General features: G+C 41.4%; 2 protein-coding genes across 3 annotated transcripts; both read left to right on the forward strand.

The window, feature by feature from the left end:
- Positions 1-2454: 2454 nt before the first annotated feature.
- Positions 2455-11264, forward strand: TLR3 (toll like receptor 3). The gene is made up of 4 exons (XM_008710465.2): positions 2455-3008; positions 4589-4780; positions 7009-8861; positions 9089-11264. The coding sequence occupies exons 1-4, from the start codon at positions 2565-2567 to the stop codon at positions 9315-9317; spliced, it is 2718 nt and encodes a 905-aa protein (XP_008708687.1). The 5' UTR covers positions 2455-2564; the 3' UTR covers positions 9318-11264.
- Positions 11265-46097: 34833 nt separating this feature from the next.
- Positions 46098-68682, forward strand: FAM149A (family with sequence similarity 149 member A). 2 transcript variants are annotated; one of them, XM_008710464.2, is made up of 14 exons: positions 46098-46185; positions 49950-50060; positions 50314-50452; positions 52304-52446; positions 54166-54291; positions 54943-55113; positions 55709-55899; positions 57114-57268; positions 60645-60754; positions 61481-61690; positions 65010-65130; positions 65986-66114; positions 66201-66279; positions 68470-68682. In XM_008710464.2, the coding sequence occupies exons 4-14, from the start codon at positions 52361-52363 to the stop codon at positions 68541-68543; spliced, it is 1452 nt and encodes a 483-aa protein (XP_008708686.1). In that variant the 5' UTR covers positions 46098-46185; positions 49950-50060; positions 50314-50452; positions 52304-52360; the 3' UTR covers positions 68544-68682. The 2 variants fall into 2 exon arrangements, with proteins under 2 accessions (XP_008708686.1, XP_040499331.1); XM_040643397.1 differs by lacking the exon at positions 52304-52446.
- Positions 68683-71874: the final 3192 nt, after the last annotated feature.

Below are 71874 nucleotides of genomic sequence, written 5' to 3' on the forward strand. Positions count from 1 at the left end.
AGATTTTTGCATTTCATTGTATGCAACTTTTATATCAAAAGAAAAAACTTCACAAATATTGAACTGAAAGTAGCAATGTGCAATCTTTTAGTGGTAAAGGTACTGATGTTGCAGTATACTTTGGGGAACTGGTGGATAGAGGATGGATAGATGAGTAGATATATGATAACAGAAGAGTGTTCACTGTAAAATTCTGTGAATTGTGCTGTTGTTTAGGACTTTTCATTAAAAATGCTAGTAAACGATTTCTCAACATTTGCTGCAACATGGACGGGACTGGAGGAGATAATGCTAAGTGAAATAAGTCAAGCAGAGAAAGACAATTATCATATGGTTTCTCTCATCTATGGAACATAAGAACTAGGAAGATCGGTAGGGGAAGAAAGGGATAAAGAAAGGGGGGGGTAATCAGAAGGGGGAATGAAGCATGAGAGACTATGGACTCTGAGAAACAAACTGAGGACTACAGAGGGGAGGGGGGTGGGGGATGGGCTAGACTGGTTATGGGTAGTGAGGAGGGCACGTATTGCATGGTGCACTGGGTGTTATACACAACTGATGAATCCTCGAACTTTACATCAAAAACCAGGAATGTACTGTATGGTGACTAACATAATATAATAAAAAAAAAATGCTAGTAAAAAACAACTGTGGTAGAGCCATATTCTGTATGAATGGAAACGAGCAAATGCTGCTATAGGACAAGATGTGGATCAAGCCCACAAACCTAATATGGAGTCAAAAAAGAAGGCATACAGTGTTACATATGCAGAACTCCATTAACATGTAATACAAAAGCAAGTAACTTAATCTTTTTGTGTACGACATAATGAAGCGCTTGTCTAGGGAAGGAGGAGGCGGTGGCTGGGCAGGAGCGTGAGGTAGGTTTCTGGGGGCTCATTGCGCTCTATTTCCTCCTGTGAGTGGTAAATGCACTGACATGCTCTTGATGAAAATTCAACTACCTGTACATTCATGATTTGTATACTGTTCTGTATGTATTTAAAATATAATTACTAAAATTTAAAAAGTATGTATAATACAAATCCTGATACAAAAAGCTGAGCTTATATCTAGAAATACAGAATAAAAAGATAAAAAGGTAGACTGTAAAAGGAAACTTTATTTTTTTTTTTAAGATTTATTTATTTTAGAGAGAGATAGAGAGCAAGAATGAAAGTGGTGGAGAGGAGAAGAGGGAGAGAATCCTTAAACAGACTCCCCGCTGAGCACAGAGCCCGACACAAGGCTGGATCCCAGAACCCTGAGATCATGACCTGAGCCATGTTGGATGCTTAAAAAAACCAAGAGTTGGATGCTTAACCAACTAGCCACCCAGGTGCCTCTGAAAGGGAACTTTAAATGAGATCACACAGAAGGGCCAGCGTTTACCTAAAAGTGGCTCCAAAGGAGAGAACACAGGAAAAGAAAGAGTGGAAATAATCCAAATAATAATAGAAAAAGAAATCTAAAAATTGAAGGAAGACATGAGTCTTCAGATTGAAAATGGCTGAGAGTTTATAGCTACGTTTTAGAGGAAAGATTTAGCATGAAATATCCTTCGGAAATTTTACATTACCAAGAATAAAGAAAAGATACTTCCAAAGAAAAAACAGAATAAAATAAAGGTATCCTTTATATAAAGGAAAGAAAACCAGGTGGGCATGATTTCTTTTTAGCAGCAATGGATATTAGAAGACAATGGAATAATGCCTTCATGATTTTGCATAAAAAGTATTTTGAACCTCAAATACCCTACATGTCAAAATCATATAACAAAAGAACAAAAACAGATATTCAAGAACTTGGAAGATAAAACCTCCTATAAATATTTTGGGGAAAGTGGGGGAAGAGGTACTCAAGGAGATACTTTAGTCAAAAATATTTCAAGAAAGAAGATACTGAAATCCATGATAGTGGCATTAACCCAGGAATATGGTGGAATGGATTCCAAGATGATAACCAAATAGCAGGTGTCAGACATATCCCTCCAAACTAGCCATTTACCCAAGAGTATGATTAAGAAGATAATTGATCTTGGTGTTATAGAAACAAAATCACATACTGGGCTTCTTTCAACAAGACATTGCATTGAAACTGGGGTGGAGGTGAAGAGTGAAGAGGGAGTTTGTATGCTCCATTTTTTTACTTTTCTGTGCTATTTGAATTATTTCCATTTGATGTATTGCTTGTATACTACATGCTTGTATAGCATAGAAGTTGTGAGTAAAGAGATCATACATAGTCGCATTTGGTTGTCTTTTTTGCAAGGAATATACCAATGCCTATGAAAGTCTATGTTACTAATATTGTCTCTTTTTTTTTTTTTTTTTTTTTTTTAAGATTTTATTTATTTATTTGACAGAGAGAGAGCCAGCGAGAGAGGGAACACCAGCAGGGGGAGTGGGAGAGGAAGAAGCAGGCTCCCAGCAGAGGAGCCCGATGTGGGGCTGGATCCCAGAACGCCAGGATCACGCCCTGAGCCGAAGGCAGACGCTTAACGACTGAACCACCCAGGCGTCCCTGTCTCTTACGTCTTTACGTTTCTTTTAGAGGGGAGAATCATGAACCAGAGTTTACCTTTTCATATCCACTTCTTTTTGGGACTGTTGCCCTTTTGGATGCTGTGTACAGCCTCTACCAATAAATGTGTCGTTAAGCACGAAGTAGCTGACTGCAGTCATCTGAAGTTGACTCAAGTGCCTGATGACCTCCCAGCAAACATAACAGTGTTGAATCTCACCCATAATCAGCTCAGAAGATTGCCACCTGCCAATTTTACAAGATATAGCCAACTTACTATCTTGGATGGAGGATTTAACACCATCTCAAAACTGGAACCAGAATTGTGCCAAAAACTCCCCCTGTTGGAAATGTTGAACCTCCAGCACAATGAGCTCTCTCATCTTTCAGATCAAACTTTTGTCTTCTGTACGAATTTGACTGAGCTCCATCTAATGTCCAATTCAATCAAGAATATTCAAAATAATCCCTTTCAAAACCTGAAGGTAAGATCACAAGTTTCATCTCCATATAAGAAATTAAAAATATGTTATCTCACGTCAAGTTTTCAAGTCACTTATGAATCTTTAGATTTTGTGTCTAAATATCAAGGGGGAAGAATAAGAAAATCAATCTTACCGAAGTGGGAAGAGGGGGACCCCCACATACAAGTATGGCCATTTATGTTTGAAAATGTTTTCAAAAGGGAAAATAACATCTTAAATCAATTTCAGTCTTAGTTTTAAGGAACTTTGCCTCTCTTGTTCCCTCCCATTAAAAATTCGACTTCGATACAAGAGGTAGAGATCAAAGAAGAATATGATCTGTCATAACCAGAAAAGAACCAGAATATACCATGAGGAACACAGCAAATAAAACTCTCAATGCTGCTGATTTAGTAACTGGAGTAATACAAAAATGGCATATCCAAATTCTGACTTAAATGAAGGTAACAAATTGATGGATGCTAAAGCAAATTGTTCAGTTAAAAATTACATACTCTTGATTTAGGAAATCTTCTCACAATATTGCTTTACCAATGGCCACCATCTTTTTTTTCAGTACTTTGCTTGAATTTTGCATCTTTGAAAATGTATGTTATTGTCTCTCAATCTGCGACAATTATAAAGTACTTTTCTTACACCAAAGCCATTTTTAAAACTCTGTTTTCTTCATTTTACGGACCTAGAAAATCTGGCATTCTTTGACCTCATATGTCAAGAGGAGTGTACAAACTTAAATATGCTTAGAAATATTTATAAAATGATTTGCTTGCTAGTGATTTGAAAATTCTTTCTTGTGCCTCCTTAGATTCTGAACTTGATGAAGTATCTTTGGACACAAAGACCTTAAATTCTGGTTAGAGTAATCCTTGGCAAAATGTTGTTTTATTTTTAAAACATAAATAAAAGTCTTACTCTCTTTAATATGCATTACATAAAATTCTGCCCTAATACATATCAGCTTTTCATTACCTTTAACTCGAGTGGAAGTTTATGTGTTAAAAAGTAGCACTTGGGTGGTAAAATGTTCCATAGAACTGACAAAACAAACAAAAAATGAATATTCTGTACTAGCCATGATGCAAAATTTACATAACTACCAATCTTTCTCAATAAGAAATCTTTTTAGGATTTCATGGACAGCAAAGTTCTGCTCATACTTCTTTAAGAAGATAGTTTTTTCTCCTTTTTTCTGTTGTTTAGTTTCAAGGCTGATGCAAGACACTCTATTGGTTAAGCCACACAAATACTCCTTACAACATAAACGCTTATTATAAATAAATGCTTATTGTGAATACTCCTTATACCATGAATAAATAAGCTTAAGTCCTTTTATTTTGGTAAGAGAAATAAAATGATTCTTTTTTTAAGTGATTCTTGAAGTAAGAAACAAAACCCTTTGAACAATGGTATTTTCAGTCACAACAAAGATTTTTCATTACTCCTACTGTCAGTTTTCTATAGAATAATAGAGAGGTGACATTTTTGCTGTTATTTCTAAGTTATTTCTAAGATTCAGGTACATTTAAAGGAACTATTTTTGGAGGCAAGACTAACTTCCATATATCTTTTTTCTTTCTCAGAATTTAATAAAATTAGACCTATCTCATAATGGTTTATCATCTACTAAATTAGGAAGTCAGCTCCAACTGGAAAATCTCCAAGAGCTTCTGTTATCAAATAATAAAATTAATGTACTGAGACCTGAAGAACTTGATTTCCTTGGTAATTCTTCTTTAAAAAAATTAGAGTTGTCATCAAATCCAATTAAAGAGGTAAGAAGTAAGGTAAAATAATTTTGTGTTCTACCTTTCAGTGTGGGCAGTCCCTAACTGTGTCTAAAGTTTCCCTAGAGAAAGGGGTGATAATTGTAGCCATGTCTTCCAGAAATCCTTCATACTTCCTGCTTGGGGCCATTGATATCATCCCCACAAAAGGGAGAGTCTGGTAGCAATTAGGAGCTGGGGCTCTGCTGTGTACAGAAGTGGGTTAAAATCCCTGTTCCGATTACAGGCCAGTACTTGGACCTTGGGGAACCTACTTAAGCTCTCTGGGTCTTAGTTTCCTCACTTGTAAAGTTGAAACAATACTATTTATCCCACAAAATCTCTGAAAGAATTAAAATAGCATGAGAGTTAGGAGCACGGGCTTTAGATTGGGTTAGCTACTCCGAAGCTGGGCTTTCTCTCCTAGTAATTGTGTAATCAGGCATATTATTCAGGTTCTTTATGCTTCAGTTCCCCAGCTGTAAAATTGGCATGATAATAACACTACGTCATAGGCTATAAGGTAAAGAATTCAGTGTCTGGCATGTAAGTGCTGCATAAATGACAACTAGCATTATATTATAAAAATCCTCTTATAATGGAATATACCTAACTACCTTCTCTTTGGATCCATGATATTCCATTCATTAACTACTTTCATATGCAGGTATGTCTGTATTTTATTCCTTTACAGGCTGAGAATAAGAATATTGGAAATTAGAAGCTAAGTCAGATTTTTAAAAGCTGTGTTAATTTTCAGAATAAAAATAGACTGTGTCTTGGTCCTGAGATAATAAAATACAAACAAACAACAAATGAACATTTTATGCAATATTCATGCTAAGTTTTGAATAACATTTTTTATTTAGAACATTTATTGTAGAAGTTTTATAAAATATGTAAGTGACGAGGGTGGGGAAGATAAAACTCATCCAAAGCCCATAGTCCAGAGACAGCCAATGTTAGCATTTGGGTATTTTTATCACCAACTTTTCTCCAAGTGATAATAAGAAAAAAACAACAGCAGGCGAAATTCAGACTAAAATTCAAAATACACTGTGTGTCAGGCACCGTGAGAAGTTCTATATTCATCTATCTATCTATCTATCTATCTATCTATCTATTTTTTTTTTTTTACATAATCCTGTAACTAACTTATTCTTATCATTTTACACAAGGGTAAGTTGAGATGAGGAAGGGTTGAGGAACGTGCCCAAGGTCTCACAAGTGATTATCTGGTGACGGAACTGGGTTTGTGGCAGTGGTAGAGCCCATGCTCTTGACAGCTGTTCTGTATTGCCTCCCTGAGGCGACAGTGTATCCTGCCACTTAAAAGTAATATCATATCATGAACATTCTCCATATCATGAGGAATTATTAAAAAACTCAATTTGGATTACTGTAAAATAGTGCTATCATGTAAGTTCATCCTAATTAAACAATTTCCTGCTTCGTAGTCCAATTCGCTTTACTTAGGGTAAAGTATACTTTCTTCCCCATTTTTGCCTTTTCTTCCATTAGCCCGAACATCTCACAAATGACACATGGTAGGAGTCGGAGCCTCTTTGCTCTCCTGGTGTTGAACCACCGCCCAGGACTGGCTGCTCCCCTCTCTGGATACCTTCTCTCCTGCCTTCTGTTCTCTCGTTCTGGTGCTGAATCCCACAGCAGCCAAGGCTTCTGGTGAGGGAGTGGGGGCAGAGCAGAAGGGAGCTGGAGGCACTATCATGAAGTAAAGTCAGGAGAAAACCATACGGAAAGACAAAGAGCAAGGCTGGACTCAGAGTCACAGAAGGGCAAGCGTGAGTCACTGTTTCGTAAGACAATCCACCCATTCATTTCATGTGTTCATTGAGAGCAGTGGTCATCAAGACAGAAACAGGATCCGCCCCAGTGGTGACTTTACAAATAGCTTATTAATTACAATTACACTCAATCTGATCAAGTAAAGGCACCAGGGGCCTAGCCTAGACTTGGAGGTCAGGGAAGACCCCCCTGAAGAGGAGGCACTTAAAGGCTGGGTGGAAGATAAGCAGTGGCCAGGAAAGGGAAGGGGCTGGAACGGGAGGTGGGCGTCGCAGGCACAGAGTGAGGAGCTGTGCAGTGGAGGGTGGGGAGGACGTGCGGAGAAGATGGTGAGGGGAAAGGGACTGAGTAAAGAATGGTTTACGCTTTTCAAGAGTAATGCAGATGCCACTGTGTTTTGGTTATTAACCTCCTTTCCCCTCTACCTTTAGTTCTCTCCAGGATGTTTTCGTGCAATCGGAAAATTATTTGGCCTCTCTCTGAACAACGCTCAACTGACCCCCAGCCTCACAGAGAAGCTTTGCTTGGAACTGTCAAACACAAGCATTCAGAATCTGTCCCTGAGCAACACCCAGCTGTACAGAACAAGCAGTATGACTTTCGTTGGCCTAAAGCACACAAATCTCACCGTGCTCGATCTTTCCCACAATAACTTAAATGTGATTGAGAATGAGTCCCTTGCTTGGCTTCCACATCTAGAATATTTCTTCCTGGAGTATAATAATATAGAGCATTTGTTTTCTCACTCCTTTTATGGGCTTCTCAATGTGAGATACCTGGATCTGCGACACTCTTTTGCTAAACAAAGCATTTCCCTTGCTTCGCATCCCAAGATTGATGATTTTTCCTTTCAGTGGCTAAAATGTCTGGAGTATCTTAACATGGAAGACAACAACTTTCCAGGCATAAACAGCAATATGTTCACGGGACTGATAAAGCTGAAACACTTAAGTCTTTCCAACTCCTTCGCAAGTTTGCGGACTTTAACCAATGAAACCTTTTTGTCCCTTGCTCAGTCTCCTTTAGTCACACTCAATCTAACCAAAAACAAAATCTCAAAAATAGAGAGCAGTGCCTTTTTTTGGTTGGGCCACCTACAGGTACTCGACCTTGGCCTTAATGAAATCGGGCAAGAACTCACGGGCCAAGAATGGAGAGGTCTAGAAAATATTGTTGAAATCTACCTTTCCTACAACAAATGCCTACAACTGACCAGCAGCTCTTTTGCATTGGTTCCTAGCCTCCGACGACTGATGCTCCGAAGAGTGGCCCTTCGAAATGTGGACAGCTCCCCTTCACCTTTTCATCCTCTTCGGAACTTGACTCTCCTGGATCTAAGCAACAACAACATAGCCAACATAAATGCTGAACTGTTGGAGGGTCTTGAGAAGCTAGAAATTCTCGATTTGCAGCATAACAACTTAGCAAGGCTATGGAAACATGCAAACCCCGGCGGTCCTGTTCATTTTCTAAAGGGTCTTTCTCACCTCCACATTCTTAACTTAGAGTCTAATGGCTTTGATGAGATCCCAGCAGAGGTATTCAAGGACTTATTTGAATTAAAGAGCATTGATCTAGGATTGAATAATTTAAACATATTTCCACCATCTGTCTTTGATGATCAGACATCTCTAAAGTCATTGAACCTTCAGAAGAATCTCATAACATCGGTTCAGAAGAATGTTTTTGGGCCAGCCTTCAGGAACCTGAGTAATTTAGATATGAGCTTTAATCCGTTTGATTGTACCTGTGAAAGTATTGCCTGGTTTGTTAATTGGATTAACAGGACCCATACCAACATCTCTGAACTATCAAGCCATTACCTCTGCAATACTCCACCTCAGTATCATGGCTTCCCCGTGATGCTTTTTGATGTATCACCCTGCAAAGACAGTGCTCCCTTTGAACTCTTTTTCATAATAAATACCAGTGTCTCGTTGATTTTTATCTTTATCGTACTGCTCATCCATTTTGAAGGCTGGAGGATATCTTTTTATTGGAATGTTTTAGTGCATCGAATTCTTGGTTTCAAAGAAATAGACAGACAGCCAGAGCAGTTTGAATATGCAGCTTATATAATTCATGCCTATAAAGATAGGGATTGGGTCTGGGAACACTTCTTTCCAATGGAGGAAAAAGATCAAACTCTCAAGTTTTGTCTTGAAGAGAGGGACTTTGAGGCAGGTGTCCTTGAACTTGAATCAATTGTTAATAGCATCAAGAGGAGCAGAAAAACTATTTTTGTTATAACACAGAATCTATTAAAAGATCCATTATGCAAAAGGTAAGTGAACATTGTGAAATTTTATGTGTGTACTTATTTTTTGATTGAGCTTTTAAATGTTACTTACATTATGACTCACAACTCAAAGAATTTTACAAATAAGTTTCTTAAAAAGTAACCTGATTATCAGGGACAGATAAAAACAAATTTAAGGAGGATGTGAGAGCTTTTGGCTGTTAAAAACTATATACTAATAAATAAAGTATTTCAATAATTTTTCCCCCTAGATTCAAGGTGCACCAAGCAGTTCAACAAGCTATTGAACAAAATCTGGATTCGATTATATTGATCTTTCTTGAGGAGATCCCAGATTATAAACTGAACCATGCACTCTGTTTGCGAAGAGGGATGTTTAAATCTCACTGCATCTTGAACTGGCCAGTTCAGAAAGAACGGGTAAACGCCTTTCATCATAAATTGCAGGTAGCGCTTGGGTCCAGAAATTCAATACATTAAATTTATTTCAAGACTAAGGTAACAGAGGAGTAACATTCGCAACTTAAAAGTTTTGTAGTCAATTTAGGCTTTATTTGAAAATAATGTAAATTTCTTTATTCATATTTAGAGAGTATTGTCCCACAATTCTGTCTCTTTTATCTCTCTATCGCAGACCTTTTATTACCAGCTGAGTTAATTGGACCCAAAACAAACATATAAGAATATCTTCTACAAATGAATATACAGTTGGTTACTGAGGTCTATGACAACTTAAGAAAGTTTTAAAATATTCCTCATTTAAAGAAAGGTTAGAATTATGGGAAGATTTCTGATAATTATATTTGGGTTTTTTTTGGATGCACTCAGAGTAGAATAAGAGATAATTGTTTTAGTAGATACAATGCCATTTCAGCTGTAAAAGAGTAAAATACATACCCCAGTTTTTAAAAGCTTAGGTATAGTACTTTTTCAGTTGGAAAGCTTTCAATTTAGTGGTGCCTGTGTCACTGTTGATTTTGTGAAGTGTTAATCCCACCTTAATGTACAGATTCACGGTCAGAAAACACTTGTGGTTCATTGTGATTACTTAGTAAAATACATACTTTAATAAATACTTTCCCGATATTTGGGTTTCTGCTATAGGTGTTAGAAGAAACAATTCTCTCACTTAAAAGTATCACCAAAAAAAAAAAAAAAAAAAGATTACAGAAACGCTTGCTTCCTGAAGGTTAATTAGTAGATCGGTTTTGTGGAAATAAAATATTCTTTTCTCTTGGTCACAGACTCAGGCGATGGCTCTGGTCAAATCATTTGGTCCCACTGGGATTCTTTGACTCCTGATCTTGAAAATTATGGTCATAAACAAAATCTTAAATAATCCCATATAATTAATGATGACTATGGTATAATGCATTCACATGAAATAGATTATCATGTCATAAGATAATATGCTATGTACATGTTAGTCCTTCTCTAGAAAGACTATTAATTTAAATTTTATTTTTGTCTTACACTGAAAGGAATTATTGGAAATAGACAAGAACAGCTTTTTAAAACCTTTATAGTTCTGGTATTCAAATATAAGAGAGGGTTGAAATGATAAGCTGAGTTAATTTCCATATTAGATGCACCTGTTTGCTAAATTTAGGGAGCATTTGAGGTGTTGCATTTTGGAACTTTAAATAGTTCAGTATTCTCAGGGTGAAGCTCACTGAATCCTGAAAGTAGTATCCGCTGTATTGCTGGTTCCGAAAGAGTCTGTAGTCTCTCAACAATGTGAATGTGTGGAGGACTCTTTCACGTTCCCTTTAGACATCACCCTTGCACACGAGACACTTGTTTTATAGCTCTTTTTGTTAAAATATGTTTCTGCCTGTGAAATAATTTTATTTTATTTTAGAATCATAAACTATAAATAAATAAATAAATTTAATTAAATTAAACGTTTATGATGCCAAATTAAAATTCACAATTACGATTTTTCTTGATGTGCTTTATGTGTTATCTATGTATCAATGGTCTCAATTTCATTAAAATATTTCCAAGTGAATTTTTATTATGAATTAATGTTCCATCAGTTTGTGAAAAGGCTTTCATTCTCTTATTTATTTGCTTAAAAGATAGTTGATCAAATGGCCACAATTTAAATTGAGTTCAAAGGTAATTTTTTGAAGTTGCTGAATAGATGAGAAGATGCACAGGAGATAACCCATTAACTGAATGTAAGTTAAGCTAATAAAAGGTATAAGGCTTGACTTGTGTCTGACCTACACAGGAAGAAACATCCTGAACTTCTGCAAGCTGTCCTTTATAATTGTTCTCAGGAGTCCTCATCCCTGGGGTTCAAAACAAGGGAAGTGCAGAAAAGGATGTTTGTCTGACCTATTTAATTTCCAAGAGTAAAGTGACTTGTTTGAATGCTCTCAAGGTGCCATCATGTTATCTGTTTACTCCATCTTCTTCTTCCTGTTTTTCACTTTTGAAACAAATTCCAGCTGAATCAACATTGAGTTTAAAATCAACCTAGGAATTTAGATTTTACCTAAAAATGACACCTTTTTGATTGTTATAAGAAATAAATGCTATCAAGTTATTAGTGAGGAGGGGGGTTTTCAATGACATTTATTTAACAATGTCTAATTATTCAAACGTCTACCTTAGGTTATTTATAAAGGGAACTCAGTAGTAGGTGATGGTGGCCGTTGGCAAATGTAACGACGCTCCCTACGAAGAGAAAGATTACTTCTTGCCGTCTGTAGAGGCGGAGAGCGGACTAGTGGTTGTCTGGAGCTAGGGGTGGGAATGGGGAGTAACTGTAAGCGGTGCAAGAGATTTTGGGATGATGAAAATATTCTAAAATTGGAATGTGGTAATGATTGCCCAACTCTGTAAGTTTTTACTAAGAATCATTGTGATGAGGTTGTGGGATACAGGTGAGGTTCAGTAGGGTGGAGTCCGGAGCCAACGACCAAGAAAGAATTCTTGAGGCATCTTTGGTGCAAAATTGGTGGTTTATTAAAGCACAGGGACAGGACCTGTGGGCAGAAAGAGCTGCTGCACCGGGGTTGTGAGGGGTGGCTGATTATATACTATGGGGTTGGGGGAGGTAAGGAAAAAGGAAGGTTGAGAAAATACTTTCATATGTTAAAGAAGATTCGCAGGATACCGGAAGCCTTGCTGTTGTCAAGTTAAGGTTGTTGTTCCCTCTAGCAAGGCGTTAACATTAAGATGGTTGGGAACTTCCTGGAGGCTGCAGATTATAAGGACATTTAATTGTATCTACATTCCCTTCTGGACGCTAGGTTATTGGTAGAAATGCTTTGTTCTTGTAAACTGCTAAGACATTTGTAAACTGAGGGATTGTGGTCTCTGTAGGTTAACTATTTCTTTGTCCTTTAGGGCAGCCAGGAGAGCCTGAGGAATGTCACCTACATCCCATGGGGGGGGGGGGGTCAGTTTCTGCTTTGTCCTCAGCTGGCCTTCTGTTTCCTCATCAATTGAATTATATTTTTAAAACAGGTGAATTTTATGGTATATGAATTATCTATTAATAAAGCTGTTGGAAAAATAGTATTCATGGAACAGCTACATGTGCCTCGCCCTGTGCTAAGCACGAGGGGGCACAATAGGATATGAGCTAAGTTGTAGAAAATAGGGCAAGAAGAGTTAGGGTAGGAAGGGACTATCAAAGATGGACCTGAACAAAAGGCTGCATGGTCCAGGATCAGACCTTTCAAAGGTGAGTAGGATTTTGTTGAGTGAGGAGGCAGGTGGCAGAATAAACAATAAGATGGAAGGGAGGGAGGCATAAACTTGGTTTTAAATGGTCACAGGGATGCTGCCAAGGGTGGAACCATGTTTCAGAGAGCGTGGCAGAGGAATGTAGATTTAAGGAGTCAGGTGTTTTGAAATCGTAACTGTATGTGTTTCAATTGGAAAAACCAGAAATTATAATAAATTCCTTCCTGTGATCTGCGACTTAGATTTATGTGACGACTAGTTGAATAGAGGATGTAACTTCTAACTTGACAATATAAACAGCCAGGCGTACCCCCACATCATAGAAGGAGACTTAAACCACTTATTGTTTCCTATAAACATGTAAATCTGTATTAAAGAAACAAACAAAAGAAAGGGGCCAATCAATTGGTCATTAGTTGCTAATTATACTAGGTGATATATTGCTCATTTTTAACTCTTGCAACTCCTTAGCCTCGCTCCATCTTCCTGTGCAGGGGAGAAACTGGTTCTGTCATGTGACTGGCCCCCCCACCCCCTGCTTAGCAAGCCATCTGTATACCTTGGGCAGGAGTCATGGGACTTTTCAATGATGGAACTTTTCTGGTTCTCTGTGAAAATTGCTGGATAGCCAGTTTTGAATTCTTAGTTCCCTTATATCCTAACTCAGCTCCCCAGGAAATAGACCCCGGGATGGAGAGGTACCTGCAGCAGGTTTGGGGGTGTGCTCTGATTTATGAGGGAGTGAGATCAACTGGATTGGGAAGAGGGAGAATGATGATCTGCGATGCAATTGCACATGGCAGCAGTGGCCCTAGCAGACCCCACAGGGAATGGCCTTCCAGGTTTCACGCCAAAAAGGGGGCTGGACAACTCTGCCCTCATCTCAGCCAATCAATATCGGATGTAGGCAGGCCCAGGGAAGAAGCGTGCCCTTGAGCAAAAAGCTTTGCCCAAAAGCAATTCCAAAGGAGGAGCTCAGTTGGGAAGCACAAGGAGTGAACACTGGGCAGCTGGAGGAGGGTGCCTGAGTCCCGAAGGCGAGATCTCAGCGCTTCACCACCACAACCACTACACCTTCCAAGATATTTAAGAATTAAAATAGGTAGAGCTCAGTTGGTTTCTTTAAGCACGTCTGCAAGCTTCCAACCATTCTATTTTCTAAGAAATAAAGTCTCTTCCAGACATTCTGGAAGACAAACAGCTTCATAGGAAGCCAACATTAAAAAAAAAAAAAAATCAAGGATGCTTTAACAGTGTCGGGGTCTTCCAGTCAAAGAACAAGTTTGGGTTTATTACTCACTGACATAAAGAAGGATACACAGCATGGAGATCTAGGGGGTCCTCAGTGAGAAGGTGCTTGAAAGGTTTGGGTTTTCCTTGGGTGGTTTGGGGGAGGGCATACAAGCAGAGTTTCCTTCTAGATTTCATGCTGTTAGAAAGGGGGAAATTGTGTGATTGGTTATCTCGATAAAACTTGTCCATAGAGAGAAGAGACTAGAACCAGGATAAAGTTGTCATTGGTAAAGAAGGAGCAGCCACTTAGCCAAGAAAGGAGTGTTTCTGGTATTTTGAGGGTGGCACAGGGACTTTGTTTTTGTCTGTGCTTATGCAAAATCAGGAAGTGGTCATGCTTTGTCTCATTTTATAGTGTCAGCATCGCCTGGTTTGAGGTTGATACTCTGTGAGGATGTTTCTGTCCAGTAAGAGGACAACATGGCCCAGCTGTGAGTGCCAGGCTGGCTTCTGGATGTCAGGGGCTGCTCTTTGTTCTTCTCAGCAGCTTGCAGCAAAGGTAGCTTTTTGGCGCCTTGAAGAGATATCGTTTCATCTTAGCGAGACTTGGTTGCAAATGCCAGAAACTCAACGTTGTTTAGGCAAAAGGAGAGAAAGTTTGTGGTCTATAACCAAAACAGGACAACGGCAGGGATATAACTAGCTGTCAAGGAGAACTAGAACCAGGGGCTCAAACACCACCACACCTCATCCTTACTGCTCTGTCTACATTAGTTAGTGTCCTCGGTTTGTACTGCCGGGGGGCGGGGGGTGCGGGGGGTGCCCAGGATCTCTTAGGCTCCCAGTTCACATCCACAATCCCAATTCTAAAACCTCAAGAAAGTCCTCTGATTGGCCCAGTTTGGGGTGTATGTCCATGCTGTGGCCATGGCAGTGGGGTCCTGTGGTTGGCAGCACCCACCAGAACCATGGAGAGAGAATGCTATTTCCCAAAGAGGGGAGCTGGACAGGCCCAGCAGTTCCTGTCCACCGTTTGAGACCTGCAGAGCTGGCCTAGTGCACACGCTGGACTTGGCGAGGTACAAACAGGGAAGTGTGTTATTCTTTCTTCCTCTCAAAGCTCTTTTTCAGAAAATTCTGCCATTTGGATGAAACCTCAGTCTTGTCGTAGAGCTTTTCAGACACTCTTAGATAGTACAGAGTGTTGTCCAGCCTCATCGTCACAAACCCTCTGGCCCGGTAGTCGTACAAACTCCTGCCCAGTTAGGCTTCTCTACTTCCCCAGCTGGGGTCTGCTTCCATCTGCTGGAAGACCCCACTGAAGGGGGCGATGTTGTTGGCTTTTTGTCTCTCTCCTCGTTCCACTTGCTCTCCCACCGACTAGGTAGGCACCTCTAGAATCTCGGCAGTTCAGAACGCAGAACAATGAAGGGACGTCAAGGACAGAGATGGCTACATTTGACTGGTATGGGTATGATCTGGCCTCTGGACCTTGGCAGCATAATGCTGGGTGGCTGGCTCTTTCTTTCATGGGATGCTTTTGTCATATCTTCAGAAATGCCGAATCTTCCCTTGGAGCCCAACTCACAGGCGAGGCACGGCTGTGGTCAGCCACTCCCAGCACATCTTCGGTGACAGCCTGGCATCTAATAAAATGATTCAAAGCTTTCCATCACCCTGTCTCCACCCAGTCTTTCAAACTTGTCTCCACTCTTGCTGTATACATCTAAGGTACTGATTGGTGTTCTTCACAGACCGCCAAGATAACATCCCATAAAAGGGCCCCTGCCAAGTAAATGTGGGAAGCTCTATATGATATGTCCTCCTTTCAGAAATACACAGTGATCATCAGCGTATTACAAAACTAAGACGGCCTGCTTTAAAGATAGGTATTTAACTTTCTATGATTGAGGCCTTCCCTAAGCCAATTTGATCAAGAGCCCTTCTTATCATTTGACTTGTTAACATCCGGCTGACTGCATGTTCTGCATAACACGCTTTTGCAAGTCTAACCGTAAATGTTAGACTAAAGTTTGTAGCAGTGGACATAGAAAGGAAACAGACACATTCAATTTTACGAAAATATATGTTTACCATCCAGAAATTTTATTATGTTTCTGGAGGAGACCATAAACAATAGAGAATCGGGGAATTGGGACGCTCCAGAATTTCCTCTAACCTCCTCCAGCTCTGCAGTAACTATTCCAAGAATATGCTGGTACTCTGTTAGCAGTGGTCCAAGTCCCCACTGAAGCTCCAGTGGGAGCTCCAGTCCCCACTGAAAACCTTAGTTCACATTCGAAGTTTTGTGTGTGTGTTGTGTGTGTGACGTTGTTCTTTCTTATCTTGGTTCACTTCCAACATATAGTAAATAGTCACAAAATATTTGTGGATCGAATGATTAAAGAACTAAGTGAATGAATACACCCTGAACTCGAGCCACCCAGAATTGCTTGTGGTTTCGCCCACATGCCTGGCTCTTCCACGTTTCCATCAGTATGGAAATGTAGTTCTGCTTTCATGGAGGTCCGACATCCTTTTCTTGGCAAACGCATGCATTTCAAGGGTTAGGTCAGGCATCGGCTTCTCTGATAAGGAGATCTAACCCTTGTCCTAACCTGACCTGACCTTGAAACTTAACAGCCGTCCTAAACACACCTCCTCCTTGGAATGAGCGAGTTGGCTTTTATCCTGTGCCAAGCACGCTTGGAAGGGAAGAGCTCAATCTTTTAAACCGTGTGAGCACCTGCAAAGACTCTACAGAGGATGTGACCTAAGACCCACTGTTGCTGGTGGAAGAATCTGCAAATCCCGGCTAGAAGGGCTGGGTGTCAGCCACGTGACTTTGGAGGGGGCTCTTGGTCACAGCGTTTGCTCTGCTCTACTTGTTTACTGAATATAACCTTTCAGTGCAAGGGGATTTGTACAGCTGTTCTGCTCAGGTTGTTTTGGTATAAAGCAGTCTTGACTGGGATAAACACTGGGTCAAGTGAGATCGTCCTTCCTCAGAGAAACCCTGTTACCTAAGCAGTGGTAAGAAACAGAGGGTCCCTCTAGACTTCCCTGAGAACAGTTCCAACTTCCCAGCTCGGCCGCTTACTGATTCTGCAGCTTCTGATGTAACTGCTCTCTGGTGGCTCATCTGGCATTTTCTGGCCTTGGAGTGTGTGTGCTCCCAAAACCAAACCTAGCCCAGAAGAGAGTGGAGCAGGTAGAACTGCCCTCCTCCCACACCCCTACGCTCATTAGGAAACACCTGGTGATTTCTGAACCCAAGCGCAGTCTGTTAAGGGGGAGGAGGTACTAAAGGGATGGTCTGGGGTGGGAAGCTGGAGTTTCTGTTAATTTTGGCACAGTATGTTTTGAACATCATGCCTTTGAACAAATTCCAAAGGGAGCCCTTGGGCCCACCTCAGACTTGAAGGACAGATTCACCAGTTACATAGTATGTCCTCCATCTTCCTTCTATTTCTCTTGTTTCTTTTATTATCTGCTTTTGTTATTCTTTGTTTCTCTGTTCTCCTATACCCGGTGTGGAGGCATGCTTAGGAGAAAAACACAAGTCATATTAATTTTAAAAACCCTCTGAGGAAAACCTTATTGTACTCTCGATTGATCCTTGCAGGACCATACTGCAGAGTGGCTGAGCGGCTCGGGCAGTATTCCTCTTGAACTTCTAACACCACAATGCATCCTTCTAGGCAGAAAGGTAGGGGAAAGGGTCATTGGGCCTTCGTGGGGCAAAAGTTTATTTCCAAGCCCAGGTATCACTTCTTGCCTTGGCTGTACTTGGGGAAAATTACACTTGTGGATGCTATCAAACACCACTGAAACACAAGGGAACCCCTATCTCTCTAAGATGTGGCTGAGTGAAATAACTCACATGTACTTGGCAGATATATATATATATATATATATTCAAGTTCTTAGCCCATTTTTTCTCTTTAGCCCATTTTTAAATCAAGTTATTAGGTTTTTTTGTGTGGGCGTGGGGGGAGTTGTTTGTTTGTTTCTTTGTTTTGCTATTGCGTTACAGGAGTTCCGTATGTTTTTTGAAAATTAATCCCCCAAAGTTTCTAGAACAAATTTGGATGTGTGGTGGTGGTGGTGTCCCTGCACTACCAAGCAATTCTCCAACACCAGCTGGGTGTCCTACAATTTAACTCAGTTCTGACACTGTCTCCTGGGAGATAGGGTCAGATCCCATAGTTTTAGGGCTCAGTCCTGCAAGACTGTTTTCCTCGCCCCTCTACTTCAGACACCAGTCACAAGTACAGGGTATCCCCAGGGCTTCTGACAGACCAGCTACAGGTCAGAGGCTCCAGTGACCCCTTTTGGCTTCGATCCCTTATTGAGTACTACGGGATGTGCTATGATTATAAAGCAGGATAACCCTTATTTCCCCTTTGCTGATGATTAGTTGAGTGATGGACTTTTAATCTAGTTCTAGCCAATGAGACTCAGTGGGCCAGCTTGAGAAGCTTCTGGAAAGTATTTTTTTCCTTAATGTGAGGGAGAATGAAAGAGTGAGCTGTACCTTCTTTTTGCCTTGAATGTAGTTATTTGAGGGAAAGACGGTGCTGAGGGCACCATCTTGGGATCACGAGGAAACAGCCCATAATACCCTGCCAGTGTGTGAACAAAAAAGATAAAGAAAAGATCTGGCATCTCTGATGATGTTGGCAATTTAGGGCACCGTTCTCGGAACCAGTTTATGTGGGCTTCTTGCTCTGCAAGTGCTTGAGCCATGGCTGATGAAGGTTTTCTCTTACGTGCAGCTGAAAGAGCCTTAGAAGCCTCGTCAGCCTGCTCTCTGCTCTCTCTGCTATATCTCTCCCAGTAGATTTAGTCTCGGTCTATTCATAATCTCTGCCATCTAGAGCTGCTTTTTGATCAGTTTAAAGTTGTTCTTTAATATTTTTCCTTTGGTAGGATCCAGAACCCTAAATCAAATACGAAGACAATTTTCCTGAGGCTTTTGAGACTTTGATCTCTCGGAAAGTACCATTATTTCAGGTAGGATCTATTTTCATCCCTGGATTATAGTTGAGGAAACTTAAGGACAGTAAGAGGCTTGGGTGTTGATCGGTGGCAGAGAGAATACGAACCCAGGGAGTCTCACTCCAGAGTCTAGCATACTGTAGTGTCTCTATTGTGGTTGTTTGTAAATATTTGTTGAATCAACAAACGTCTTTTACTATTAAGGAGCTTTAAGTTTTTTAAAGATTATTTATTCATTTGAGAGAGAAGGGAGGGGCAGAGGGAGAGGGAGAGAAGCACTCTCCACTGAGTGCATGGAGCCTGAGTGGGGAGGGGCTCGATCTCACCACCCTGAGATCAACTTGAGCCAGCACCAAGAGCTCCGAAGCTCAACCGACTGACCCACCCAGGCGTTCCAAGAAGCTTTACATTTTTTTATAACCAAATCTGATAGTCTTTTTCCTTGCAGGTTCTGGCCTTGGTGTCATGCTAAGTAAGGCAGTTTAAATTCTTAAACAGATTAATTACTCAGGTTATTTAACTTTCCGGTTTCCAAAACATAACATTTCTTCATAGCAACATGGTCATAAATTCCTAATATTTTTTCAGTGATGCCGCCAAGCATCATTATACACATCGGAAAACCAATGCATCTAATTATTAATTAACCAATATAATCAGAAGTTTTATCACATAAAACACTGCTTTGACATAAAGTCTTTTGTCTCAGTTAGGAGCAATGGTTTACTGCGTTCACTTTCATGACTACACCCGAGCTAGATCTTTGTGGTCTGTCACCTGGGGCTCATGTTATGAGAATGGTAGTTAACAGAGAAGCCTGGTAGCATCTAACATCTGTCTGAAAGACTGTTGATGGATGAACAATGGGTGTAAAAGACCTAGCATCTTGCTAAGAATTGTTTACCATGTTTGCAATTATAGGCCATTTTGAAAGGACATTCAAACAAAAGGATCAATCTTTCATCGTGCCTTCCTCATGAGGCTGGGTGGCCGGAATGTTTTATCCACTGCTTTAATTGACAATGATACTTCTTCCCCCATTCTTTTTATGACACCTGCCATTCTCCTTGTAGGTTTGAGACAATAATGATTTTAATTTGTAACTAGCTTTATAGAGCAAATACACCACTGAAGATGTTTATAAACATACCGGTCAGATACTATGATCATGAAGTACCCCAGTAATTAATTGATAGCCAAATAGTGTATTAGTTTCCTAGGGCTGCCATAGCAAAGTGCCACAAACTGGGTGGCTTGAAACAACAGAAATTTATTCTGTCATTGTTCCGGAAACTACAAGTCGGTATTAGGTGCTGGTAGGGCCATGCTCTCTGTGACCTATAGGGAAGAATCTTCCTTGCCTCTTTCTAGCTTCTGGTGATGGCTGTCAGTCCTTGACATTCCTTGGCTTGCAGATGCATCGCTCCAATCTCTGACTCTGTCAAAACCTGATGTGCTCCCTCTGAGGGCACATATTCCATGGAGCACTGGGTGTTATACACAAACAATGAATCATGGAACACTACACCAAAAACTAAGGATGTACTGTATGGTGACTAACATAACATAATAGAAAATTTTAAAAAAATAAGCTAGGCACAATAATAAAGGAATTTTATGTTCTATAAAGAAAAAACAAACAAACAAACAAACTAACAAAAAACCTGATGTTCTCCCTCTGTGTTTGTCTTCAGATTTTTCTCTTCTTAAGCATATGGCAGCCATATTGAATTAGGACCCATCCTAATGATCCTGTCTTAATTTGACTACATCTGTTAAGACCCCATTTCCAAATAAAGCCACTTTCACACAAACTGAGGGTTAGGACTTCAGCATATCTTTTTGGTGGACATGATTCAACCAAGACAGATAGAATACATTTTAGAGGTAGAATACTTTCAAGCCATGTTCTGGAAGAATATGAGCTTTTCTCTAGTCTTATTAACAGTACCTATATACTTAAGGAAAAGCATGTGTGTAGAAAGGAAGTGGTTAGTAATGAAAGCATGGAAACATCTAAAATAAGGTTGCTTTTCTAAGAGGGAGGAGGGTGTTGGCTCTATGGTTACTGTCATATATACACACACATATGACTTACTCCCCTTGATTTGATTCTCTGCTCACCTAACAACCTTCCAACTTAATTTGGTGTTAACAGGAATTCCTCTCATAGGAAAAGAGCAGAGGACAGCTTTGCAGTTGTGTGATTATTAGTTAACATATTTGAATTCGGACTTATACACCAGTGTATTTTGGGTCAGGTTAGTGGAGCTCTGACCTAAGAGGCTGGTCGGCTCTGAAGGTCTTGGACTGATCAGATTTTGGAGTCTGAAAAATCAGGAACTGTGAGATGCAGCAGCAAACAAGTGCTACTCCCCAGGAACTGGGTGACTTGAGCCAGGCTTCATTCCGCAGTGGTTCTCCTTTGCTGCCTGTCCCTTCAAGTTATAGTACGTGTGTTCAGACTCAATCAGATGATTAGCAGCTGAAACACTGAAAGTTCACACTCTAGAAAGGGTCTCTACTTGCCTTGAGGATTTAATTGTTCTATGAACCAGAATCAAGATCCTTATGAAATAAACAAACAAAAACTTTAGGAAACAGATTAACAATCTTGAATGAGTGCTATATGAAAAGAGAAACAGTTCAATGTTCTGATGTACCTCACACACTTCTGAGGCCACCTGATGAATTGCTACAAAAGAGAAACAATGAGAATAGGAGAAATGTCGATGGTCCAAAACCTTGCTGCTTCCGGTGTCCTTGCATGATGACAGAGTTGGTGCTGCTTGCTCGATTTGACTCTGTGACCCCGGCCTGTAGTTTCTAGATGCGTCTGCTACTTTTCTCCTCTTTCCCTCATTTTGATTCTTCACTGTGTGCTGGTGCTTTATATTCTGAAACTGCATGCTCTTCCCTTTCCCAACATCCAAGGCCTTTTATAATCTGACCCTTCTCTGCCTTGTCTCTTACTTCTCTTAAGCACATGTGCTCTTCTTTCCTCAAGTGAATGCTGACTGCAGTGCCTGCCTTGTTTTCTGGGACACTCACCTGACACTTAGCTTGTGATATTAAGCTGATTATTCCATATTGTGGGAAGAGAACTTCTCCTTTTTTACATCTTCATGCTTAACACAATCTTGAAGTAGAAAAGTGCCCAGGGTCTGTTTGATCATGGTAGTTGGACGCAGAAAAGGGCTCATGACAGGACATTGACTATCATAAGTGGAAGACTGGTTGACTGTCTTCAAGCCGATGAAAAGCTTGGCTTTACTATAGAAATGTCCCATGGCTCAGAATACGGTTCTATAACTTGCGAAAGACTCAAGTATATGGTCGTGAATATCAGTTAATTTATTCACTACCAGCCTTATTCATCTCCTTTCCCCATCTCAAATCAGAAAACAAACCTCCTGAGATGAAAACAGAAACCCTCTACTAAATATGAATTTTTAAACCCTGTCACTATCTTATTTTTAAATCTTTCTCAGAATTGACCCCACACTCCTGCAGATATAGTCACACTCATAAGTTTATCTTTCACACATATTTCTTCAGATTTAGCAAAATGCAATTTATTCCACTTACCTTTCATATCTGCCTTTGAGTTTGTATCCTACCAGTCTGATTATAGTTTGAGTTCTCAAACATTTTTATTATAAAATCTGTCGGTTCACTCCAATAGGTGTTTTGAACACATGCATTGTATATGGATTTTACTATCAGAGTCCAGTCTTCTTTCCAAGTTCTTGGGTGAGGCACCTTGCTGTTATCCCCCTATGTCAGCTTTAGTGACACACGTTGAACATGGCCCTAAGGTGGCAGGAGCGGGCACTGCTGTTTCAAGTCCATTCGCCTGAATACATGTTTGTACTAACCTTCCCTCCTATCCGAGGGCCGGCCACCTTCCTGACCCTGGTACATCTGGTCTTGCCAAATCCTTTGACAAGACCTTTTGGAGCCAGGGTTACCCTTCTCAAGGTGGTGGAGGAATTGCAGTTTTTCTTTAAGGCACGACTCAAGGAGGGGAGCCCGTGTCTGCGTTGTGGACACAGCCCCAAGCTGCAGTCTGGGGCCCAATTAGCGATGAGCTAAGCAGGGTTTTTGTTTAGCTTAGCAACGGCCTGCGCCGTCCCCGGGGGCCCGCCGGGGTATCTCCGCGGGCGGAGGCCCAGATCACGCTCCAGCCCGCGCTGGCGCTGGGCGGCTGCGGCACGTCGCCCCCGTGGGCTCCCAGACCTTTGGCCCTCGGGCGTCTGGAAGCACTAGGCGCAGAGGGGGCTGCTCCCCACAGAGGGCGGCCGCCGCCGGCAGTCTCAGCGCTCTGCAGCCGACCAGGCTGTCGGGGAGGTCAGTGTAAAGCTGCGCGGGGCTGAGAGCGGGGAGAGGGTCCTCGGCTGCGAGAGAGCGCCGGAGGCCCCCCAGCCTCCGCGGCGGGCGGGGACCCCAGGACAGACCCCGGGGCAGCCCGGGCCGGATCCCAGGGGGCGGCGGTGCATGGAGCCCCGCAGCCCGGCTTCCCGTGCGCTGGAGGTTCAGGCAGCAGCGGGGCAGCATCTCCGAGACTGGGACATGAAGGTCGCTGTGTTGGACCTGGGGTCTCTCTTCGCCAAAATCTTCAAGACCTCGACGGCGCCCCCGGCCGTCCCGTCGCCGGCCGCCGCCTCCAGCCGCTCGGGAGGCACTGCCACCGGACGGCGGGCGGGCTCCAGCGCGGGCGCCTCGCTGAGCGCGGCCCCGACCCCGGCCCCTTCCCCCGCGCGGGCGCCCGACTCCCCCTCCGCCTCGAGGGGACCGCCCGCCTCGCTCCATCCTGCGCTCGCCGCCTCTTACCCCGGGGTCTCGGGGGCGAGCCGCGCGGTGGAAGCAGTAGGGACCCCCCTCTCGCTGCCCAGTAGCCCGAGAGCCGCCGGAGTTCAGCCCCCGCCCCTGGCCCCCGCCGGCGGCGGCCGCAGCGCCGCAGGCTCCCCCGCCCCCCTGGTGACCTCGGCGCGGCCGTGTGCGGGCGCTGGCGGGGTGTGCGCGGCGCTGCGGTCGGGCGGGGGCGCGGCGGGCGGCAGCAGTCTAGCCGCGAGCCCACGGAGCACCCGCCAGTCTGGGCCCGGAGAGCGAGAGCCCGGCGCTTGGATACCCGCGGGGCCTGGCCCCAAGACTCTGTTCTTGGCCCTGCCGGACATCGGCGAGGAGTGCGCCTCGGACAGCGACTCGGAGGACGGCGGGGAAGCGTGAGTAGCCGCGGGGTCCCGTCTGTCTTGGGTAGGATGTCTCCCTCCTCCTGCCACACTCACTTTCCGGGCGCGGGTTCGAGGACTGCACTGTTTGCAGTAATTCCCACTAACTCCCCTGGGCCGCCCCTTGCACTCTGCCTGAGTCCTGCCTGCTTGGCTAACTGTTCTGTTCAAACACGCGCTGTGACGTGCTTTTGCTCACTTTGTCAGACGATCCTCTGCTGTTCACAGCAGGGGTGGGAGGGGAGACCAAGCAGCTTGAAGGAAAGGGCAGAATGCTGTTTCTCTTCTAGGCGAAGCGTTCATTTAGATCGTTTGATTCCCTGGCTTCCTTAGGGACTTTGAAAGGCCTCCAGTCCCTTTCTCTCGTGCAGAATATGACAGGCAAATGTGCAGCCCAGCCGAGTGCGCACGTTGGCGGCTATGATTATAAGAAATGGTGAGACAGGTGCTTCCCTACTTTTCAAAGATCAGCCACAACTCTTATCCCAAATGGGAGGGGTTTTCTTTGTGTGACATGTAAGTAATTTACATATGTACAACATCATCTGACAGAAATGGGATTTGTAATGCTCAGGACACTTGTGATCACATACCCTAGAGCTTCTGAGTTACTGCCGCAGTGCGCTGAGGTTCTGCAGAGACGCTGCCTGACCTCATGGAACATTTCGCTGGGGATTGGGGAACACCGTCCTCAACACGCACACACACACACACTATCCTTCCACCATCAAGTACAGTGATGAAAACATTCCTCTAAAAATGTGCAGTTTAGAATTAAGGTGAATTTTATTTTTTAATGAGCAGAACATACGGCTATTCTTTTTTTTTTTTTTTTTTAATTTTTTTATTTATGTGACAGAGAGACAGCCAGCGAGAGAGGGAACACAAGCAGGGGAGTGGGAGAGGAAGAAGCAGGCTCCCAGCTAAGTGAAATAAGTCAAGCAGAGAAAGACAACTATCATATGATTTCTCTCATCTATGGAACATAAGAACTGGGAAGATCGGTAGGGGAAGAAAGGGATAAAGAAAGGGGGGGTAATCAGAAGGGGGAATGAAACATGAGAGACTATGGACTATGAGAAACAAACTGAGGACTTCAGAGAAACAATTTAAAAAAAAAAAAAAAAAGAAGCAGGCTCCCAGCGAAGGAGCCTGATGTGGGACTCGATTCGGCAACGCCAGGATCACGCCCTGAGCCGAAGGCAGCCGCTTAACGACTGCGCTACCCAGGAGCCCCACATATGGCTATTCTTAAGTGGATACAAAAATGTTCAGCCTTCTGAATCCAATAAAAGAAGAGTGAAATGGTCAAAAGCAGACCAGAGGGGCCCATTCACAGATGGAAATGTCTACATTATAATCTAGTGAAGGAAGAATAGTCAGGCCTGCTGGCACAGAAACACTTCCCCACCTCTTCCTCTGCCCTGCCCTCCTCCTCTGCCCTGCCCTCCAATGGACTGGAGAACTTTTGCATTAAAACCGATTCCAACCCTATTACAATTTACATAGCTGCATTTTCACAATGCTGTGGGACATTCATCTCAGTGCAAAAATAAACAGTTAAATAACATTAGGTTTTCTTTTTATTTAGTAGGAAATGTATTAATCAATTGATTTTTCCCAAAGGAAAATCAATTGCATTTGGATAAGTGGCTAGAATACCTATCCTGTGGAATTAGGCCTCTGTTATTGGCTACTGGTCCTTAACACTTACGCAGTTAATGTTTTATGAGCAAACAGTTCTATACACTGACTTTAAACTCTAGGCTTAGCGCTTTATACAAACAGGCACCCAGACATTCAGTGTGGCCAGGGAAAGAACTGGTGCTGGTTTCAATCCTCAAGTATCTTAGTCCATGTTTCTATTGTCCAAAAATTTTTAAGAAGCACTTGTTGAATGACACCGTATTTGGCATTATATACAAAAGTGACTCTTATGCATTAGTAAATGTATCCAATTTTACTGAAAATATAGGCATTGAATTTGAGATAATTGCTATGAGAAATAATATGCACAGATATGTGCATTCAAGAATCTCTCTGATTATGTGTGTTCATACTTTCCTAGGACATCAGACAGCCCTCTGAGTGCACCATTTTTCTCTTGTAGATACACAAATCCTCATATTCCCTTCCTTTCATGCCTCAGTCCTTTTTCATTTATAAAGTTTACAAAGGGACAAGGAGAAAGGAAAAAAGCATTAAGGTGATTTTTCCTTCAATACTACAGACCTTTTGTGCCTTGGAGTATGTTTTTTCCCTCCCGGATTTCTGGGTTAGCTATTTATAATATTGAATAAACAAGCATCATTCAATGATGGATTTACATTATATAACTACGACCTCACCTGCCAGTTTGCCGAGAGTGCTATGGATTAGAGCCTGTTTGATTAATATTAAAATCGAGTATTTGATCGTGTAACGCCTGGGGACTGAGGAGGTGGAGGTGGTTAGTGCAGGAGCGGGAAGAAAAAAGCAGTAAGTAGAGAGAGTGTGGAGACATGGAAACAACTGGAAACAAACCCTGAGAAACACGGATCTAATGGTAAGACCATTACACTCAGTTACAAAGGAAAATCCTCATCCACAGTTTATATTTCTTTGAAGAAAACCCATGCATTTTACATTCTGTTTCTGGACTGTTCTATTCAAATTAGAGATAGTGAAATTTATTGGAGTAGGGAAGTATGCAAACTTTCTTTCAATTGTGGGTCTTTTTTTTTTTTTTTTTTACTACAGTGCTGTATAGCAGCACGAATTTTGATCTCTGAACCACGGATTCAATAAATGAATGGCCCACAGAAGGAGGCCTTGCCCTTTGCATTCCACCAAAGGCATTGGCTGCCACATCTGAACCAGAACTCATTCACACTGTTTTTCAGTCTCGCCCACACCCCGCACTGCCTTTTTGCACTTCTGAACTACACAGTTACCACCTTGGGAAAGGTCTTATTCTGTCTGTTCTGGAAATACGAGAAATGCTAACAGTAGGAAAGGGAGGTAGCTAGATAGATGGACAATAGCTGTATGTGAATGTTGGTAGATTGTGAACTTCATATGGTCAGAAAGGATTTCTATCTTCTGTAAGTTATAGCTGCTGGCATATAATTATTGTTTGTTTTGTTTTTGTTTTTGAGTGATTGAGTTCCATCGTCGGAGTCATGTTAGTGTGGACATTATGGCAGTAACTGCCTGCAGGGCTTGTTCACTAGGCTGGCAATAACACGAATGCAGGGGCTTATCTCGCAGTTCATCCGTTTCCGAAGCAGCCCAGGGTTGGAGCGATGCCCGTGCAACCAGGAATCAGAGAGCGGAATTCTAATCTCAGACCATCTGCTAGCTGTGTAATTCTGGGCAGGTTATTCAGTGTTCCAAACCCTAGGTTTTCCTCCTTGATAAAATGCAGCTGAGAATAATACTTGCCTCATAGGGATGTTCCAAAAATTAATTGCAATAACATCTTAAGTGCCTAGCACATGGAGAAAAGCTTTAAAAATGTTAGCCATGATTACCATCTGCTTCTTGGCACAGAAATGAAATTTGAGAGCATGTTTCCTGAAAGGATACATTCCAGGTGAAGGAAAGAGTGGCAGAAAAAAAGAATTCATTTGCAGTTATCATCTGACTGCAATACCTGGCATCTCTTAGTTCCATTATTTGGGAGAACAAATTAGAGTACTCTAATCTGTCATCACAACGGACAGAAGATAAAGGTTACCTTCATTGGTACAACCGCTGGTTGTGGTATAATACCTAGAAGAAATGTATTTGCTACCCTGGGATCAGACTTTTAATTTTTAATTTTTACGACCACCTCAGAATAATCAGTAACATCACATGTTGTTCCTGGCCCCCCCTTTGTACAGCTCTTGGCCATTCCTACCCACTAGCCTTGTGATTCAGTTCACACATTACGTCCTATTTGGACTATAAGCTCTTTGTCCTGTGCCACTGAAGACGACACATGCAATAAATAAAGCCATACATATAAAATGAAAAATATAGCAATAAATATAAAATAAAAAGCGATTTTATTAACTTTCGTGAGTAATCTCATAAAAATCTAGAGGCAATTTAAATGTCCTTCCTTAAGAATAATTGCTGTCTTGGTTCTTTCTGTTTCGTTGTCTTAGAGTTTCCCCAAAGTTAGCATTGTTTTCTGCTGGGACTTTGCATTTCCTCAGGGATGAATAGTGAGCTCAGTAGATAATTGTCATATGACTATTACTTTCTATTACAGTCTTATGACCATTACCTTTATTAAAAATACTAATAACTTGAGTTGGTTGTCCACATATTTACTTAATTGTCTAGCATTTGCTTTAACTGAAGAAAACAATTTCATTTTTACTGTCTTATGCAATCGTTTTTTATGCTTTAAATCATCTTCTTTACTTTGTTATATTTCAAAATCTCAAAAATTATATTTGAGCTAATAATTATATGTTCTGCTATGTATTTAAAGAACACCTTTTAACATTTTTTTTCTAATGTAATAGCTAATATGTATAGCACTTGATACGTGTTAGGTCCATAACTACAATCCTATAATGTGGGATATAAAATCTTGATAGTTCTGGAATTGTACTAGTTAATTCAAATTAGGATAGTTTTTAGAGCATAGATTGGAAGTCAGATTGACTTCAATTCAAATCAGACTTCATAATTTTTCTGAGGCTATTAAGAACAGAATAGTAGTTAAGTATTCACCTTATTTATCTTTTCATCCCTAAAATAGGTGTTAATAATAATACCAAGTCAAAGAGATATTGTAAGCATTAAAAGTGATAATATATGCAAACATCTCCCATTGGTGGCTGCGACATAAGCACTCAATAAGTAGCTATTACTATTGGCTCATAATTATCCTTTTCAATATCTTTTTCTTTATCACCCACCATCAGCATTCTTTGTATAAAGTATAGTTTATTGCTGTGATTTCCAGTAAAGATTAATATATGATTTCCAAAACTTAGTTGTCAACGTGTATTTATAAAAGATCTGTTCCTTTTATTTATTTTTTATTTTTTTTATAATAATATTTTTTATTATGTTAGTCACCGTACAGTACATCCCTGGTTTTTGATGTAAAGTTCCATGATTCATTACTTGCGTATAACACCCAGTGCACCATGCAATACGTGCCCTTCTTAATACCCATCACCAGCCTATCCCAGTCCCCCACCCCCTTCCCCTCTGAAGCCCTCAGTTTGTTTCCCAGAGTCCATAGTCTCTCATGGTTCATTCCCCCTTCTGTTTACCCCCCCTTCCTTCTTCCCTTTCTTCTCCTACCGATCTTCCTACTTCTTATGTTCCATAAATGAGTGAAACCCTGTGATAATTGTCTTTCTCTGCTTGACTTATTTCACTTAGCCTAGATCTGTTCCTTTTAAGACCCATAGACCCATAGAGCTAGACCTTCTGAGTAATCAGAACAGCAACTGGAAATGAATCTTATCATCAAAGAATAAGAAAAATAAGATGAATGATTCAGGAGAGGTTTTAGACAAATTGCCATGAGCACATGGTTAGGGGAAAGTGTCCACAGATAAGAGGAAGGGAGGGGCTCAGGAATCTGAGTCCTAGAGAATGTGCCAAATTGGGGCACATGGAGACTTTGGATTTGGAAGGACATTTCAGGAGACTAACTGTGAGCAAATCATGGAGGCACAAACTGTATGTCACGCAAGGAGTTCAGTTTGTTAGGAGCGCAGTGTTGGTGAGAAGGCGTCAGGAGAAAACCAGGGAGAGGCTTGAATACCAAACTCTGTTTAGTAAACACTGGAGAGGCCACTGAACGTTTTTAGACAGAGAAGTGGCGTGAATAGGACTGAGCTTCAGAAGGAGTAAGCTAATGCACAGGAGAGTATAAACCCAGAAATAGTAGATCGCTCTGGCAATAAACCCCTTGAGAGGTACGAGGGCCTGGGACGCAGATGATAAAAATAAAGATACTGGGATGATAAATATCACAAGAATGGCAATGCCTGGGTACAGCTGAAGGAAGCAAGAAGGAGAGATGAAGATCTTTCACATGGCTGCGAGGAGAATGCCGTTAATAAAGCAGGACCACAGAAGAGGGTTTGTTGGGTAGATGAGGAATTCACTTTAGGACGCATATTGAGTTGAAATCTTAGGAAAACAACCGAAGACGGTGTCAGGCAGAGAGCTGGATGTTTGTTAGTGGAACTTGGGAGAAAGATTAAGGACTGGAAATACAAGTATGGCAGCTTTCCTTATGCAGTTGGTGGTGACTATGTACAGCAATTACGAATTCTACAACAGCGCGTTACATCCTCCGCAAGATATAGTAATCTGTTTTTGTTGTTGCTGGGTTTTTAAGATCTTCTAAAATTAGAGGTGTTCTTCACTGTGCTAGACTAGCATTTCTCAACATGTGTCCCATCAGTTACCTATTCCTAGTCCATGATGAGTACAAAAAGTGGGAGTAAGCATTTAGAAACTTCTATAGTAATTAACAGAGTAACTTTATGCCTATCGGCTGATAACAAAACATTTGTGTTTGTATTTTGTGCATCTGTGTTTCCATTTCATTTTCTAGCTTATTTATTTTTATTATACTTTGACATTTATTTATCCACAATGAATTGGAAAGTTTTTTTAAATGGTCTCACACTACACAATAGTTTAAGAAGCACTGAGGCAGACTTGACTCAGATACTGTTAGACCACAAGGGGCAAAATATTTCAGGACACCAAGAGAGAAAAAACCAGCCAAATGATTATACTATCTTTTTACTCTCCCTAAAATACCGGGCTAAGCAACATTCAGAGTATCTCCTGGTTAAAGATGAGATTCTTTCAGTTGCTCAAATGATCTAGACTTGCAAATATACTCTATTCACAATACCTTTGGGAGCTGGGGCCCTGGGAATACAACCTGTAGCCAAGAGACCGCTGCGCAATACAAGGGGGTTTCTCATACTATTACTTTTTTTGTTTTTTGAAGTCGTAAGCCAAAGGCTATGCCCATCATGACTCTCATAATTCATTCACAACCCTTGATGGCAATTTGTCTCATAAAGAATAACTTGCAAACGTACATACTTTCCAGACAAAAGGAACTTTTGACAGGAGATTTGCAAACATGATATGTTTTCTTCTCTTGTTGCCCATCTATCCTCTTTGGGAACAGTCCTTTGTTTGTGATTAAGAGATAGTCATAATGTCTTAATCTCTTCCGAATCCCATAGAAATGAAGCATGTCACAGTGAGGGCACTGATCTTATGTCCTGAGGCTATTTTCCCATATTTTAAATTTAATTTCCATTTGAGGCTCACATTCTACCAAAATGGTAGAAACTAAAACTCAGTTGTCTGGTATTTCTCCCATCTTTATCTTAGGCTTGAGCTGCTTTCTTGGGGGTGGGGTGGGGTTGTGCTTACATGGGACCAGGATATTCAGTGGCAGAGAAGGAGCCCACTTGTCTGTTGATAACCTCTGTCCTTGCTGAATCCACTCAAATGTCCATAATCTCATCTTATCCTTCTTTATAACCCAGGTCTCGGTCATGTAGCCACCAAGTCTCTTCAAGTCAGGGCACTCTCCCTTATTTCTGTGGTGCTCATGAGAGCCCCTGGGGTCAGCCTGTTCCTCTCATACCAGTGTTCTCCATTATAGGACTTCCAGGAGATGCCAATCCCCACCACGTCCCCTTTCTTTTCTCCGGGATCCTTACCTGAGCTCTCCTGAAGGATCGATCAGGGCACAGGTGCCCTCTGATCCCTCACCCAAGATCCTTGAGAAAACCTCTAGGAACTCCCTCGTGCTGAATGCCTGATTCAGGGACCCACCAGTTCATGGGAATGAGAAAAGACATTCCTTCCTCCACTAGGCCCATTACTACACCATGGTGCAAATCAAGCAGAGGACTGTCTAGATTCAGTCTACCTCCTGGCTTTGTGCATTCTCTGGGGTACAGTGTCCCTAACGGACTATTACGCATCGTAGTGGCCACCCAAGTCCACTTCCTCATTTCCTAATCTCCCTAAGATTCCCTTCTCAGAGACAGAAGATCTGACCCACAGAATCTTCCCATTCTCAGAAATCTGTTTCTCTTCGGAGGGTTGGGAAGAACCTCCCTGATGTATGTGTTTTTCCCTAAATCTTTTACGAGGCTAAAAGTCCATACCAATCTTGTAAGTTCAGGCTTTAATAAACACACACACACACACACACACACACACACACACACACCCCAAGGGGTGGGGGGACCCTGCTGCATTCTGTTTTCTGAAGCAATAAGCAAAAAAAGCTTTGGATGATACAGTGTGGAAGGGGACAAAGGAACATGAAAACATTAGGGGAAAAAATATCAGTTGAAATACATTTAAAAATACTTCACACGAGGGATGCCTGGGTGGCACAGCGGTTAAGCATCTGCCTTCCACTCAGGGCGTGATCCCAGGATCCTGGGATCAAGCCCCGCATCGGGCTCCTGCTCTGCTGGGAGCCTGCTTCTTCCTCTCCCACTCCCCCTGCTTGTGTTCCCTGTCTCGCTGGCTGTCTCTATCTCTGTCGAATAAATAAATAAAATCTTTAAAAAAAAAAAATGCTTCACACGGGAACACTTTTCACCTCACCAGAGCAGTGCGGATATGTATTTAATTCAACAACAACCAAACCACACAGTTCTTGGATATAATTTTACAATCTGTAGGCAAACATTTTGCTTTATTACGAAAAACTATCTGAATATTCTTTGGTCCTAGGAATACTAGGTATCTTACATATACATATTAAATAGGGCGTGATTCATAAAATACTTTGTGCTATTTACTAAATAAATGAATAATTACTATTCATTAAATATGTATTGAAAAAAATTTTTTTAATGTTTTATTTTTGAGAGATAGAAATAGTTAATGAAGACACCATGTTTCATAAAGCATAAAAATTAAATAAAGTTTTGAAATGAGTAAATATCCAGTTGCGAATTTGGAAAAGAAGTTGAACGGTCTTTGTCAATGACAAGAAAAACAGTCAAGCCAAGCCTTTCCCTACTTTTGTTTAATAAACAAATTATTAAGGCTAAATAAACTAAGTAAAATAAAGAACTAAATAAAATGTCATATATATGTATATTTTTCTTAGGATCACTGTCCTCTTAAATTTATTGTAATGCCGGTAATAAAGATGAAGACAAACCCCAACTTGGAAGCTCACAGGTTACATTAGGTTTTTAATGCTAATAATTAAATCTCAGAGAGTGTGACTAGATGCCTAGAAGGTTAAAATGGGGACTTCTTTTCAAATGAAACATTTAATTCAAATTTCTACCATTCATCTGTGAAGTCTTAGAAGCCATTCATGTATATCCAAGATTCTTTATAATCTAGTTGCATTAAGTGTCTCCGTGGAAGAAAGTGAGCCCCTCCCCCTTAAAATCCAGTAATTTCATTGCTAAATTAATGCATAAAGATAAATCCTAGGGAAATTTGATTTTATATATAAAATGTATTTTAAAGAAGCAGGTGATACATTCTCAAGAAGAAGTCTACCTCAGTCAGACTTATGTTTTACTCACTCGTTTTAACATTTTTATAAGCATGTTGACTGATGTGAGCATTCTTCGCATGTGTATTATTCTGCAAAGCCAAGATTCTTAGCACTGGAAACAACAGCTGGTATTTCCATGGCTACTAGGTACCAAATGCTGCAGGCATGTTTTATAGACGTTATCATTAACCCACGAAACCAACATACAAGGTAGGAATTTTATTTCCATTTTACAAATGAAGAAATTGAGGCTCAGAAAGGAAAACAGAAATTATTTACTTGCACATGGCTAATGGGTGGAAAATGTAACATTGAAATCCAGGCAGGCAATCTGTATCATGCACAGATATGTATAACCAAGTGTTTTTTTAATGAATTGTTGAAGATGGTAAGGAAGATAAAAACTTATTTCTATGGTAATTGGTAATATTTTCTCTGGAACAAACTGACTCTAAGAAAGTTTACCCTTTCCAAAAATAAATCTGAAAAATAAAAATTATATTAATAAGTAATCTAAAAGTATCTTTCTCAGAATAATACTTCTAGTAATACTGATGAGAGGACCAAATTTAAGGCTTAGTTTTGTCCATTTTCAAGTGCAGATTAAAAAATGACTTTTATTCCAAAGCCATGACTTCTTTAAAATAAAACATTAGTTTTATCAACTCTCTTCTCTTATTATATATATTATTCTTATAAATTATTTCATATATATTTAATAGCAAATCAAATATTTTATTCATACTAGTAAGGCAGATAATTAGCAAGCATTGTCTTACTAGTAAAAATGGAGAAGCAGCAATTAGATATGGCCCTTGCTAGGGGAAAGGGTATACCTTCACATTAGCATTTTCTTAATTAGACGTTTCACCTAAGGGTTTAGAAGAAGCCTTATAATTAAATATTGACCACTGTAATCCTTGCCAGGCACTTATATTCATGTTTATCTAATGAATTTTTTTTCTTTCACATAACATTTAACATTTTAGATCTTGCTTGTTGATTTCTAACATAATGATATAATTTTAAGTATCTAGAAAATCAAATAATGAGGTATTTCTTTTAAAGGTGCATTAAAGTGACAATTTTTAAATTAATTAACTTCAATTAACTTCAGTTAACTTACAATGAAATTTCTTTTAACGGAGCACATGGAAATTACATTGAAGAAAACTGTTTAACCCTATTTCAGATGTAAAAGAAATATGAATGACAATCGCTGAATTCCAGTGTATGCAGACATCCTATCCTAACACCTGCCCCACACATATACACCGCCTAGTTTGAGGCTAAAAAACGGAATTTTGTGGCAGTCACCCACCATCCTTGTTCTCCCTTCTGACTCCACTGCAGTTCTGCTTCTCTTCCTTTGTCTTAACTTGGTGGTAGAGTTTTACTTTGGACTTGAGGAGAAAATTTGGCTCTTACTTGAGCCCTCCAAACTCCCGGAAACCCGACTTACGCTTGCTCTTTACAAAGAAGCAATGGGTCGCAATTCTGTGGTGATTTTGAGCTGATTTTCCACTTCGGAACCACCGAGGAGGCCGACTGAAGAGTAGATTGGACTTCTGCAGCAATAAAGCTGTCTTGTGAGTCAGTTACAAATATTGTGGTGATGGCAGTTGTTTCAGAGGCAAAAGCAGCAGTTTGTGTGATTCTCTGAGAATCCCTCCCTCCCCATGAAGCAGTATTGAGCTGGAGTTGATTGAAATGGCCAGCAGGAGCCAATTATGCGCATCTCTTTCATGTTCCACACTGAGTGGCATGGCCATGGTGGCAGGAAGCTGGCCAAGGAGGGACTAGTCACACGCTGCAAGTGTGCAAACGCCTTACATCAGGACTTCTGTTTTTTCAGAGAGCTGGTTTACCAGCACACCACTGCTAAGAAGTAGAAGTATGTTTCCTTCCAAAGCCCTCCTGATATGACAGGTAGATTGGAACAAAAAGATGTTTTTAGCAACAGCTTATGAAATTGCTGAAAATGGTGCTCTCATACGAACACTTAAACGAGATGTTGGGAGCTCTGCCCTTCAGAAATCACAGAACTGGGCAGCAGATGGGGGGTCCCTGTCAAGGAGGGACTCTCAACCTTGGTTTCCACCACATTAGAGAATGCCATTTTTACATGCACGACACGTTTTCATGCACAGTTGTTCTTGTAATCCCCTACTCTCCACATAAACAAGAATATGAAAATGATAGTCTTGAAAGCACTCTATTTTGTAATGCACATCGTTGATAAAATTAGTCTCAAATTTGTGGTTCATGGCTCAAAATGAAGATTGAAGTTAAGGACCATGATTTTAGATGATACATGGATAAGAAGAAATTGTGCCCTGCAGGAGGACTCAGAATAGTTTTCTGTCTTAAAGAGTGACTTAGCTAAATGTTATTGAAAGCAAAACAAAACAAAAAGAACAAACAAACTAAAGAACTCTTCTTGAAACTCCTTAGTACACAATACATTTTCCTGCTCATAATGAGGAAAATGTGTTTTTGAGTTTATTATAGCTAAGGGTTGAGCTGTGCTTACTGGAAATATGTCTGTTATGTTTCAGACCTCATGATTTTTGTGAATTCAAGGTCAATATTAAATTCAGCTTAGGATTAGAATGTTTATTTTTATTATTTAACGCACTTCAGCTGCTCAATTTTTTAATACTGACATTGTAAGTTTAGTATCATGTGTGTGTGTGTGTGTGTGTGTGTGTGTGTACTCCAAATACACTTTTAATCCATATACTTGCCCTGTTGGAAACCTCTGTTTTTGCCTCAAGCTGACCATGAGGCAGGATGCAACCTTGTTTTTACCATAAAACATTCATGAATTCTTCCTCATTTAAAGCATTAGGGGAAAATGTATATTTTGCTGAATACTCTTCTGGGAGATGAATGGTGATTTATATCACACATTGGACAATATTTTGCTACGAAAATTGCCTTAGTTCTGCTTTCAGCAATAGCAGACTAGACTGTGTCAGACCAACCACCTGAGTGCAACCAGGAAGGCTGGACAATAAACAAAGAAAACCACTCAGGAGGTAGGGTAAACTGGAAAGAGACCAGCACCGAAGAGACTGAAACCCAGTTTTAAATCTTCTTAATTACTGATTGGATTAGCATGTCTTGGGATTGCCTGAGCCACCCAGCCCAGTCTGCCATAAGAAGCAAATTTAACCCACTGAATTTAGCTATAAGCAACAACTCTATATTGTTTCCCAAAGAAAGAATTCACATATAAGAATACAGAAATACTGAATATAAATGTATGGATGGCATGTTTGTACATGTAAATTCTAATGAAAAGAAAGCTGGTGTAGCTTTTATAATATCAGACCAAGTAAATTTTTAAAACAAGAAGCATTAGTGGAGGTAACAAGGGCCATTTTATAAATATAAAAGGGCCACTTTATTAGAAGATATGAAAATTCTAAATTTAGAGGCACTAATAACGTAATTTCAAAAACATATAAAGATATGTCTATTTTTGACAGACCTGGAGCTAAGTTTTCCCTACCAGTGTGACTTTTGGCAGATTGTGTCTTTCAAGGAATTGGTCTGTTCCATCTTGGTTATCTTGAGCACTGAATATTCCTGTATTAAACTTTGACTGTCCATGGTATTTGTCGTGATATTCCCTGTTTCATTTCTGACTTCAGTAATTTGTGTCCTCTCTCTCTCTCTTTTTCTAGCTAGAGGCTTATTGATTCTTATTAAACTTTTCAATGAACCATCTTTTGGTTTCATTGATTTTCTCCATTAAATTTCCTGTTTTCAATTTTTTTTTATTTCTGCTCTAATTTTTATTATCTCTTTTCTTCTGCTTACTTTAGATTCCATTTACTCTTTCTTTTCTAGTTTCCTAAGGTGGGAGCTTAGAAGATTGATTTTAAATCTTTTCTAATATATGCATTAAATGCTATAATCTCCCTTTAAGCACTATTTTTGCTGTATCCCACAAATTTTGACAGCAAAATCACTAAATAAAAATACAAAAATGCAAAAAAAACCCCAATCACATGGCATTAAACAGACTACGAAAATAATACTTGATAGTATTAGAACCAAAAATAAGAAGGTAAAGTGCTGCCCTGTTTTACATAAATTGAAAACATCCAATCCAGGCAACTCAGGTTTTTTGCTGCTCTATGCATGTCTGTGAATAAGCATGAAAGCACCCTGAGTATTAATTTTGGAATTGCAAATAAATTTTAGTAAGAAGGTGAATTCAAAAATAAGAAATCCATGAATAATGAGGATCAACTGTATTTTAATATGTTAATGACATCAAATAAACTGAAACCTATAATAGTGATCTAGGAATTATTACCAAGTCTTCATTTTCTGCTCTACTAATTAAAAGAACGAGTGAAATTAAACACTAAACCACACTTTTTTGAAAAATTTGACTATATTGGTGCTGTAGTGGAGGAAATTAAATTCTTTATAGAATATACCTAGGTGTTTTTGCTTTGAAAGCTTGATGAATTTTTTATAAAAATACTTATAAAACATTTTTCAGATTGTTTCCTCTATCACTTTCTACTATAATACTATGGTAAAGTTAATGCTTAAAAGTAAGAAAAAATATTGATTACAGAAAGTTATTGAATCCATTTATCCAATGTATTAGGTTGACACATAAAATTTCTGATTTTCTGGTTCAAACAGTATATGATTGGCCATTTCATATGATCTTACCTAAAAATTATTGTCCTTAATAGATTGCAGCACTAATTTAGAAATCATTGGATTTCTAAATGACCAATTTTGGTGTTTTGTTTTGAATAAAATACAAATTCTGTATCTTTCTATATTTATGTGTAAGCTGTTAACCTCATAGATTACATAGGACTTTCTAAGTTTTTTATTAGCCTTCGTATTAAAGTCTAATAATTTTTCCTTCTGTTACTCTTTTCAGATACAACATTCCTCGAAATTTAAAAACTTTTCTATATGCTTTGTTAAATATAGCGAGTATGCTTGAGCTTCTCCAGATCTTTGGTAGAGCGCTTGTGAGGTGTATGCCCTGTGTAAAAGACTGAAGTGTGGCGTTGAATAAGCTTTATCTTCAATAGCTGAAGTCAGAATGTTGGCTCTGTCATGTCTTTGACTTCCTTGTGCCTCAGTTTACCAGTCTGCAGAATGGTACTAAAAGTATCCCCGCTTCAAAGAATTAATTGTGAAACAGTTTTCTTTCCTGTGCTTAAAAGTAGCCACCCATCAGGGTGTTGTTAGGATTAGAAGTAGGTGTGTAGGTCCCCGAGCCTATTTGCCACCAAAGTGCCAGCACTCCATCCACAGACAATGTTAGTATCTTGATACTTTCTGTCAGCTGTCATACTAGATAGTGTTCACTGCCATAGTGAGTTTTGATCCAAACAGGATTCCATATCTGCACTGGAGAGAAAACTCACTACATCCTAAATCTGGGGAAAAAACATACATGGTATTAAAATCCATGTTCTTCAGTGTTAACAGATGGGAAAGATGGACATCTAGTGGCTCTCTAGAAGGGTGGCACGCAAACATTTCAGTCCCCAAGGAGTCAAATAATGTTATATTTTGCTTCACACAGCCTGTTCTTAGAAAAAGTTTATATAAAACAAATTTCTGTTGTTATTTAATATCAGATATAACTTATTGTAGTTTATTATAATTCTTTAAAAATAATGTCCTTATAAATTTTACTACCTAGGTAAATTTTTTTCATTTTTATGCTAAATAATATTTTAATTCTAGGGGCTCCTGGGTGGCTCAGTTCATTAAGTGTCCAACTCTTGATTTCAGCTCAGGTCATGATCTCAGGGTTGTGAGAATGAGCTCCACATCGCCCAGCATGGAGCCCAGCGTGGAGTCTGCCTAAGATTCTCTCATATATATATATATATATATATATATATATATACTCACACACATATATAAATTCAACATTTTTCTATAATTTTCTGTAAGCTACGGACTTCACAGTTTATGTAAGACATTATAAGATTATTATACTCTTCATATTAAAATAATAAAATATACAGTGGTTTTATTGGTCTTCTTGGAAAGTGGTCACTAACTTGTAAAATATATTTAAAGGTGTAGAAAAATTTATTGCGAGCATTTTTAAAATAGACTTTATTTTAGAACAGTTTTAAATGTGCGGAAAAGTTGCTCCCTATTATTATCTTACACTATAATGGTACATTTGTCACAAATAATGAACCAACATTGATGTATTATTATTAACTCAAATTCACAGTTCATTCCAATTTCGCTGGTGCATTCCGCCAGGATTCTTCAGAGAAACAGAACTAATAGGATGCGTTTTTATGTCTACATCTGCATCTATATTTATAGATTTATATAAAAAGATGTATTTTGAGAGAGAGAGAGAGAGAGATTAATTTAAGGAATTGGCTCACATGATGGTGGAGGTTTGATAAGTCTACAAGCTGCAGGGTAGGTTGGCAGGCTGGAGACCTGGGGAAGAGTGACATGATGGTGGAGGTTTGATAAGTCTACAAGCTGCAGGGTAGGTTGGCAGGCTGGAGACCTGGGGAAGAGTGACAGTCTGAGTCCAAAGGCAGTCTGTTCGCAGAATTCCATCTTGCTTAAGGAAAGTCAGTCTTTGTTCTATTAAGGGCTTTAACTGGTTGGATGAGGCCCACCCACATTATGGAGGATAATCTGCTTTGTTCAAAGTCCACTGATTTGGAGTTAGCCATTACAACCAGTTTTCCCCCAATGTCCTCCTTCTGTTCCAAGATCCTATCCAGGATACCATATTACATTTAATCATCATGTCTCCTTAGTATTCACTGGTTTGAGACAATCTCTCAGACTTTCCTTGTTTCGATGACCTTGAAAATTTGAAGAGCACAGTATTTTATAAAATGTTTCTTGATTAGAATTTGTCTTACATTTTTATCATGATTAGGCTGCAATTATGGGTTTCTGGGAGGAAGACCACAGAGATGAAGTGACATCATCTTCATATCTTCTTAAGGACGTGCTATCATCATGACTCATCACTAATGATGCTGACCTTGATCACCTGGCTGAGGGAGTGCTTGTCAGGTTTTTCCCCTATAAAGTTGTCTTGCCCCCTTTTTGTACTCTACTCTTTGGAATCAAGCCCACACTCAAGGTTGAGGGTAGGAGGTGTTACACTCCATCTCCTGAAAGAAGGAGCAATTACATATTCATTTATAATTCTTCTGTAGGAGATTCACCTTTCCCCCCATTTATTTATTTGTTCATTCATTTTTTATATCAGTATGTACTTGTAGGTATTTATTTTGTTCTTTGGATTGTAACTGAATACCACATTATTTATTTTGTTACTCAAATTGTTTCAGTTTTAGCCATTCAGGGTTCCTTCAGGTTGGCTCCCAAGTCCCTCTGACATGCCCCCACTCTTTTGTAGGTTTCTGAGTACTTCCTTATTTTCTGACACTATGAATGCTCCAGGTACATTCTTATATTTTCCCTGCCCCAGCCCTCGAATCATCTTTCTCCAAGGAACCCTGGCTCCTCCTGTTGGAGAATGGTACTAGACTCCAAGATCTGGGTGCTGGGTGTGCTCATTGCTACTGGGGACAGCATGGTGGCGGACAGAGAAAATACATGTGTGTCTATGTGAATCTATTTGCAAAGCAAGTTTTGATACGCACAGTTTCAGTTTACGTGATACCGTGCGAGGGCAAGGCTGCCTGTACTGCATTAATATAAAAGGCTCTATGCAACATTTGTATATTGCAACTGCATAAGAGTAAAACGAACAAAAGCGTACTCTCCACTCCGTTTTGTTTTTAAACTGTCACTGGAAGTAACTCAATGTTTCCAGAGCTGAAAGGGAGAATAATTTAAGTCACAATATGTTAGACATCTACATGCACTTTCCAAAAATCACCTCTAACTCATACAACTCTACAAGGAAGAGAATAATACTAGACTTGCTTTCGACAGCTTATGCTCAGAGAATTGGTACACGCTCAGGATTGCCTGGCAAGGGCAAAGAAAAGACAGAATTTGAAATCAGGTCAATTTTTAGGCAATGTAAATGTTGCTCGTAACTATTGATGTGTTATTAAATTACCAATAGATTTTCAGAGAGTGATCACATGCACAATTTCATTTCATCCTAGTGAACTCTCCAAAACAGGCTAAGGCAGGTCCTGATAGCCTTATTTTAGGAATTGAGGTCTCCTATTTAATTACTGTGATTATTGATCCCAAGCCCCCTGCCCCCATTAGAATGTAAGACACTCAGACAAGAACGTGGAAATAGCTTTTTACTTTCAGTTCTCAATTATGGTTTAAGTAATCAATAAAGGATGAAAAATTATAAGCAACAAGTACAAATCACATTGAGAAAAATGTTTTTCTTTTATAAATCATATTCAAATGTAGAACAGTTTTAATTCTTTTTTTTTAACGAATTTTTGTCTGCCTATATAAATTTCAATGTGTCTTTAAGGATGAACTCACAGGATCAGTAGCTTTCAGTTCTGATATGCAGTTAAGCCTCTAACTGTGTATTGATGATGTTTATGACAACTACATGGAATATATGTGTATTTAGAAGAGAATATATATATATATATACATATATATATCTCTCTCTCTCTCACAATTTCAAGCTTGCCTAAGAAAGATGGAGTCTTAAAATGTTTAAGCCATATTAAAAATAAAAGTCAAGGGATTTTATACTCTAGAGCTCGTGTGCAATACCGACACCACTAGCTACATGCAGTGAATGAGCACTTGAAATGTGGCTAGTCCTAACTGAGACGTGCTATAAGTATAGATACATGCTGGATTTCAAAGATAGTATCCCCCCATTAAAAAAAGTATTTAAAATATCCCAATAATTTTTAAATTGATTCCATGTTGAAATGATAATATTTTAGATATATTGGATTAAATGAAATATATTATTAACATTAATTTCAATTGTTTATTTTAACTTTATGAATGTGGGTACTAGATACTAGAAAATTTAAAATTCTGTTCTATTTCTCCCAGAGCACACTGCTCCAGACCAATCCAGCGGGAAGATCGTAGGACTTTTGGCTCTCAATCAATGTTGCTTTGGGTTTTGAAATTTGAGAGAAGAGAGCTAGGCACTAAAGAAGGAACTGTCCAGTTTGGGAGCAGAATTCACAGGAAATATAAGAGCCAGGACTTGTTGGGTTTGGAAAGTAAGCTGTTTCAACCTCACAATTTCTCAGAACAAAATTAAGAAACGACCTCCAGGCACAGATCAGATCTGGGGCAGCGGTAAAGGTGAAACCAAAGGTTTGGCTAACTAAAAGCCTCAGGAAGACTTAGGGGCTTAAGAGCCTTGTCCCATGGCAGCCTCCAAGGTGCCCCAGTGACCTGTCCCAGAAAGAAAAGTCAGAGTGGCTTACAGCTGATGGAGTGAACCCTGAAGAAATCCAAAGAAAAGCACATAGGTTATGTGAGGGGATTGCATTAGAGGAGGGGTAGAAGTGCGACCAGCTCGGACTAGAAGCGACTCTGGAAGGAAGCAGGCTGAGGGCCTACTTGTTGCAAACCTGGGCCGTGTCTTCCTCATGAGGAGAACTCAGAGGGTGGAAGCAAGAGCCCAGAAGGCAGAGTGAAGAGCTGGGAGGAAGCCAGGGAGCAGAAGTAGGTCCTAATGAAGAAATCGGAAACAGGAGCCTGCTTGGATTCAAATAGCCGTGGACCGGTGACCACTGTGTCCCCATTGCCCATTCTTTGGGACCCCAGTGCTAGCTGTGATTCTTCAGTCTCTGTCTCTCCACTATGCGTTGTGCATGCAGGAGGCCACTGGCTTATCTCTTTAGTTCACAAGGTCTTCAGATCCAGAGCAAATGCCCCCAAGGAGGAGCCAACTCATCCTCACTTGGACATGATTGAAATGATCACATTCTAGGGAATTCTGAGCAGCCTGAGTATATTGTGCATGTGGGGGAGGAATGTAAATAATGTCTGGACAGAAAGTGGACATGGGAGAGCGAGAATGTGCTTTGGCACGCTTCCCATTGAGAGATGGGTTCTATTTTCCAACGCTTTGAATCTGTGAACGCTTTGATAATGGAGGACAATGTCAGTGGCTCTGTGCCCGTTCAGAGCCAGCCTTTAACAGAGCTGACAGCTCCTGCCTTGGTTTCTTAGAGCCTGAGTTGCCATGTGGGAATTCTGACTGCCCTGCTGGAGAGATTACCCAGGGAGGTCCCGAGACTACATGAGAGGAGGGCCCATCTGTGCCCAGCCTTCCAGCCATCCCTCCGCCCTAAAGTGCTAGCTAGATATGATGTGGGTCACATCTTTGAAATCTCCAGCCCAGCCCAGAGGCCAGTTGAATGCCTCGGAACCACCATGCCACGGAGCCACAATGCCGCTGTGGAGCAGCGGAGCAGACAATTCACCAGCCAAGTCTTGACAGAATTCCTGACTTCTGTGGTTTGTGAGCATAACAAAATGACTTGTTTTAATGCACTAAATTCGGGGTGGTTTGTTGTGCAGGAATAGATACCTGGGACACACAGACACACAGACACCCACACATGCCACATCCTAGTTGAGTGACCTGGAACATTTTACTTAAGGTCTCTGCCTTCAGCATTTTTTTTAAAGATTTTATTTACTTTTTTGTCAGAGAGAGAGACAGAGAGAGAGTGCACAAGCAGGAGAGCAGCAGGCAGAGGGAGAAGCAGGATCCCCACTGAGCAGGGAGCCCGACCCAGGACTCGATCCCAGGACCCTGAGATCATGACCTGAGCTCATGACCTGAGCTGAAGGCAGACGCTTAGCCGACTGAGCCCCCAGGGTCCCTGCCTTCAGTGTTTTCATCAGTAAAATTGGATGACAGTATTTACCTAGCATGGGTGTTAAAAAATTAAACAAAACAACATACATATAAAGCAGCATGTATTGGGATCATAACCTTCTTCCTTTTGTTTCTGTCAAGTCTCCCTTCACATACCAATAGTATTAGTGGGTATGAGGTTACTTCAGACACCATCCGTTTTCCTGACGGACACACACCTGCACACTCGCTCCCCACGTATATACACATATGTGTGGATCAGGATTTAAAATCTTATTAATTTTCGGATTTAAATATCACTTCAAAACTGATTATTAGTGGTGGTAAATGTGGTGAGGATTCCAGTATTTCCAGAAATGGATGGTTTCGTTGTTGGTAGTGGTTTGTTACCTTCCTCTTCGGGTTGTTCCTTAAAAGTCAGATTAAAAATAAACAAGCCAGATTTTCCCCTAATAAGTGGGAGAGGCGTGGTGTAGCTCTGTGCACGCAGGACGCTCAGCAGGAGGAGTCGGCGGGCTTCTCTGGACCTGTTCAGACTGAAAGGCCTCAGATCAACGGCGAGCGTGGCTGCAGCGCGGCTGCGGAGTCCCGGCCTCCATCGCATTCACTGCAGTTACTAGAAACCGCTTGGTGGGAAAGGCGTGCCTATGGAGGGCCCACACTTGGACACCTGCTTATGTACCTTCAACCAAATCATTCCTACTTCTTTCAGTTTATGAATACGGTGGCTTGGTCGTTTTGCTGTCTCACGACATGGGGTCCAGTGACTTTGGTCCTGGCATAATTAGTTGTTCGACTCCAAGATTAAGACAAGCACGTATCCATAAACATAAACACAGGTACGCTCGCTGCTTTGTTGAAAAGTTATTGGCTTGGATGAGATAAAGCATCTATTTGAAGATGGAGAGAGGGAACATGAAGGGAGACAGATCTTTGGCGCTTAATTAGACCTAGAGATTCTGTTAATCAGGTTAGCATCTTGCATTTACCAGGTCTGAGACTTCAATTTTTTTTTTTTAACTTCCCTTCTGCCTACCCTCCCCACCGCAACGCTGCCCAACTAGGAATCCTTTGATGGGAGGAGGGGGATAGGTGAAATCTTTCTGTAGTTCTCGGTCTTTCTCCAGTTAAAAGAATTAAGGATGGCAAACACCTGTCGGGACAGACCCTCCCGCCCAGACAGGCCTCGGGGAAGGGTGAGAAGGCCAGACGGTGCGCACTGGAGGCTTAGGGAGGGAGGGAGGGCGGGTGCCAAGAGGACCAGTGGCCTGCGGCCAAAGCTCAGGTCACTGGATTTTGAAATCGGGCCTCTGGCAGCAGGACTTTTCCAAGGTTAGGTTCCTGGGAACGCGGGGGCGGACGCAGGGCAGGGAGGCGGCGGGCGGGGCGGGGAGCGCTGGAGATCCGCCGCCTGGCCCAGGCCGACCTCCGCGGAGGGCGCTGCGGCCGAGGTGGAGGCGGGAAGGGCGTGCGCGGAGGACACGGGAGGCGTCGCCCAGCCGCGCCGGAATCTGACCGGTGCGGGGCCGTAGGACCTGGAGGGGAAGGCAGTCGGGGCGCCCGGCGAGCAGCCGCGCCCATGGGCCGTGCAGACCCGGCCCGGAGCGCCCCTGGCCGCGCAGCTCAAGGCTCGAGCTTCCCGGGCGCGACTCGGCTGCCCGTGCAGGGCTAGCGGGCTGGGCGCGCAGGGCTGGGCGGGCGGGGAGCCAAGGCCCCGGGGGCGCGGGGGCGCACGGCCGCCCGCCGCCTGCAGGGGGCCCGCGCCGGGTGTCAGCGCCCGGAGGCGCCCAGGCCTCGGGGCTCGGGGCCGGACCCCAGGGACGCGAGCCCGGGCCTGGGGCTGATTGTGATTGGGTAAGTCTCTCTGGCCGGGAAGATGCGATGAACTTTCTGTCGTGTCATGTTTTTGTGCCATGTGTGCGAATTTTTTCCTGGCTGCAAAGCTGGAATCCATCGGGTCTGTGTCCCCGCATCCATTCATGAAATCTCTCGCGCTGACATCATCCGGCTTTCCCAGGCGAAGCTGCTCACTTGCACCGAGAGGCATCCGTCTCGTCTGAGATGACAGGTTCTCCACCAGTCCCAGAGCCCCGGCAGCTTCTAGGATGTGCTTGTATTAAGTCTGGGCGGCGCTGGTGTTTTTTGGGAAGAGGGGAGGGGCTTCGTGAAAGCCAGTCCACCCAGAAAACCATCGTGCATTTCAGCGCTTTCAGAATACAAGTGTTCATTTCGAGCAATGCTTTTAAGCAGAAATACAGAATTTTGGAAGCTTCGATCACTGTTTAATATTGAATGTCTACAAGGCAAAATGGCAGAGGTTTGTGGGCTATCAAGAGGCAAATTTTAAAAAGTAAAAATAGATACTAGAGTCATTTGACACTGGAAATGAGTGACTCATGGAGATTGGGACTCAGGCTTCACTTTGATGCACTGACAAGTTAGGGCCGATATGTTCAACGGGTGCACTTCAGTCTGTCCTAAAACCCAGGTCCTGTTTCCAAATGAACAGCCTTAAATGTACCCATTAGCAGTTTTTTTTAAACATCTCTAAAATTTCAGCAGAATAGACAGGAACTAGTGTAAAATTTATATGTCTATGTATAACGTAATAAAAGCTTAATAGACATTCCACCGCTTTCAAGTTTTAAGGTATTTATTGGACACATCCTAAAAATCCTGTATACTTTTTTAGACGGTATCGTTTATGTAGGAATTGATAGTTCACAGGGAATTAAAAATGCTCAATGTCATTCATGAAATAACAGTACAATGATTGGTTAGGGGAGAGAAATGCAATATTCAAAGCAGATCATAAAAGGAAAACCCAAAGGCAAATTGTATAGATTCTGTTTTTAGTTAACAATGTCAGTAATTTGGGGTCCCTGGAAAGACATGCCGTTGGCCTGGGTCCAGGGAGCAGCTCTATCCCTATCTTCTTGGTGACCTTTGGTAGTCATTGCATCAACAGGCTCAAGTTCCTCTTTAGAATTTTTCTGAACCCTGTGGTCAAACGACCTCTCAAGTTCAAAAAGTTCCACAGAAATAGACTTTAGAAGGAGATACGGTGTTATATGAAGAGAGGAAGTAGTTCTTTCATTTTGTCAATCATTTTCTCAGGTTGGAAAGCCTGCCTCCTCTCCCGCCTCCTCCCCCCAAAAAAGGTGAATTTCCTGGAGGAAGAGATTATTGTTCATTGGAAACAAAACAAGCAGCCATGGGTCTGCTTAGTGAATTTTGTTTTCCAGTCGCACAAAAGGAGAGGAGGAGCTGAAAGCAAGAAACCATTTCATCTGGCCCTTTAGTTGTAAAAGTCGCTTTGGGAGAAGCAGTTACTCCAAGAGCTGTGAATTTTCTGTCTTTATACAGGATAAACAAATCTCCAGAAATGTCTTGAGCTGGGAGAGTATGTTTGGGTCTGGTCACAATGCACTCTTCTGCAGTAAGCATGAGTTTATGGAGAAAAAACATGTTCTTTGTTTGGCTCACTAATTTAATCTTTACCTATTGATTCTTCCAGCGAACATTGAGCATCTCTGTGTGACAGGCATTCTTTTAAGTCAGGTCTCACAACTGTAGGAAAACGTTGACGGTATTGTCTCTGTGTTACAGGTGCGTGTATGGGGTCCAGGAGAGGAGAAGCAACTTGGAGCGCATAGCCTGTCAGGGGCAGAGCAGGATTCTAACCAACCTTTGTTATTCTCATGCAGATTATTGCTTTAAGATTTTATTTATTTATTTGCCAGAGAGAGAGGGAGCACAAGTAGGCAGAGCGGCAGACAGAGGGAGAGGGAGAAGCAGACCCCTGCTGAGCAGGGAGCCCGATGCAGGACTTGATCCCAGGACCCCGAGATCATGACCTGAGTTGAAGGCCGGTGCTTAAGCGACTGAGCCCTCCAGGCGCCCCTCTTATACAGATTACTGCGAAGGAACATATTTTATTTTAATTCACCACCCTGAGGTTCCAAATTATCTCCCAGTAAGAAGCAGGTTAACTCATATGCTAGCATATATTTCTTAATGCTCAAAGCAACTCTTTTTGATGTAATTTTTAGTTGAATGTCCCTTTTTTATCATAAGTATTTTTGTTTATTTAAAGAGCTATTGAGTCGCATGGAAATGATAAGTAATTGGTGGTTTTGCAGCAAGTGAACAAGGCCAAGGTAAAGCCATTTATTAGCATAAAAGCTTGTCCTGTATTCTTTTCTCTTAGCACCTTTATCCTCAGAACTGCTCGATTGTACTTAAGACAGGTGAGCAATAAGGAGGGAAAAATATGCAATTCTGTTCTTTTCTCATACAAGACATATGTATGGAAGGCAGAGGCTCTTCCTAACCTCTGTAGTAATGAACTTGGTTTTCAAATTCCATTTGTTGTGGAGTACTATAGGGACATAACTAAGGGCAGAATTTATTCCCTGTATTAATATTTTTTAAAACTCCACTTATGTTCAGAAATACAGATGCTGGGGGTGCCTGGGTGGCACAGCGGTTAAGCGTCTGCCTTCCGGTCAGGGCGTGATCCTGGCGTTATGGGATCGAGCCCCACATCGGGCTCTTCCACTATGAGCCTGCTTCTTCCTCTCCCACTCCCCCTGCTGTGTTCCCTCTCTCGCTGGCTGTGTCTATCTCTGTCGAATAAATAAATAAAATCTTTAAAAAAAAAAATACAGATGCTGTAAATTAGGCACCATTTTAATTGATGACATAGCAAACTTTTTTAAACAAATGTTCCTGTGGTATCCCTGTTAGAAATATTGAAAGTTGCCATTTTTTTCCCCAAATCACGACCATATCTTCAGTTAATATAAAATATGTGTAATTTATATGGGAAAATATTATTTCCACAAAAAAATACAAGATGTTTACTGTTAAACATTAGGAAGCTACTTTGACAAAGAGGGAAGGAAATGTTTTAAGAGGTTCATTGAAAGGGCATTTTAATGATTAACACTAACTTTCCTACACCAGTCAGGCTCAGTAACTTATTTAAAGTTTAGAGATTTCTTCTGCGTTAGTTTTCCATTAATTTTAATATTTTAAAACTCTCTAGACATCAGGCTACAAACCAAACAACGGCGCCAAATTAAAATGAATTATTGTTTGTGTACATCAGTCATTATTTCAATTCTTCATGTGTTTAGTGATTAAAGAGCATTTAATATTTAATATATTTCAGAATTACTACAGAATTATCGATTTTTTTTCCAGGAAGGCTGGTTGCTTTTGTAATCACAAGGGCACTGGTCACTGGTTAAAGGACAAGTGGGACCTGAAATCCAGCTCATGTTGCATTTGCCTCAGAGTGACTCTGTGTCTGCCCAGAGTTTTGGGCAACTTTTACGAGTCTGGCTAAAGTCACAAAAAGTTGTTTTTTTGGTGTTTTGTTTTGTTTTGTTTAACTAAAGGGGCATGTAGGTTCATGGCAACCTTGTTCTAAGAAAAATAAGAATGGTAAGGTCCCAGGCCTCAGTTTCCTGAGGGTATATATTGTGTGTGTGTGTTTAGGGGGAGCATGGTAAGAGGAGAGGAGCAACTTTATGCAGAAGGACGTTTTAAAAGTTTTCATGAATAAAACTATGACATTAGAGATACTTTTCATATTTTATTTTATTTTTCAGGAGAGGACTGTTGGAAGGATCTGGAAAGCGAAGTTTGGCTGTGAAAAGCAAAGATCCTTTACCTACACATTTTACAAGCAATGTGCAGAAAGCCATTGATAAATACACCTGGTAAGAATGAACGTGGTGCATGCTTCTGATTGCAGAATCAAAACATGCCCATAATGAATATAGGAAGCGAAATCAGTGATTGGCCATGCATTTCTAAGAGTTAAAAAAAAATTTCATTTTTAGTCTAATGAAATGTTACATTGCATAAATGTTTTAAAGTCAGTTTTAAAATCAGCTCAGAGAAGCAAAACCACTTCTAGTTTAATCTCTTCCCAGGAAATGGTCTTTATGTGGCTTATGTTTGTCTCTGCAGTGATTCTGGGTCGTCATTTCGGTCAAGTGGCAGCCCCACGCCGGCCGGCGCCCGCAACTCTTGGTCTGGGTCTGGGACACAGAGTTCTACCACTGGCTTATCAACTGAGAGGAGCTCCATTTACTCTTGGAGAGATGACGTATGTCTCAGCCTCTTTTGTATAATTCCGTGATTACAATTTATAATGAAGTATTGTTTTCTTACTTTGCAATAATCCTTTTACCAATTATGAAAGCATTACCTATTACACACATACACATACAACCCTATGAACGTGTTTATGTGTCACACCATGGAAAAACTTAAAAATATAGGAAATTTCCCCCCGATATTCTAAATCAGATCTTTTACTTTCACCTCTCACCCTAGCAGAAGCTGCTAACTTCAACCCTTTTTCTGTTCTCTGTGGGAGTGGAATTCTTCGCTGTGTGGACCTGAGTCTCCAGCTCAGGTTTTTGGTGGGCATACTGCCAGCCGCTGTCTCCTGCCTCTTTATCCTCTCAAGTGCCCCTGAGAATAAGGACCCAGCCTTTTGTGAAGCCCTTGTGGCTGCATAAGGACCTCCGTCACCTCTGACTCTTGCTCTTTTTTGTTGGGTGTTCTGGTTTCTTTGCTGTCTTGAAAGCAGCTCGCCCCTTGGAAGGCACGCGTGGATCCACTTCCTTGGGTGGGGCCAGCAGTGTAATAGCTGGGCTCCTCACAGCAGCGGGAGGGGCACTGGAAGGAGTCCGCTCCAAACCACTCAGGCCTTTCCCAGCAAGATGGGCCGGGCTCACCTGTGATAAGCAGCCCCCACCCTCCCTCCCCTGCGTCTGCAGGTGGGAAGAAGGAGGAGGACCCTTGCTTTGTATGGTCCCAATTCTGCGATTCCTCCAGTACACGTTTTTATGTAATTCTCCAGGGAGATTCTTGTGCTTCCATTTATAGAACTGAAATGACTTCAGGCCCTACAATTGCTTTTCATTTAAAAACTTTAACTTTTTTGATAGGTAATATTTGCAAAAAGCAACAAAAGCCAAAAGAGAGAACATCGAAAGCAAGCCCTTTTACTCACCTCAACCACCTGGTCCCCTCCCCAGAGGCAAATAATATTAGTTTATTATTAGTTTTTACCCAATTTGCATCACAAAAGAGATCATTCAGCTCCCCTGCTGTCTGGGAATCTGGTTTAGTATCAGTTCAAGGGAAGATGCAAAACAAATATTGAGTCTCGTTCTACGCAAATCGGTGCAGTTTGACCATCTCAATCAGGTCGAGCAACCTGAATGTGCACCTTGTTGCTCTGAGAGATGGGTGAGATTTTAGGTTCACACAGCCCTAAAAGAAAGATAGCCAGGGGGCGCCTGGGTGGCGCAGTCGTTAAGCGTCTGCCTTCGGCTCAGGGCGTGATCCCGGCATTATGGGATCGAGCCCCACATCAGGCTCTTCCGCTATGAGCCTGCTTCTTCCTCTCCCTGCCCCTGCTTGTGTTCCCTCAAATTTAACAAATAAAAGTGAAGGGACAAAAAAAAAAAAAAAAAAAAGAAAGAAAGATAGCCAGGGCTCTTCATTAAAAGAAGGCAAATGGCCCTTCGCATAAAGGTCATTTTCCTTTTCAGTCATAGCATCAGAAGAAAATCTAGCCGGTATGTGGCAGCTGTGCTTGGCTGTGTCACGCTCAGCCATCTGAGGGACTTGTGTCCGTGTACATATATGTGCGTATATACATACAGATACGTAGGTGTGTGTACATGTGAGTGTATCAATGTCCGTCAATATGCATATATACCTGTGTAAAATTCCAAATAAGTCTCATAACGCATGTGGTAGAAATGATCGCTATTTAACAGCGAGGGTCACTGGTATGTCTGAGTGCAAAGTCCACATTCTTGTTATCATGTCGTAGTTTTTCCTATATAACAGGCACTTTAAATTTGTACGTGTTAATGACTAGGAAGGCTGTGTTTGTACAGCTTGTCGTCTTGTAACTAAATGTGCATTTCCATTTTAGGAGTTTGACAAAGCCAACGCACAGAAAGTCCAGCAGCTGTTCTGGGAGGTGGAGGAAATGTTATTTGAAGGGAAAGTAAGCCGTCAGACTCAGAATCTAGTGGCCGAATGCAGTGAGTGGGCAAGAAGATCCCTCCATCTGAGGTAGGGAAGTTGTTCGTAGTAACTCTCCGAAATGGATTCTGGAACCACCCACTCCTGGCCTGTTTAATACAGTTACTATATTTTGACTGAAAGCGATTGTCCTGTCAAAAAATGTATCCAGAACACGTCTTTACTAAGAAAGCACAGCCTTCGAAATGGTGCCTGAGGAAATATTGGGACATTCCAGATACTCAAGTGCGTCTTGCCTTGTGAGAAGCAAACTAGCTCACGTTCAGGAAGGCATTACATACGTAACACACTCTGGAGTGGTAGGAGTGATCCTTTAGCTGAATGTGAGCAACAGGTCCGTCGTCAGAGCTGAGGACAGTACTCGGGGTTGGGGTGGGGGAGGAACAGAGTAATTATTTGCCGAATGATTGGATAGATAAATCTTCCTAACTAACCAAGATTCCTTAAGTAGGAAGGATCACTAATTTTTTAAAAATCCCCCTGAAATTTTAATTTAATTAATTATTATTTTTTTAAATTTTTTTAAAAGATTTTATTTATTTATTTGACAGAGAGACAGCCAGCGAGAGAGGGAACACAGGCATGGGGAGTGGGAGAGGAAGAAGCAGGCTCCCAGCAGAGCAGGGAGCCTAATGCGGGGCTTGATCCCAGGCCTCGATCCCACGCCCTGAGCCAAAGGCAGAAGCTTAACTACTGAACCACCCAGGCGCCCCTAATTATCATTATTTTTAAATTTATCCTTTTTCAGTAGACTCTATGCCCAGTGCAGAGCCCAAAGTGGGTCTTGAACTCAGGACTCTGAGATCAAGACCTGAGCTGAAATCAAGAGTTGGATGCTTAACTGATCCAGGCGCTCCCCAGGATCGTTTGTTTTTTAATATCAAAGTTGGAGAATATAGATTGGGTCTGAAGGAAAGCTTTTCTTCTTTCAGTGATTCAACCAAACCCACTTAGGAGAAAAATCCATCTCTGTTATCAGAAGTCTCTCTGTATTACATCTGGGGAGAATAGATTAGAGCACTCATGCAAATGTAGATGGATTTTCTGGTTACCTCCACTAGGTAACTTAAAAAAAAAAACCTCAACTAAGTAGACTTTAAATCTTTCTATTCAGCCCTTCGTAAGCCCTCTGTCTTGAAGAGTTTAATACGTCCACCCGCTATGAATTGTGGATGCTCACTTTTCTAGGCATGGGGCACTTACCGAAAAGCCAGGAGCTCACACCTGCTCCTGGCCCTCTTGTCTTATGTAGTTAGGATAAAAATGAAGGAGGGGAGGGTGGGAAAAGAAAAGACTGCAAGGAACATAAGCCAGGCATATATATTTGTAGACTTTTAGTCATTATGTAGATATTAGTTCACAGTTTCAGAGAGCTCCTGTGTGCCCAGCATTACTCTACCTGTCTGAACCTAATACACGTTATCTCTAAACCACTCACCAGTCCTCCAGGTAACTATTGTTGTGTCTCGAGTACAAACAGCAAACAGATGAAATCAGTGGCTTAGAGGGCCTGAGAACTTTGCCTCAGATCTCTTCGTCAGTAGCAAGAACAGTGTGTCCCGCTCCCTCAAAGCCCGTGCTTTCTCTTCGACACCATTGTGCTTCTCACGTACCAGTATTTCCTTTATCACTTCATACACATGCCTTCAAAATACTGTGTCATCTGACTTTCAACATTGCAAAGCATTTTTCCTTTTTCCAATAAAGAATTCTTAGTAAGTTCCTTTTTTCCCTTGTTCTACCTTGCAGAGTATTAGGAAGACAGCTCATCGTGCCAACTGATGAAGGGTTCCAACATTTCCAGGGCAGCGAGCCTCGTTCTGTGGTCCACAAACCCTTCTCAGATGCCTGTGGACACAACCACAACAGCAGACAGTAGGTTCCTATAAGTTGCTTTTGAAAGTATTTTTAATTTCATTTTAGTTATACTTTTTTCAGGTCTGTCTTAGCCATGAGCCTCGGCTCCACTGATTGGAAACTTAGACTTCAGTGAAGGGCAGGTAGAGAGCGTTTTTTCTCCCAAGATGTTTCTGATTCTAGATTGATGATGATGATGGTGATGGAGAGTGTGTATAATACAGATAACAAGGAAGTTAACTCTTGAACTTTTGTTTCAAAGACTCTGAAAGGCTGGGCTACATGCAAAATCAAAAACTGACCCATGTGATGGATCCTAAGCTCCAACTCAATAGCAGAAGAAATAAAGTTCTGTGCCATTTTCTCCTGATAAGTCCCTCTATGCCAGTCACGCGTATTTGGGACTGTGCCATGACATTATTTTATATCAGCAAAGGGGATGCAAACTCATAGAGTAATTTTAGCATTTAAGAGGCCGTTAAAATTTTTAGTGATGCTTGTGTTAAAATGTTGCTTTTAAGGATATGATTTTATCAAATGTAATAGGCAATTTTTTTTTTGTCTGGGATTCTATACTTGATGGATAATTTAAAGACTCGCCAAAATCTTGCAAGCATTATATTCTTGACATTCTACAAACTCTCACGGAGGATCTGCTTCTCCCCATAGGTTGTGCGTCTCTGGCTCTCAAATACTCCCCGAGGTGTGCTCACCCCCTGCCCTGCCAGGCCCCGGAGGCCCAGGGGTTGCTGGCCTAACGGCAGTCTCACCCCAGGAAGAAGAGGTATATGACGTGGATGGAAAGATTGAAGAATATTTTGCTTTTGACAGAAAAGAAGAGTAAGTAGGATTTATTTGACATTGACTTAGTGTAATAATATTAATTTACTTGGCATTTATTTTGGTTATATGCTCTTTTAGTGTTTTCTATATTTTTCACTTGCCCAAAAGATTTTCCATTCTTTTGAGAATAATATACTCCCTAAAGCTTTAAATCCCTAGCAGCATATGTCTGTGCTAGATCAGTGCTTCCCAGCCCCTGCTTTGTTTTTTGGCAACATGGCACAGCTAGAAAACAAGAATCGTGTTCAGCATGCTGGTGAAAGTGGACAAGGCTCCTAGTGGCCTTCATTCCCTGAGGACTCCAGGCTGCCCTTCTGGAGGGCAAAGGGAAGGCCCAGTCTCTGCACTAAATACAGACTTGAATTGGTTCTTCGATAAAAGCTACAAATATTGAATAATAAAAAGTTGCCTGTGATTGAAAATGGGTACATCAAAAAGTAACAATGTGCTTTTTTAAAAAGAATGTTATGTTTATACATGCATAATGTACATGTGTGTGCATATTAGAGAGAGAGCCAGGTAAATAGACGATAGCAGTATTTTAACTTTAACCATTGATACTTTTAGTAATTACAGTGGGTTCTGTTCTTAGTGATGATGGGTGTCTTGAACAAAAATCAGCTCACCGCCATAGGATGTGGCGGAAACACGGACTTCCTCCCGTTTCTCCTCATGACTGCATCAAAGACGCGGTGGCCGCAGAAGTGTTTGATCACGTCTGGACAAGTGTGGTAGAGACATTGGAAGAGCTGATTAGAAAAAATTGGGAAGTTACACTCACAGGTACTTATTTGTAGCATTTGGTCCTAATGGAAAGAAAAAAAAACCCCTGTTACTCAGCTTTGTGTCTCCAGCCAGCTTGGCCACAACCTAGGATGTGGTCGAGTGAGAAGGGAAGCAGGTTTTCTCCCCTTATTCACGAGTGATCTTCAATCCCTTCAGAAAGGACATTATTATTTTTTGAGTCATAAAAATAGTATATATGTACTTTGGAACAATGACATAAAAATACACAAGAAAGAAGCTTAAAGTCACTTTAAAAAAATCTCTAGTAATAGGTTAACTTCTCTAATAATGGGAGATTGGTTTTTTAATTGTTTATGACGTTATTTGTAAAGCAAAACAGAAACAGATAATTTAATAATCACTTCATTTAACCTTATAAAATGTTCTCTTAACTACTTGAAATTGAGAAGAAACAAATCTTAGAAATGTCCGTGGTAGACCTTAATGGCTAATATTATGGAATCAATTTGTACAATAGGGTACTGCTCATGTTAATTTTTTTTTTTTTATGATTTTATTTATTTATTCGACAGAGATAGAGACAGCCAGAGAGAGAGAATACAAGCAGGGGGAGTGGGAGAGGAAGAAGCAGGCTCATAGCAGAAGAGCCTGATGTGGGGCTCGACCCCATAACGCCGGGATCACGCCCTGAGCCGAAGGCAGACGCTTAACCGCTGTGCCACCCAGGCGCCTCTGCTCATGTTAATTTAAATATACATTTTTTCCAACCAAAGGGATTAGTTGGGATATTGTAAAATACCAAGAATTTTTCTTGCCCCAGTGTATAATCCCTAGTTTTCTACCTACCACTGGAATGATAAGCATGTGTGTATGGAAAGCGTCACGTCAGCAAATGGCTCTGTGGGGTCTCTGCTCTGTGCGGGGTTCAGTGGCCATAGCAGAATGACAGTATCTCAAAAACAGAGATTCCCATTGAACAGTGAATTTTTTTTTTAAAGATTTTATTTATTTACTTGAGAGAGAGAGAGCACAAGCAGGGGGAGCAGCAGGCAGAGGGAGAAGCAGACTCCCCACTGGACAAGGAGCCCGATGCAGGACTCATTCCCAGGACTCTTGGGTCGTGACCCGAGCCGAAGGCAGCTGCTTAACCAGCTGAGCCACCCAGGTGTCCCAGAACAGTGAATTTTAAGTATATATATTCGATAACATGTTTCCTAATAATATTGATTTTTTTTTTTTGGTTGACACAGAAGGAAAGAAACAGAAAGAAAAATTGAAAGCAGCTGAGAATAAACCTGCACTGATACTCATTTCCCGTATTAACGCTGATGCACCAAGCGTTCCCCCGTCCAGAGGCTCTGAGGCCCGAAGCGTGTCCCTGGCTCCTCATCTTAATCCACCACAGGCAGGTGCTTTTCTGCTAGTGTCTCTCTTTCTTTCAGTATTTTTATCTCTGGCCTGTTTGTCAACATATATTCTATTATCGAGTATTTGATTCTGTTTGTCAATTAGACGAAAATTTAAAAATAACCTCTTCATGGCATAGTAGCATCACCGTATTCTACAGTAGAGTAGGGACACTCAGATCTGAGACTTTCCACCTGCTTGGAGCTGTAGAGCCGTTTCCATATTTTTAAAGAGAAAAAAATGCGTTTCCCGCACATTTCTAGCCAGTTAGAAGGTTACAGATGTGTTCCTGTCTTCCTACCAAAATGATAAAAAAATAATAAGTCAATGAGAGTATGTTGGGTTCATTTAACATTTATTGAGTTTGCATTAAGTGCACTGTGTTATGTGTTTTTTGTTTTGTTTTGTTTTTTGGGTTTTTTTTTTAAAGATTTTATTTATTTATTTAACAGAGATAGCCAGCGAGAGAGGGAACACAAGCAGGGGGAGTGGGAGAGGAAGAAGCAGGCTCATAGTGGAGGAGCCTGATGTGGGGCTTGATCCCATAACGCCGGGATCACGCCCTGAGCCGAAGGCAGGCGCTTAACCGCTGTGCCACCCAGGCGCCCCACTGTGTTAGGTGTTTTGAGGAGATACATAGATGAACAAAGCATGGTCCCCGATCTGTAAAAGGAAAAGCATAACACAAATCACATACGATGCACTGTGTGAGCCATGTGCCAGACGAGGCCTCAGGAGAATAAAGGAGAGAACGATTCATCTTGACTAGGGCTTGAGTCTTGATCTTTTAGGCTGGAGGTGAAAATTGAGCAGAAACATGAAGAAATGAGTAGGACTTGCATGGGTAGGAAGTCTGTGTGGGTCATTTCAAGCCAAGCAGAGGCATGGAGGAATGAAGAGCGGTGTATTTGGAGAACTAGGATTGGGCAGAGTGGGGTTAGAGGCGAGGATGCTGGGACCAGCAGGGACATTGTACCAAGATGAGGGCAATGAGAGTCAGGAACCGAGGGGGGGATTATGTGGGACATGTTGTTCAACTTTTCTAATGTTGAGTTTCCTTTATCTAGAGAATGATGTCCAAGGTAGTGTTGTGAGGACAGAATCATGTAAATAGGTGAGAGCTCCGAACACAGAACCTGGTTCATGCTAAGCACTCAATACATTTTTCTCAAATTGCTTCCTTAGTCAAAGATCTGGTGGCGGGTGAGGCTGAAAGCCGAGCTCCTTCATGGGAGACCTTCAGTAGTGCTAAGGAGCTTAGACTTTATGTTTTGCACAGCTCCTCTTGTGGGGGGAACAGAGAAAAAAGATAGGACAGGATTCCTGGTCTTGATGTACATGCAGTTTAGCTGGAGGGAGACAAGCCACGCCAAACTCTAGGTCCCCGCACGCAACATGAGGCAGTCAGCAGATGGTAGAGCGGATGAGAGTTTGAGCTGTAGGACTCTACCAGTATAGGGTCCCGCGTCACAATCTATTAGCTCTGTGATCGTGCACCAGTCCCTCAAAGCCTTCGTCTCATTATCTATGGGGTCTGTGAGTCAGGAAGCCGTGAGAAGTAAAGGAAATAAGGCATGTAGTGCAACATGTAGTGTAGAGAAGGCAGTCAGTAGACACTAGCTTGCGTCACAGCCAGATGCGAATCGTATGTTATATCCCACCATAGCCCAGCCCAGCCTATGTCGAAATTTGATGTTCTTTAGCTCATAAATGCCATGGGATTCAGAGGAAAAGTAGCATCCCTCCATAAGGTAGAGTGATCCGTGAACTGAATCCTAAATGGTAGGTAAGATTTAGTAAGGCTGAAAGGAAACGGGAAGTCCTTCAAGGCAGAGGCAGGAGCACGCACCGAGCTAGGAGCACATAAATGGGTGATCTTCGCAAGATTGGGAGAACACAGAAGAGTGTGTGAGGTCCTAGGAGGCAGAAGTTTAAAATAGGAATGTCTCATAGGATTGTTGTACTCTGTAGCGTAAGGGCTTTACAGTAAGCCTTCTTTGCTTTTGCTGTTCAAAACAAACTTTCAGAACTGCTACCATTTATTGTATTTTTTGGTCTTTTGAAACTGCTCAGGCAGGTTCAATAGTGTTTCCCACTTTGCATATTCAATATGCAGCACGAATCACATAAAAATGGGCAGCTGGTGACAACATGGAAAAGAATCCTTAAGCATTAGGCAATATAAGTAAATTTGAGAAATATGGAAATTTTTAAGTCTAAAGGGTTTTCTACAAATATTTTCTTTTTATAACTTTTAATGGGTTTTGAAAATGTTTTTTAAGCTAATTTGTTGTTTTCACTTGGATCAATGTTAAAGGAAAATGAATGGACAACAAAGTTGAAAGTAAAAATGAAATATTATTAGAGCCTGTTTTGAAATAGTCAGAGCATCCTAACGGTAATTACAACAGGTCTTAATTTATTCCTCTAACTTCTTTTTAAATATTCAACATCGGGAAAATGTGATTGTAGTTGCTACATCTATTCTCAAACTAGAATACAATTCTAGTTTCAGAAGTCCTGTTTCCCTGAATCTAAATGTTGTTTTCCGTCCTAGTTGGTGGTATCATGGGACCAGATAGGGAATTCATGATTATTTACCCTCACTTCATGCTTCCACCAGTGTTATCTAATTTAATTCTCATACAAAGTATGTATCATTATCCTCAATTTAAAGATTAGGAAATTAAGACTCCAAGAACAAAGTAATCTTTCCAAGACCATCTACCAGGAAGCGGTTAGAACGGGGATTCAAATGTAAGCCTTCAAGATCTGGGGTTCGGGTTTCTTCCCAGGCTATTGTGTGGCTCCCAGGGCAGCTGATGGGGCCAGCTTGCAAAGAACAGGGTAGAAGAAGGGACCCGAAGCAACAGCACAATTAGGAGTTGGGGTACCCTTTCTTTGCTTCTCCGGATTCTGTCTCTACCTCCCTCCCCCTGGCGTGCCTGGAGGCTGGTGCACGCTGGCTGTACGGTGGGCTCCCTTGCCCTGCAGCTCTCAGAGCTCAGAGCAGGGGAAGAGTATGGCAGGACTTTGTTTACTCCTGGGCTCTCAGCCATCTCAGTGATTGGTGGCATTTCCCCAAGCAGCTACCCTGTCCACAGCCCAGAAACTTTTCCTCCACTTCCTGCTGCTCCAGGCCTGCCTGTGGTAATGTGTCCCTACTGTTACGTTGTTATATTGCCTGGGGGGAATTAAGCCAGTCCTTGTTAATTTCTCTTCCCACATCTTTACAAAATATCATTCGTGTTACATTTTTCCCTCAAATTAGCCAGTTGGAGTGAGCCATTTGTTTCCCACTGACTCCTGACAGGCACCAGTAATCATAATAGCACTGGTTGCTTTTTAATTTGTATTGTTTTTACCTTTCTCAGATTCATCGCTTCTCCAACAATTTTTATAATGATTTGAGTGGTGTGATGACAATTCAAGCAAAGCCACTGCAGCAGAGACCCACCTATTTTGCAGATAGAACGCAAACACAGTACGTATAGGAAATAATGACCCCGCCTCTTCTGTATGCTGGACACACTTGCACAATGAAGACTGCAAGGATGTGGGCTAACGAGCATCCTGGTTAACCCCATACATGCTAGGTGCACCTGAACCCGTTCCAGGAAGGAGACAGCCACGCGTGAGAATAAAAACACACTGTCCTAATATCAACCACGAGATGATCACCGTTCGGTTAGGGCAGATAGATAAGGGGAAGAGAGCTGTGAATTCTCAAACTTGTGAGCTAAACTGTAGGATTACAATCAGTGACAACTTTAGATTCCCGAACCGCCCCCCCCCCCGCCCCGCCCCGCCGTGGAAGATTCTTGGTTGAAACAGAAATCGGGGGCGCCTGGGTGGCACAGCGGTTAAAGCGTCTGCCTTCGGCTCAGGGCGTGATCCCGGCGTTCCGGGTTCGAGCCCCACGTCAGGCTCCTCCTCTATGAGCCTGCTTCTTCCTCTCCCACTCCCCCTGCTTGTGTTCCCTCTCTCACTGGCTGTCTCTATCTCTGTCAAATAAATAAATAAAAAATCTTAAAAAAAAAGAAACAGAAATCGAATTGGAAATGATAGCCTCTCTATTCATTCAGCTGATACTTAGGATTATCTTCCTGAGCAGACACTGTTCTAGGCGATGCCCAGTAATGGACACATGTGTCTGCGCCCTGTTCTCTGACACTTACATCTGAGTAATCAGCTTGACTTCCACCCCCAGGAATGAGCAAGAGGACAGATCGTTGGGGGCAGGGCCTGGCACCCTTTCTCTGGCACGGCACCGCCTCGCACGAACGTCCGATGCCCGCATACTGCACACTTGTGAGAGGAGAACACCTGCGTACACGAGGCTGCCTTCCCTGACTTCAGACTCACAGAGGATGAAAACCCCCAATGTGTACAGCGATGAAGTTCTTAGGGGAACAAAACTGTAAGTCCTGTCTCTCTCACAGAGGACGGAGACGCTTGCCGGTTAGGGCTTATGGATTCATGTGCAGGAAGCATCCTCTGTCAGACTTTATGTGGCCACTTCCCAAGTAGTTCATGAGTTTGAATATCGCACACGAGTTGGGTTCCAGTAGTCGAGCTGGCTGCGTGCTGGCGTGTAAAGTCAGGCAGGGTACCCATAGCCGTGCAGCAAAACGCAGCTGCGATGGGGAGGTGCTCTTGGCTGTGTATTCAGTGGCCTCATCTGTAAAGCTAATAGTTAGCTAATGCTTTCAAATTACGTAATTAATTCTTTCTCATTATGGGGTTCAAAAAAATTAATGTGCATAAAATACTATACCGATAAAAGGGACATATATAACTATTAGTTTTTTGTTTGTTTCAAATATTTAAATTCTAGTTAGTTAACACGTAGTGTGATATTGGTTTCAGAAGTAGTATAACTGTTAGTTTTTATTTACCTCTAAGGCTGTGTTTTGCTCCACGTGCAGAGTTTCAGAAAAGCTTTTGACCTTAGGGTCAACTTCAGATCATTGCCTTGCTAGAAGGGACTTTGTCCCCTCCTTTGCTGCAGAACTACGAAGGAGCAATCCAGCTTTCTCACTAATAAGGGCCGGGGTTTATTGGGTGCATTCTGTTACCAGCACCAGCTAAAGGAGTCACATTTATTATCTTATTTATTCCCCGCCACAAATCTTTTGAGTTGGTCCTCGTAGTATCCCAGACCCAGGGTGAGGAGACAGAGGCTGAGAGAAGTAGCACCACCTGCCAAAGATGATCCCAGGAGGGAGAGGCAGAGCTGGGACTCCCCACAGTGCTGTCAGCTTTGGGGACCACCTCCCGGAGCCCTGGGGCCACCCGCCTCCTGGGGTGAGGGAGCCCCTGTTTAAGGGGCTGCCCTAGGCTCCCCCTTGCAGGGGTGGGAGGCACGAGCAGCCACCAGGGCTTAACAAGGAACTGGATATTTCGGGATGCATTCCACAGTGCCAGGCCACATTTGGTTTTTTGATGGGTCACTGTTTCTTTCACAGTCTGGAACTGATATTCCCAGTGTTATTTGGGGTACTCGGGTTATCGGAGCAGTCTGCTCTGGCCGTTCTTCCAAGAGCTTCCCCCTCCTCCGTTCTCACTGTGGCCGCCTGGGACCCCTCAGCCCCTGCCAGTGTGGCTAGCAACTCACTGGCCCTCTCCTCCTCCTCCTCCCAGCCCACCTGGGCTCCACCGTCAGGCTTTCGTCCCAAACCTTTTCTATTTTCTATTGAAATAAGTCAGATGCCTCCAACGGTCCATTCCCTTCATGTTCTGGCCCCTCCCTGTCTGTAGACCTGTGTTTTTCAACTTTTTTGTTGTAACTGCCATACTAAGGAGCCCTTTTAGACTAGTTTTCCTAATTCCTCCCCCACCCGTGGAATTTTAATGCCACAAATATACTGCACAGTCTAGGTACTGTTCTTTATATCTGTGTTTTATGCATAAAAAGAACAAGGGGGTTTTGGGGGGGGGGTTCTTTTTCAGTCCCAACAACAACTAATGTTTGCCCCTTGGGGTCAATGTCGCCATCTTGGATTCTGCATACCTGTATCTTCCCGTTACTTCTCCTCACCCACCTTGACCAGGGGCAGCCTTATCGTTTCTCTGACCCACAAACAGACCAGCTGTGCGTGGTCTGACTTCCATGATTTTGTTCATGCTCTTTCACTTTTATTAAAATAACATTTTTTTTTAACTATCAAAGTACGACAAGTTCTCTGTGGAATATTAGAACAATACCAAAAATATGAGTAGGTATCAAAGACCCTCTGTATGCCCAACACATAGAAATATAAAAATGATAACTTGGTAAGTTTACCACCAATTTTGTCTGTGGTTATGTTTCTTCTTTTCTCTTCTTTCCTGCATCTTTTCTCGAATACTATATTATTCTACTATTGTAGCACTTTTTCATATGATTTTTTCACTTAATGTTATTCATATTTTCCATGTTGTTAAACATTTCTGAAAGCGTGACTTTAATGACTAGAAAATAACAAATGGGTATGTGATAATCTAGTATTTCCCATCATGGAAACTTTTCATTCCTTCTGTATTTTCACTCTTATAATGTACAGTGAATATCATTTTATATAAATCTTTTTTAAAGTTTTATTAAATTCCAGCTAGTTAACCTACAGTGTAGTATTAGTTTTGGGTGTACAATATCATTTTATATAAATCTTAGTAAGGAAGACTTTAAATTGTGTCCTGGTAGTACAGTCCTAGAAGTAAAGCTACTAGATCAAAGGTTATGGATATTTTTAAGACTCTCGAAATATTTTTCCAAAGTTGTTCCCAGAATGGTTCTAACAATTTATAATCCCACTGGCAGGACACAAGACTCCTTCCTTACAGTGTCTAAACTATGGGTAGTATATGTATTTTAAAACATCATAGGTCAAAAGGTCATATTTTAATTTTCATAAGTTTATCATTCATGAATAAATGAATTAGAATCTTATTCTAGAATATCCATCTTTATTCTTGTACATGAACCAGACAATGTTTCAATGTCGGCATCTGGTAGGGAATGTCTGTTGTCATTATTCTTCTTTTATTGACATTTCCTCCCCTTTCCTGACAAACTTTATGATCTGGTTGTCAAATTCAAAAACGAAAAGTACATTGAACCTCATAGCTTTAAATCTATTAAAAATGTAGGGATAACTAACTGACATTGTCACAGTAGTTAGTTTTCCCATCAAAGGACATATTTTAGGGCACCTGGGTGGCTCAGTCAAGCGTCTGCCTTTGGCTCAGGTCATGATCTGGGGTCCTGGGATCGAGCCCCGCATCAGGCTCCCTGCTCAGTGGGGAGCCTGCTTCTCCCTCTGCCCCTCCCCCAGCTCATGCTCCCTCTCTCTTTCTCTCTCTCTCAAATAAGTGAATAACATTTTTTAAAAAGGACATATTTTGCCCCTCCTTTTAATGACCTTACATAAAGTTTTATAGTTTTCCTCATCGAGGCTCTGCACCTTTGTAATTAATTTTATACTTCATTGATCACTCCAGTCCCTGAATTTCTACTTCTCTTTAGAATCTTTCACTGTGGCCTTTTGTTACCTAAACTGATTGCATTGTTGTCTAATTCCTCCGTGGCTTTTCATCGTGTGTTCAGGAACCTGTAAGCACATTAAGGGGAGGAACTAGCTCTTGCTCCGTGCGTGTCCTGCGAGGCGCTGGGCAGCCGAGCAGAGGGGCAGCTTCGGGGTGAGGTCCGGCCCCCTCTGTCTGCACTGGCAGCTCAGTCCACGTTGCTGTGTTCACAGGCAAACTGGCGTGGACCGTGTGTCCTCCCCACCGGTTCCGGCCTCCCGGAGCAGGTTACCCCCCATAGGCTCAGAGCTGGGTGAGCAGAATACAGCAGTTCCTGCATCTCGACCTGTTTCTGTAAGTGCACCATGTACACTGTCTACTGGAAAACAGACAAATAAGCAGAATATAATTTTGGCCCTTCCCAACGAGCTCAGGGACATCAGATGTCTCCATAGCTGCTTCCTGAAAGGAACTGGCCAGCAACACGGGACAGGAGGTGGGAGAGTTAATGCACCGTTTCGTGAAGTACAAACATGGTCTGAACTCAGTCAGCAAGTCCAGGTGTCACGGAACATGTGATAGTCAGGCTGACAGAGGGGAGGAAGGGCATGGAGGTCAGGTCAGGAGACGGGGAGATCTGTGTTTGAAACCCACCACGCAAACTCTGACTGGGCAGACGTTACTCTCCTTGCGCCTTCATTTTCGCACTCGTACAGGGCCAGAGTGATTCCGTCCTCAAAGAATTGTTGTAAGGGTGAAATGAATGTAAAGATGGTCACGGATGCCTGCATAAAGCTAGAACCGTTTCTCGAGAGACAGGGGTTGCAGAGTGGTGATGAGTTGCACAGTTAGCATGTTGTGGCTTAGTCAAGTCATAAAAGGAGGCAAACATCGCATTAAAAAAAAAAAGTCTGATGCTTCACAAATGCAAAATTACATGGCTATTATAATTTAATAGTAAGAATTTTAGGTGGTTAAGGTTTTGAATCCATGTTTATCTATGGGGACACTACCATTTTATCAGGTTATATAATAAAATTACGTGATTAAAATATATATTGGTATTTATGTTCGATGGACCTTATACCTTGCAGCGTCTAAATAAAAGTTTCAAATTAGCGAGTGAATGATTGAGCACATAGAGATCTTCTTTTACCTTTTTAAAGAATTGCATTTACCTTAAACCAGAACATATTATCTTCCATCCAGTACAGAGGGAAGCATCCACAAAACCGCGTGCTAAGCGCGATTCCTGACAGTTTAGAGCGATCGCCTCTTCGAGAAAGATCTCTGACGATAGAACACTTTTCAAGACCCAGCACCACCCATGCATTTCGCGTAGGTTGCCTGTTAACCATAAACGTGATATTTAAAAGTGTCTGAAGCAATAAAACTCATCCCTCGTTTTATTTTTCTTCCAACAGTTAGATACTCCTCGAAAAGGTTCATTGACACTGATGGAATTTGCTGGCCACACTTGGACAGGTCAGAGTTTCTTCACAGGTCAGTTTTCCCCACAAATAAATAAAATGATGTAATATGTGAGGTTTCAAGTTCTGGAAAGAGAATTAAGGATTATCTGCCTTAACAGGACTATTTTGACCCCATAGGAGGAAATACCAAGTGTTTGTCCTCTGGCCAGTCACAGTCTCTACAAAGAGCAAAACTGCAAAGATAAGCATTTACCTGCTGTTCGGTGTAAAGGGGGGAAATGCCCAAACGATCTTCATTAAATTGGGGCCTCACTCTCGGGAAAAGGAACATTCTGTCTCATGAGTCTTACGAGAAATCAGTGTCTCTCTCTGCAGTACAGTTTTCATATTTTCCACGAAACCCTACTCTTAGCTCTGTGAATATCTAATTTAAAAAATACTTCATAAAATTAATACAAATATTCTAATTATTTTTTATAATGGAGGGTTTTACAGATAAATACTTATTTTTACCCCAGTAGCTATTTGGAGGGTAAAGTTTCTAGTCTGAATTTAGGCCAATGATGTTTTAGTTTTCAAAACTGTTGCCAGCATTTTTGTTTAAGGAGGCAACACAGTGTGGTCATGGTTTGTGCCCCCCTGGAATGAAATGCCTGCTTTCCATCCTGCTCACCGAGCTCTCTTAGCAGAGCCTCAACCCCTCTGGGCCTCAGTTTTCTCTTTAATTATAGGCTGGGTGGATAAAACCATCATTGAGAAAACGTATGCAAAGGACCTAGCTAGATTCCAGGCATCTATTGTTTGTTCAAAAATTATGAATAATTTGTATTATAGATAATCTGAAACATAAAAGATAATTCGCTGTTCTAAGGCAAATGCTATAATTTAAAAATAAATCTCGTAAAATGGAAGCATTGGGACAACATCGCAATTTTATCACTGTTTACACCAGCCCTTCCGTGGTTCTGTAGTGTAGGGCTGTCCAAGATTCTTAAGCCCTTTACAATTTTTCTCCTGTGCAAATAGCCCTGAGCTGCTCGCCTTCCTGTTGCTTCTCCGTATATTCCCTGGCAGCCTCGCTCTCACTGTCAGTGACAGTAGTGCTTTCTCTGAAAGGCAGCCACGCCCTGTTATCAAGTTATTGCTCTGACCTGTAGATGGTGGGAGGAAAGTAAGCATCAAAGTGTGTTTATTAATAAATAACAGCGTGCCAAGTGCTCGCTCTGGGCCAGGTTCCGTGCGGAGCCCAGCATTCAAACACCAAGGACGCTTTGGTCTGTGCCTCAAGGAGCACTCAGTGTAGCGGGGAAGATGGAAGGGACCACGAGAGAGGTGTGAGCAGGACCACCAGCTGGATATGCAGATGGGTAAACGGACAGAGAGGCTTCCCACAGGAGCCATGAGCCATGCCACGCGGGGTGAGCGTCCCGTGGCACGAGAGAGAGAGAGGGAGGGAGAGAGAGAGATTCCATGGATGGCCAGGAGACCGCGGTGCTGGAAGAGAGAGCTCGCGGAATTCTGATGATTCCGTTCTGGCGATGTTGACCGCAGCGTGCTAGATGGAGCTACTGGTTTGTTGGGCACGCAGGGTTAGAGGTCCGGAGAGGGAACTGGGCTCTGAATTTGTTTTAAATCTGCACACTTAATTTCCCCCATTACTGTCAGTATATTCTCTTACCAATAATTTTGTGACTATCGTTATAGATGGTCAGAAGCCTTTTTCATTTCTATAGGAGTAACTGAGGGTACATGACAGAGATATTCCTCTATTTCTAAGCATTTATTTTCTTTCCCTCTGACAAGCAGGCGTGTAATCTCGTTCTTAACCTTTGCTTCCAGGTCAGAAAGCAGCAGCTATTAACTTATCGATGTTTGTTCTGTGGAAGAAAAAAAAGAAAAAAGAAGCTGTGGGAAGGATCTCTTCAGGCAGCTGACATTGTTTCTGCCCCCATGAAGTAGTAGGGCCGCCAGAGCTAACCACTCAACTTCCTGGACCTTAGGGATCCACCTCTGGGTAGAAAGTTCTAGCACACCCACCAGCTCTGGGAGGACAAGGGCCAGCATCCAGGCTTAGTGGAGGGGGAGCCCCCCTCCTCCCCCTCAGGACCCCAAATGGTAGTTTTTGCATATTTCCTGGTTTATGTAAAAGTGACATGAAAATGTATTTTTTCTTTTTTAAAAATACCATCTGCATGGAATCCTTTTGTGAGCTGGAAATATTAATATTTTAATGAGAGTTACTTTTTGATTGGTGTTTCAGGTTCACAATATCCGCCTAAATCTTTTCAAAGGACAACTCTGACTACAAGAAGGAGATTCCAAGTGGCATCTTGATGGACCTTGAACTTCAAAGCCTCAGCATACCATTTACCACTTGAAAAATGGAAGAACAAGTATTATACTATGTATGTCTGACAGTGAAATGTGAGCCTGTCTGAGAGAAATGCTAACAAATAAACAACTTAATTTTGAACATTTGCATTGCAAAGAGAATACAAGTCAAATTCACCAACGTTCTTTACTGGAAGCATTCCAATAACGGTTCTTTAGGCTTTGCTCAGAAGAATCTGATTTGTGTTTATCACCCATCATTTTATCAATTATACACAGACACACACATAATTAGTGTATGTATTCGCACACTACTTAACAACGTGAGAGGTTATTATCTAGGACTATGCCGTTTTGTAACGTGTGTCTTGACATGTGTTTTGTGTCTCATTCTGTCTGATCCATCAAAACCCTGGTCGCTAGTAGATACCACTCCCTTCTCTAGCAAGCAGCAAAGCCATCTTTGGTACAGTAAGATGATCCTAGCCGTTGTGCGGACGTTCTTATACCTTTTTTAAAAAAGTGCTTTAGTCATGAGCCTCTTTGAGGAATGTCAGGGGTTCTCTCCTGAGCCAGTTTTGTTTTACTAGTTTTCATGCTCAAACTCAGTTTATTCAAAAGTAGCCCAAACGTAGTGATTTTTAAAGCTGAATATAAACATAATTAAAATATATTGCGCATGGTTTCCTCTTTGTTGTCCACAGGTGAAGGTGTTCACCACTGGAGGGAAGGCTTCAGCAGCCTCTTCCTTGTTTGATCACAGTGTGACCTTTGCTCAGATGTCACCTTTGCCAGAAAGCACTTCCGATCCCTCTGTCTTAAGCAGTGGGTCTCTCCTCTCCTTCCGCTTGCCAAGGAGAGGTGATCAGTTGGAGACCAGGCTCTGGGGCCATTTTCTTTTGCTCCCCCTCCCCATGGTTTTCCTTTATAGTGACTTGTATCCTTAGGCTCGCTTTCAGATTCTCAGGTCTCAAATCACCATAATTTATTTTTTTCTATCACATACTTCTATTTTATCAATCTATTTTGTATTAATCCAAAGTGAAACTTTATCTATCATCTATCATCATATAAATGTATAGTAAATTATTTTCAGACGCATTTCTGGTTGTAAGAAAAGAAGATCTTGGCCTATTTATAGATGTCTGAAATTAAAAAGTACATTGGGACTGGAATTAGTGTTGTCCTTGATCACGCAGAGACAGAACAAATATGGTGCTAGAGTCTCCTTGCCCCTGACTGATCCTTTCTTCCTTACATTCCTGACTCATTTCTTAGAGTAACAGAGCATCTTAGGGAGTGGATGGGTGGCCACAGCTCTGTAACTCTAGGTAACATTTTTAATGCTTAGTTACCCACACAAACTGGAGAATTTCGAGAATTTTCTAAACTCTCCCTCAACATAAGCTATAGACACTTTCAAGAGAAAATATCGGTCTTAATTTAGCAGCCCCCAAATATGAGGAATTACTCCACATGGGAGTAGTCTGGAGTCCCAGTTTCTAAGGGCCTCTAGTTTGGTTTGTCTGGTCCCTAATTACGGCTAACTGTACCCTTTCTATCCACCTTGCTCTTACAGAACCGCTCAGGCTAATTTCTATCAGTTTCCAGGAGCCATGCATCCCCTTCCCTAATCAGCGCAGACTTCTTAGAAGGAAAATGACTGGTATGCATTCTAAACTACCATTAAGGTAGAGTATCCGAGATAAATTAGTTTCTCATGCAGAACCACTGAATATATTTCACGGTAGCTTAACTTTATGTGGCTTCTGAGTTTTGTAAATGAGAATCTATTATTTTTATATATAGATAAAAATTCTTTCAATAATAGAACCCAGTGAAGCCATCCTGATTCACACCTTCTGAACATTTTCAATAGGAGGATACAGTACAATTTTGGAAATAACAGAGACTTGGCTCTGCCACTGACTTTAAAAAGACTTGCTTATAGCATGTATTTTTACACCTGTATTAAAGATAACATTTTATTTATAGGTTAAGTGAAATTTAGAGGTTAGTAAATAATGCTTATGTCAAGGATGGTGCTTTTTCAACTGATTAGGGAAAAACTGGGGCAGTGTTTTCATAATCTACCTTGATAAATGAGTTTTAGAATTTCTCTGTAAAAAATTGAAAAAGACAAATTGAATAACTCCTGAGATCACTTTTTAAATGAAGACTAATGATTACGTTTACTGAAATGTCTGTTAATTCATCCAAAACCAAGGAAGGAATGAATTTTAAAATAATTTTAAAATAATGTAAAAACAGAGGCACCTGGGTGGCTCAGTCAGTTAAGCATCTGCCTTCAGCTCAGGTCATGATCCCAGGGTCCTGCGATGGAGTTCCGCGGGCTCCTTGCTCAGTGGGGAGTCTGCTTCTCCCTCTGCTTGCCACTCCCCTTGCTTGTGCCCCCCCCCACAAGTAAATAAATAAAATCTTTTTTAAAAAATAAAATAAAATAATATAAAAACATGTAAAATACCATAGAAAACTGCTAAATTTTATAAATTTAATAGCAACAGAAGTATCCATACTGATGTTATTCTGAACTAGAATGGAATTTCTATGCTGGGTAAGAGGTATATTTTTATAATGTCATAAAACATGTGGGCATTATATTTTTATTGTCCCTGCCTCATTATGACCACAGATCATTATTCAGGAATTTTAGCTCTTTAATTTTTAATAAAAGTATTGAAAGAATTTTCAAGACTTCATTACACTCATAAAACTTCTTTCCAATCCCAATTTTTATATAATTGGTGTACCTCTCCAGTTTCTAATACATGGGTTATTCACTCATTTATTTCTAACTGCATAGCAGACTTTTCCCAGTGAATTAAAAATACATAACCATACATGTTCTCATTTATGAATACCCCAATTTAAGCTTTTTTCCCCCAGGCAATGACATTCCTGTGTGATAATCATGGATTTATTATTTCATCAAATAGTCATAAAGCACCTTCTTTGTGTAAGATTCTGTTCTAATCACTGGACTGAACAAGACAGAGTCCAAAGTCTTTGCTCTAATAGAACTTAGATTCTAGCAGAGGAGAACGATTATAGACAAATCGATACAAACATAATGCAAGGTCAAGTAGCAATAGTGCTGTGAAGAAACATACAAAGGGGTGAGGTAACAGTGGAAAGAGCTGCAACTTTAGATAAAATGGTCAGGAAAGGCTTTATTGCAGAGGTAATATTTGAGCAAAGGCTCAAAGATGGGGAAAAGAAGCACGTATATATGAAAAAACATTCTAGACAGAGGAAAAAACACACAGATCTGAAACAGGGGCANTCCTGGAGATTTGAGGAACAGGTGTGGGAC

The sequence above is a fragment of the Ursus maritimus genome, unplaced genomic scaffold (genome assembly GCF_017311325.1).
Source record: "Ursus maritimus isolate PB19 unplaced genomic scaffold, ASM1731132v1 scaffold_28, whole genome shotgun sequence".
NCBI lineage: Eukaryota > Metazoa > Chordata > Mammalia > Carnivora > Ursidae > Ursus > Ursus maritimus.

What these genes read in the sequence shown, in the direction of transcription:
- TLR3 (XM_008710465.2), top strand. Translation starts at nt 2,565, where the DNA reads ATGAACCAGAGTTTACCTTTTCATATCCACTTCTTTTTGGGACTGTTG. An exon ending in CATCAAATCCAATTAAAGAG is followed by an intron (nt 4,781 to 7,008) that starts GTAAGAAGTAAG and finishes CTCTACCTTTAG; the next exon opens with TTCTCTCCAGGATGTTTTCG. An exon ending in AAAGATCCATTATGCAAAAG is followed by an intron (nt 8,862 to 9,088) that starts GTAAGTGAACAT and finishes TTTTCCCCCTAG; the next exon opens with ATTCAAGGTGCACCAAGCAG.
- FAM149A (XM_040643397.1), top strand. Translation starts at nt 50,030, where the DNA reads ATGTGCAGAAAGCCATTGATAAATACACCTG. An exon ending in CACAACCACAACAGCAGACA is followed by an intron (nt 54,292 to 54,942) that starts GTAGGTTCCTAT and finishes TTCTCCCCATAG; the next exon opens with GTTGTGCGTCTCTGGCTCTC. An exon ending in GCACCACCCATGCATTTCGC is followed by an intron (nt 66,115 to 66,200) that starts GTAGGTTGCCTG and finishes TTCTTCCAACAG; the next exon opens with TTAGATACTCCTCGAAAAGG.